Source organism: Carcharhinus amblyrhynchos, chromosome 8, assembly GCF_965287045.1.
Source record: "Carcharhinus amblyrhynchos chromosome 8, sCarAmb.v2.hapA, whole genome shotgun sequence".
NCBI lineage: Eukaryota > Metazoa > Chordata > Chondrichthyes > Carcharhiniformes > Carcharhinidae > Carcharhinus > Carcharhinus amblyrhynchos.
In genome coordinates, this window is record NC_137331.1 from 38,969,075 (window position 1) to 39,030,022 (window position 60,948).

The following is a 60,948-nucleotide window of genomic DNA, read 5'->3' on the forward strand; positions in this document are numbered from 1 at the left end:
CTTCGGCCCATGAGTTGCGCCGTTCACATCAATACCTACCAATCCATAGACCTATCTATAACCCCCAATCCCATTAAATCCCATATACTCATCCAGAAGTCTTTGAAAAGACCCCAGCGAGTTCGCCTCCGCCACCACTGACGGCAGCCGATTCCATTCACTCACCACCCTCTGAGTGAAAAACTTACCCCTAACATCACTTCCGTACTTGCCTCCCTGCACCTTAAATCTGTGTCCTAGGGTGTAAAGAAAGATCAAATTGAAATGAGGTAGTTCATTTCAAAAGTCTGATGGCAGCAGGGAAGAAACTGTTCTTGAGCCGGTTGATATGTGACGTCAGACTTTTGTGTCTTTTCCCGATGGAGGAAGGTGGAAGAGAGAATGTCCGGGGTGCGGGAGTCCCTAATTATGCTGGCTGCTTTGCCGAGGCAATGGGAAGTGTAGACAGAGTCAATGGATGGGAGGCTGGTTTGTATGACTGTCCTGTACAACTGTAGCAAAACACCTTGACTTTTGTATTCCATTTCCCCTCAGGTTCAATATTACAAAATAAAAATTAAATACTGTGAATGCTGAAAACCCACAATTAAAACAGAAATCACTGCAAAAACTCAATATTCTGGCAGCATCTGTGGCGTGTGAAACAGAGTTAAAGTTTCAAGTCCATATGACTCTCCTTCAGATGCATTTGCCTATTACCTTCAAGCTGTACCCTCCTATTAGTGGGAACAATCTTTCCTCATTTACTCTCCTAATTTTGAACACTTCTATCAAATCTCCCCCCTAACCTTCTCTGCTCTAACAGGGAAAAATCTCAGCCTCCCCAGTCTCTGTGCACAACTGAAATCCCTCACTTCTGGTATCATTCCGCTCAATCTCCTCCACACCGTCTCCATGGCCTTGACATCCTTCCTAGAATGTGATGCCTAAAATGGACACACTACTCCAGCTGAGGTCTAACCGGTGATTTATAAAAGGACTTCCTTCTACTGGTCATTTGAAAGTATGGGTGGCACAGTGGTTACCAGTTCTGTCTCACTGCGCCAGGGACCTGGGTTCAATTCCAGCCTCAGGTCACTGTCTGTGTCAAGTTTGCATATTCCCTCCATGTATGCTTGGGTTTCCTCCAGATGCTCCAGTTTCCTCCCACAGCCCAAAGATGTGCAGATTAGGCCAAATGACTCCTCAGGGTGGGACTTTACAGTTTTCGGATGAGCAAGGCCATAAAATCCTTCCCGAGGTCAATGGACCTTTCCATGGTCTGCCTCCCGCCAGCTCTGATTCCCGTGGGGGGGGTTGGACAGTAAAATTTCAGCTTTAGTGTCCCAAGATATGTAGGTTAGATGGGTTAGCCAAGGTAAATGATTGGGGTTACGACGATAGGGCAGGGGAGAGCACCTGGATAAGATACCCTGTCAGAGAGTTGGTACAGATTTGATGGGCCGAATGGCCTCCTTCTGCACTGTAGAGATTCTACGATCTATACGACCTATAATTTGAACACTGTTTTCCCCATGGAATTGGGGAGCAAGCTTGTTATAATTACCCTCAGTGAAATGTATTAAATTAAAAGCATTTATTTTAATGAAAAACAAATGAATTAATGTTGGAATCTGAAACTCAAAGGTTGGTAACAAAGGCAAACTGTACGTACCTTGGAACCTTCTTTTGCTTTTTCTTGTTTGAACACACTTGATATGTTTGTAATGAAACACATTGAAGCAATAAATAACAAGCATGCAATCACAACTTCAATCACAGTGCATTATACTTGTCAAATCAGTACAATTACTGAGTCAATTCTGATCAAATAAACTCACACTTTTCCTCAATAAACCTGTTAAGTTTTTCAGCCGCAGTTGTGAAGTTACAAGTTTCAGCTTGAAGCAAATCTTAGAGACATGACTGCAGTATACGTTTTTGATTAGCTAGTTATTTTAGAAAAGGAAAACTTTGCAATGTTCAAGACTCCTCAAACCACGTAGCTCTGCAACCTCCTCCAACCCTAGTAACCTCTGAATTTCTCCACTCCTCCAATTCTGGCCTTTTGTGCATGCACAATTTTCATTGCTTTGTCATCTTCGGCTGTGACTCTAGCTGCCATGGTCAGGGCAGCATGGTGACACAGCGGTTGGCACTGCTGCCTCACAACACCAGAGACCTGGTTTCGATTCCTGGCTTGGGTCACTCTCTGCGTGGAGTTTGCACATTCACCTTGTATCTGCGTGTGTTTCCTTTGGCTGCTCCAGTTTTGTCCCGCTTGCGAGTTAGGTGGATTGGCCTTTAGTGTCAGGGGGACTATCTAGAGTAAATGCATAGGGTATTGGGGATAGGGCCTGGTTGGGGTTGTGATCGGTGCAGACTCCATGGGCTGAGTGGCCTCCTTTTGCAATGTAGGATTCTTCTGTGAGCTCTGAAATTCCCTCTTTCAAATGCCTGTCTCTTTGCCTCTTTTCTTTTCCTATGACAACCACCATAAAATTACCCCTTTCATCAAACCTGTGATCATTTGTCTGAATCATAGAATCCCTACAGTGCAGAAGGAAGCCATTCAAACCACCAAGTCTGCACAGTGCATTCTACCCAGGGCATCCCTCCTACATGACTAATACACCTAACCTGCACATCTTTGGACTGAGGGAGGAAACTGGAGCACCTGGAGGAAACCCATGCAGACATGGGGAGAATGTGCAAACTGCGCACAGAGACAGTGACCCAAGGCCAGAATTGAATCGGATCCCAGGCAGCTGCACTAACTATTGTGTCACTGTGTCTTCTTATGCAGCTCGGTGTCAAATTCTACTTTAAGGGTGCTATATAAAATGTGTTGGATGTCTTGTGGCACAGGGGTTAGCAGCCCTGCCTCTGAGCCAAACTCCAGGTTTGAGTCCTACCCTGGGACTTGTTGGCCAAGGAAGGTGCATTCATAATGGGGCCAAACAGGTTGAGTTTGTCAACCTACAAACCTTCCAATTGCTGGGGATAGGAGATGGAGAGACTTCTGGTCAGCCACACTTGATGTGGAGTGGCGCCCATCAAGCCGTAAGCCCCTAGTGACACCCTAGTGACCTGTTCTGGCAATTACTAGCTATGGAAACAGATGAAAGTCTGCCTTAAAATACTGATAGGTGCAGGAAGAGATTTGGAATGTATTGTTGTTGATAATTCAACTTAACAAAGCCAAGGCAACATAAGCAGAGTATGCCAGAAGTAACGTCTAGCATTCCCCAGCTCTGGAGAGACGATAGCCTAGTCGTATAATCATTAGACTATTAATACAGAAACTCAGCTAATGTTCTGGGGACCCGGGTTCGAATCCCATCCACCACGCCAGATTGAATTTGAATTCAATAAAAAATATCTGAAATAAAGAATCTATTGGTGACCATGAAACCAATGTTAATTGTCAGAAAAACCCATCTGGTTCACTGATATCCCTTTGGGAAGGAAATCTGCCGTCCTTACCTGGTCTGGTCTATATGTGACTCCAAAGACACAGCAATGTCGTTTACTCTCCAAAATGGCCTATCAAGCCATTCAGTTTCAACGGCAACAAGGGATGGGCGATAAATAGCAAGCCAGCGATGTCTTATGTCCCACGAATGAATGAAAAAAATACTGGTGGAATTTATCCAGCTAAACTGCAGTGATAATCATAGCCAGTCACTGATGATTTCCTGTCGCTTGACCAGTCGGACTCACTCAACCTAAATAGTTCCGGCTTACTGTCTTATCTGTAACTACGCAGGAAGAGTGAAGAAAATATAAAAAGCAATGACTGGAAGAAGGCCAGCTGAGTTTTCAAGCCTTTCTGATGTGAAAATACAGGTATGAAATTATATAACACCTTTCACCATCACAGGATATTCCAAAGATCTTTATGCAGAGTGAAGCATCTTTTGTGGGAGTGTTGTCACTGTTGTTGGCACCGCAAATACAATGCCCACTCTATGCACAGCAAGCTCCCACAAACTGCAACAAGACAAATAGCAAGATGATCTCTTTCAGTCAGTCTGACAGCATTGGTGAAGAGAGAATAGAGGCAACATTTAATGTTTCGCTCTGCAGATGCTGCCAGACCTGCTGAGATTGTCCAGCACTTTCTGTTTTTCTTTCAGATTCCAGCATCCATAGTATTTTGCTTTGATCTCTTTCTCTGTTGCTGACCAAGAGGTTAAAAACAGGGCAGTTCACCTCCTCCGCCCTGGAAAACTCCCCTAGATTTACAGTTTATTTGTTCGTGTCACAAGTGAGGCTTACATTAACACTGCAATGAAGTTACTATGAAAATCCTCCAGTCGCCACACTCCAGCGCCTGTTCGGGTGCACTGAGGAAGAATTTATCATGGCCAATGCACCTAATTAGCACATCTTTCAGACTGTGGGAGGAAACCCTTGCAGACATGGGAAGAATGTGCAGACTTAGCACAGACATGGCACAGTGGCACAGTAGTTAGCGCTGCTGCCTCACAGCACCAGGAATCCGGGTTCAATTCCAACTTTAGGTGACTGTCTTTGTGGATTATGCACATTCTCCCTGTGTCTGCATAGGTTTCCTCCAGTTTCCTTCCACAGTCTGAAAGATGTGCTGGTTAGGTGTATTGCCCATGCTAAATCTTCCCTCAGTGTACCTGGACAGGCTCTGAAGCATGGTGACTAGGGGATTTTCACAGTAACTTCATTGCAGTGGTAATGTAAGCTTACTTGTGACTAATAAATAAACTTTATTTCGACAGTGACCCAAGTGGGAATCGAACCCGGTTCCTTGGCGCTGTGAGGCAGCAGTGCTAACCATTGCGCCACTGTGCCACCCCTGCCCTTCTTCAAAACAGTGCCTTAGGATCTTTGACGCCCACCCAAGAGGATATCTCATGACCGGCATCCCCAACAGTCCACCTCTCAGTACCATGTAGGGAGCATCCGCCTAGGTTTAGTGCCCAAACTCTCCAGAGAAGGACATTGAACCCACAGCCTTCTGACTCAGAGGCCAGCGTGCTGCCAACTGAGCCCCAGCTGAAAGTGAATCACGCCGTGAATCATCCTCACCATCATCTGCAAATGCTCCCAGCCCACGGGCTGTCTCAGGAGAGGCAGAGAAAATACAGGGAGGCTGAGTTCAACAATGAATGGGGGCTTCTGAGCGGGACTTTCTGTGAATACACATGCCTGAATTTCCCCTCATCGGATCACCCATGTTCATTTGCCCCTCGCAATAACAATACAGCCAGGGTACTCATGTTTCTTTTGATCCTGTTTGTAATTCCACAGCAGGAAGAAGAAGTCATCAATGTGGCAACTGAAAGACATATAAGTGCAGTCTGCACTGCTAACCACTTACTTGCTGCAGGCCCACCTCCCAGAGTAAATGCTTGAATTGTTGTCATGGTACTTGCTGGACTAAAGTCATTTGAAAAACTGGTGAGGAACAGAGTTGATAAAAAAGCCTACCCATGTGTTAGTTAACATGCCGCATACACTGCTGACCTGAACACATTTTCAAACTTTGCTCGACACTGTCCCTGAGTTAATCTGTTGAAAATATGTCAGTTCTTTTTCAAAGCCACGATGATCTATTTAATAACACAGACACTAAGCGCAGAGTTAATTAGCATTCTCACATTTCATTTGCATTTTTATATATACGTGTATTTTTCTCGTCAAAATCTTAATATAGACAGACAAGGGGCTAATGACGTGGGGCCAACTAAGTCTCTAAATGGGGGTGGGGGATGGTTGTGGATGGAAATTATTTGATTTGATTTTGCATTCAACCATTTTTAGAATTGGAGATACTTAGCTTCACTTCTCTGAAGTGATTTCACAGAATTGTAGAAATTCACAGTGCAGAAGGAGCCTGGAAGCCATTCAGCCTATTGTCACTGGACTAGTCAAAAGCTGTCCTGATCGCTGTTCCCGCTCTGTGTCTCTCAATGCTACGAATGCATCTCCAAGAATTTTTTTTTCAAACGTGAATAGTATTTTTGCCTCCATCACCCTTTTGGTTCATGAGTTCCAGATCTCCAACACAACCCAACCGGACACAACCCTACAGGGTCCGCTATCCCCAACCTGACCCAACCACCCATGTCTGACACCCCATATCCCTGGTGTCTAAAACCCCCAATGCCCCCCCAAACCCCTGATGTCCAACCACACCCCCAGCCCCCAATGTCTGACACCCCATCCCCCCCAACGTCTGACATCCCCCACACCCCTGATGTCCAACAACCCTCCACACCCCACTCCCCCCCTCTCACATTCGACCACCAATGTCTGACTCCCTCTCACCCCTCCCAATGTGAACCAGGTGGGTTTTTCTGACAAACTGTAGATTCTTAATTACAAGATTTTTTTTACTGAATTCAAATTCCACCATCTGCCATGTTGGGATTCAAACCCGGGTCCCCAGAACATTAGCTGAGTTTCTGGATTAATAGTCCAGCAATAATACTACTGGGCTATCATCATTGTGAAATTGTTGGGAATGGATGGAATTAGTACCTCAGCTGATTGAATTCTGAACTGAAACAAACAGAGCATAATATTGAGCCTGATGTTAAATGAATATTTCACCTAATCTCATGCATTTCTGATTGGCCAGTTGGATTAAAATGAAGCACGCTGATTGTAATAGTTAACATGCTACTTACACGTGTCAGAGTAATCATCAATTGGCACTGTAAATAGCACCCTTGCAATTGTTCTTCAATTTAATGAGCACGTTCTTCCTTGATGAATTCACAACTTGCATTTTTGAAATGTACTCAATACTCTATATCCTGATGACCGTAAATTTCTGCTGATTTTATTTACATTTTTCAGTTCCAATGAATCAAAGTAATCATCTACTCTAATCAGCCCATTAATCAAATGATGTTGACTCATTGTCACAGAAACAAAATGCTCAGAAAGTGTTTGCCTCGTCATAAAGGTTGACCCACCATATTACTTACTTTGTTAGCCCATATGGTTGCGGTTACTGAATTTCCTTAATGTGGTCATTGTCAGATAACACGATAAAGTGCGTCGAGTTTCATTGGAAAACGTAGGGAGTTTAACACAAAAGTTGGAAGGTTTTTGTGTGAGGTGGCAGGGTGAGGGGGGGTTTAAAATCAGATGTGTTATATGGCCCCCAACTATGTACTTCTCAAGAACAGCTTCTTCTCTGGTGCTGCAAGAAACGATGTGGGTATGCCGGTGTTGGACTGGCGTAAACACAGTAAAAAGTCTGACAACACCAGGTTTTAGTCCAACCTATTTATTTGATAATATACTCACAAGCTTTCGGGTTAGCCCCTTTGTCAGGTGAATGGAGAGTTCTGGCCTCAGACAGAGCATATAAAGCACAGACAGTTTAGAGATTACTGATTAGAATGCGAATCCTTACACCTAACCTGCTGTTCAAGACCTGAAGTGGCTGATAATGTGAGTGGAAGGAGCACTGATCACAGTTTAAAGAGATGTGTATTGTCTCCAGACAGTACAGTAAGTGAGGTTTTGCAAACCCAGGCAAGTCACGGGGGTTACAGATAGTGCGACATGAACCCAAGATCCCTGTTGAGACCGTCCTCATGTGTGCGGAACTTGGCTATCAGTCTCTGTTCAGCGACTCTGCGCTGTCGTGTGTCGTGAAGGCCGCCTTGGAGAATGCTTACCCGAAGGTCAGAGGCTGAATGCCCGTGACCACTGAAGTGTTCGCCAACAGGAAGGGAACAGTCTTGCCTGGTGACTGTCGAGCGTTGTTCATTCATCCGTTGTCGTAGCGTCTGCATGGTCTCCCCAATGTCGCTGAACAGAGACTGATAGCCAAGTTCCGCACACATGAGGACGGTCTCAACAGGGATCTTGGGTTCATGTCACACTATCTGTAACCCCCGTGACTTGCCTGGGTTTGCAAAACCTCACTTACTGTACTGTCTGGAGACAATACACATCTCTTTAAACTGTGATCAGTGCTCCTTCCACTCACATTATCAGCCACTTCAGGTCTTGAACAGCAGGTTAGGTGTAAGGATTCGCATTCTAATCAGTAATCTCTAAACTGTCTGTGCTTTATATGCTCTGTCTGAGGCCAGAACTCTCCATTCACCTGACGAAGGGGCTAACCTGAAAGCTTGTGAGTATATTATCAAATAAATAGGTTGGACTAAAACCTGGTGTTGTCAGACTTTTTGCTGCAAGAAACTACAAAGGGTTGTGAATGTAGCACGGTCCATCACGCAAACTTACCTCCCATCCAATCTACACTTCCCACTGCCTCGGAAAAGCAGCCAGCATAATCAAGGACCCCACATATCCCAGACATACTCTCTTCCACCTTCTTGATTCGGGAAAAAGTCTGAGGGCTCAAAAACAGCTTCTTCCCTACTGCATCAGACTTACCTGATGATGTAAATACCCATTTACCCATCATCCTCTACAATGGGCAGTACGATAGCAAAGTGATTAGCACTGCTGCCTCACAACACCAGGGACCCGGGTTCAATTCCAGCCTCAGTCACTGTCTGTGTGGAATTGTATGTTCTCCCTGTCTCTGTGTGAGTTTCCTCCAGGTGCTCTGGTTTTCATAACTTCGTCATTGGCACTGCACCTTCAAATCAATAAGCTCTGCAATTCCCTCACCGAACCCTCTTCACCTTTCACCTTCTCTTGTCATCCTTTAATACTGTCTGCTAAACTGACCTTATTGACCCAAACCTTTGCTTTACCTGTTCTAACATCTCCTTACGTGATTCAGTATGAAACTTTTATTGATGCAGTTCTTGTGAAGTATCTTTGAACTTTCTGGGTGGCATGGTGGCACAATGGTTAGCACTGCGACTTCAGTTCCAGGAACCCAGGTTCGATTCCTGGCTTGGGTCACTGTCTGAATGGAGTTTGCACATTCTCCTCATCTCTGTGTGGATTTCCTCTGGATGTTCCAGTTTCCTCCCATACTCCAACTATGTGCAGGTTAGGTGGATTAGCCATGCTAAATTGCCCCTTAGATAGATTAGCCATAGTAAGTAAATATGGGGACAGGGCCTGGGTAAGATATTTTGTCAGAGAGTCAGTAAAGACTCGATGGGCAGAATGGCCTCTTCTGCACTGTAGGGAATCTATGATTTTACTACATTAACAGCACAATATAAGAGTGAATTACGGATAGATGAATTGATTGGTGATTTATAGTCCAAACCTCATCTATTTAGATTGGAAACTTATCTACTGTTTGTAGGATGGTGCTTTTGTTGATATCATAGAATTCCTACAGTACAGAAGGAAGCCATCCAGCCCATCAAACCTGCACTACAACAATCCCACCCTATCCTCATAATCCTATATATATCTACTGTGAAACTAGGATCAATTTAGCATAGCGAATCAACCCGACCCACACATCTTTGGACTGCTAAGCTGAAGTTCCAGTGAAAGTTTCCACTTTGTTTCCTTGGGACTCGCACTTCTGTTGAGCTGGATAGTCAGGAGATGAAGACAAACTGCTGTGGGGGGCAAGACCTCTGAAGATGGTGGATGATGTTGATTTGAAAAAGATTGGAATAGAACCTATAAAGGGAACAGCTGGACCATGTTAATCAAACTCACGCCAAATAATTCTGTTTATTTGTTCTTTTTACCCAAATGTAATAACGTATGGTATAGTGGTATAATGGGGAACTCCCCTGCCTCTGAGCCAGAAGCTCCGGGTTCGAGTCTCACTCCAGGACTTGACGGCCAAGAAAGGTGGGTTCATAATGTAGCCAAACAGATCAAGGAGCGGACTGCAAATCGCACCAATTGCAGGCAATGAGGGTGGGACAGATTCCTGGTCGAACAAGCAATGGAAATGAAATTGGATCCTCTACCATCACTGTCCATAGCTCCAGACCAAGACGTACATTTATGAGTCCATGTTGCCACTGCAATCCTGATTCCCTGAATCAACCATCACAGTTGAACATACTGATGTGTTAACTTGTTGCCATGAAAGAGTGTTCAGTAACCAAACTGCCATTTACCGCGCTAAGTAGGAACAATGTCTCATTAAAAAAAATCCCGAACAAAGAGCAGTTTTACGAGAAATTTAATGAATTACCTGATATTCCATTTATTAATTATGCTCCATTTAGAAGAACATTAAATCCACACGTTGGAACACATATAATAATAAACTACATTTTTAAAGTGCTTTTGAAACCTAAATAAATCTCCAAGCACTTTGCTGCCAGTGAAGTACTTGTGGTAATATTATAATGTGAGAAATAGCGGCAGTAGATTCGTTGGCCCGAGCATGTGAGAATAATTAGATAATCTGTTATATATTACAACTGATTGAGCGATTCATCTGGCCAGAGTGGCATGATGGCACAGTGGTTAGCACTACTGCCTCACAGCATCAGGAACCCAGATTCAATTCCAGCTTCAGGTCACTGTCTGTGTAGAATTTGCACATTCACCCCGTGTCTGTGCTCCGGTTTCATCCCACACTCCGAAGATGTGATTAGCCATGCTAAATTTCCCCTTTGTGTCAAGGGGATAGGGCCTGGGAGGTGGGATTGTGGTTAGTGCAGGCTCGATGGACCTAATGACCTCTTTCTGCACTGTAGAGATTCTATGGTTGTTGTTGAGGAGAACTGCTCCTCTTTGATAAAGTGCAATGAAATATTTTACAACAGCCTGAAAGAGCAGAAGTGACCTTGGTTTTTGTGGTGTTCAGTAATTCAATTGTCCTGTGTTCTATTATGTGAGTCTGCTAACTGATCTATGCTCACAGCTCTTGATTGGTTAAGCCTGGGTGTGGACTCAGAGCAGAGAAAACAGGCACCGCAGAAGCTACTAGAAGCTGAGCTTAATCATGGTGCGTACATTGTCTGATTGCAGAACTATTTTCAAGTGGCAAAGTTGTTAGCTCTACTGCCTCACAGCGCCAGGGATCTGTGTTTGAGTCCCGGGCTGGGTCACTGTCTGTGCAGAGTCTGCACATTCTCCACGTGTCTGCATGGGGTTTCCTCCGGGTGCTCCAGTTTCCTCCCACAGTCTGAAAGACATGCTGGTTAGATTAATTGGCCATGCTAAATTCTCCCTCAGTATACCCGAACAGGTGCCCGAGTGTGGCGACAACAGGATTTTCACAGTAATTTCAAAGATAAGCGTACTTGTGACACTAATGAACTTACGAGAAAGCTCTTGCAAATTAACTTGTTGCAGTCTTAGAAATTAGAGTCATGACTATATTGTTCTGAGAAAAATAAAATATACAACAAAGACACTGAAGCATATTTAATATCCAAAATGCTTCTTGTTATTGGAGGTATGGGTGCACTGATTTAGATCAGTAGTGTTGCTTTTTAAATAAAAAGTAATCCAACCTGTGGGATACATCACAATAAATCAGATTGTAAGAACCAATGTCATAATTTCTAACGTTACATGGCACTGTGCAGCTACCTGAGGTTAACATTTGAATACCTTTTTAATAAATTGATGAAAAATGAAACAGATGGAGCAACTGGTTTACCAGGATGACATGGTTGTATGGGTGGTTAGCACTACTGCCTCACAGACCCAAGGATCTTGGTTCAATTCTAGTCTTGGGTGACTGAGGAATCTGCACATTCTCCCAGTGTCTGCATGGGTTTCCTCTGGATGCTCCAATTTCCTCCCACAATCCAAAGATGTGTAGGTTAGGTGGATTGGCCATGGGGTTATGGAGATATGGTGAGACAGTGTGAGCCTAAGCAAAGTGCTCTTTCTGAGGGCCGGTCCTCACTCAGTGGGCTGAGTGGCCTCCTTCTGCACCACTGGGTTTGTCTGAAATCTATATTCTAGCAAGGAGATTCATTTTGTGTCATTACTATGAAAGCTGGGTTAATGCACTGCAAGGTGTGGTAGAATTTGAGATTTGAAGAGCATAACTGGGGAGGTGAGCTACAAAACCTCTCGGACAATTGGGGACAAACCTCATAGGCAAACTTTCAGAGAGCACAATGATAAATGTTAAAGCAGCAAGTTTGTACAGCCCAGCAATCTCACACCAGTCATGACCGACAACAAGATAAACAGATACATCTGCGTTAGTTCTATTTGCTCTTTGCTATTGTCAATTATTTCATTTCATATCCATGGATGGCTTACCTCCAAGCATCTGTCACTGCTATCCCTTTGAGACAAAGCAATGAGAGACATGGGGCACCTTGGGATGACCGTTAGAAATCCTGTTTAAATACAAGTTGTCACAAAGCCACTTTGAAGTTGCTGCAGCAATAAAGTACTTTTTTATCAGCATAAAGTGGTGTAATTAAATGTGGTCTGTTCCTGGAGCTCCAATGCTTCAGACAAATGGCCCTGTCAACATCCATCTGTCAATGGTTACTTAGTGCAACCTATCAGTATACAGTGAGATCCCTCACTTTTATGTGAAATTATGGATACCCAGGCCAAAATTGAAAAAAAAACTTGGTGTATGTGTTAGGCATGGACAGAAAAGATCCCATGACACATTTTCAAAGAAGAGCAAGGGAGATCTCCACCTCAGTGCTCTGACCAGTTTTCATTCCTTGACCAATCAAGGGATGAATGCATCAAGATATCAATGGAGTGGTTGGATGGACAGTGCAGTGGTAGATGATATTTAACCCTGATAACTGCGAGGTGATGCACTTCAGAAGAAGAAGCAAGACGAGGGAGTATTTAATGAACGACAGGACACTGGGAAGCTCAGACGAATAGATGAATCTTGGGATATTATTTCAGGATCCCTGAAGTCAGCAGAGCACATGAATAGGATGGTGAAGAAGGCATATGGGACACCTTCTTTCATCAGTCATGGTGTAGCATATAAGATCAAGGAGGTAATCTTGGGGATGTACAGAGTGTTGGTTAGGCCACAGCTGGAGTACTGTGTGGAGTTCTGGTCACCGCCCTATAGGAAGGATGTGAAAACACTAGAAGAGATACAAAGGAGGTTCACCAGGATGTTGCCTGGGATGGAGCATTTGAGATATAAGATTCGGTAGGCTAGGATAGTTTTCTTTAGGGCAGAGAAGGCTGAGGGGGTACATGATTGAGGTGCATAAGATTAGGAGGTGTATGGACAGGGTGAAGGAGAAGATGTTCTCTTTGGTTGAGGGGTCAATCACAAGGGAGCTTAGCTTTAGCGTAAGGAACAGGAGATTCAGAAGAGAAAAGATCACTCAGGGGATGGTGGGAATCTGGAATGCACTACTGGGAAGGTAATGGAGGCCAGAAACCTTATAACCTTTAAAAAATATTTGGATCAGCATTTGAAGTGTCATAACACTCAAGGGTAAAGGCAAAACACTGCAGATACTGGAATCTGAAACCAAAATAGAAACTGCTAGAAAATCTCAGCAGATCAGACAGCATCTGTGGGGAGAGAATAGAGCCAACGTTTCTTGTTTGGATGACCTTTCATTGGCTCTGACAAAGAGTCATCCAGACTTGAAACATTGGATCTATTCTCTCTCCGCAGATGCTGAGATTTTCCAGCATTTTCTGTTTTTATAACATTCAAGAATATGGGACAAGTGCAGAAAAATGGGATTAGGGTGCCGTTAATGGCAATTATTGTCAGTGCAGACTCAATGGGCCGAAGGGCGTTTTCTGCATTGTTTGACTTTATGACATTTCCTACGTGACAATATTGACTGCACTTCAAAAAGTATTTCATTGACTGTGATGGGATGTCCTGAGTTGTGAAAGGTACTATACAAATCTTTCATTCTTTAGATTAAGGTCACCAGCCATGCTAGATAGACAGACAGTAGGTGGATTGGAGAGAAGACTGTGGATAAAGAAAAAAAGAAGCAAACATTTTTCTGTCATGGTCTGTCATATCCTCAATGTTTCATGCAGAGGTGACTCTCTTTCACAGTGTGTACTGGGGGGAAGCGTGAACCTACAACCTTTTAGACTGAGAAAGGAGTGATAATTGGCGGATGCATTCATCTCACATCTTATTAGGTCACTGAACACATCAAAGCATTCACACGATGAATAATTACTGTTTCTGTTTGCAGAAGACAGTTCTTACGTAGACAAACATGTCAGTCAACAGTCATCAAACACAAACAGCAAGGAATGAGGATGGTTCATGAAGTCCCTTGAGGCTGTGCCACCATTTAGTTGCCTTAGCTCCACCCACCCGCCTTGCTTCCACAGGTCCTTGTCGACAAAAATCCACCAAACCCAGTTTGGACATTTTAATTGACCCTCACCCCAACCTCAATGGCTTTTTATTTGGGAGTGAAAGTTCTGGATTTTCACCCCTTTGTTCTGGATGCCCCACCAGAAAAAGGCAATTTCTCTCCATTGACCCTAACCAATAGCTGGCATAAGGCTTAGGTTTTGCATTTTTATTAACGGTCTTTATAGTATTTTATAACGATAACATAACTCAAGGCATTGCTTAAGATGATACATTCTGTTATAAAGTCAGGCATGCTATGCAGTATATCGTACATTATTTGAGTAACTGACCCTTTGTAGTTCTATTTGATGTTAATTAAACACAAGGGTTTAATTACTATTCAAGTTGTGGAGCTGAATTCTTGCTAATTATGTTTGGAGAGGCCAATTAAGAGGCTATGTATTTGATTCCAGTATTTTCTGTTGCTGGATTCCCCAAACCCTGTTCTGTCAGCATCGGACAGGGTAAGGCCAGAGGTTTTAATTCCACCTTCCCCCTCCAGGTCAACCACTCACCCTCTAACCCACTGCTCAACACCTTTCTAACCCGTGCCCCCACAATGTTCACTCTGTGTTAACATCTTCTCTACACCTACCGTATCAAATCCCTTCATAAGTCTGTTCAGCCCACTAATGTGATTCCAGCTCAGTGACAGGGACTGAAACTCCTTGAGCCAGGCAAGAATGGGCACATAACCCCCAAAAAAGTAGACATTAGGAGAGGTAGCCAGAAGCTTGATGGAAAAAAAGATGAGTTTTGAAGACAAAGCGAGAAGTGGAGAAGTTTCAGGAGGGAATTCCAGAGCTTGGGGCATAGCATTAAATATTATGTTAATTCTATTGTTATAGTTGAAGAGAAACAGGTGAGAATCTTGATTAAGTAAGCGTTTTGAGCACAGCTCCATTCATACCCAGATGTTCCGGTGTGTCTCAGGCATCCCACGCCCGTTGGGCACCACAGAGGATGGGGTGCATCATCAGCCCCAGAAACACTATTTTAATCTAATTAGTTACATTTCTATTTGATGTTTTATTTTAGTTTGAGTGCCACACCCATGGGATGTCACCCCTGTCATTTTTGTTTAATTATTGATTATTGTTTTTCTTAAAAGAGTTAAGGAGATGTGCGGCACAGTGGTTAGCACTCTTGCCTCACAGGCCAGGGGCCCAGGTTCAATTCCCATCTTGGGTCACTGTCTGTGTGGAGTTTGCACATTCCCACTGTGTCTGCGTTTCTTCCAGGCGCTCTGATTTCTTCACACAGTCCAAAAATGTGCAGGTTAGGTGGATTGGCCATGCTAAAATTGTTGCTTAGTGTACCAGAAATGTGCTGTTCATTTATTAGTGTCACAAGTAGGCTTACATTAACACTGCAATGAAGTTATTGTGACAATCCCCTAGTTGCCACACTCCAGTGCCTGTTCAGGTACACAGAGGAGGAATTTAGAGTGGCCAATGCACCTAACCAGCACACCCTTCAGACTGTGGGAGGGAACCGGAGCACTCAGAGGAAAGACAAAGGGAGAACAGACAGTGACCTGGGCTGGGAATTGAACCTGGGTCTCTAGCACTGTGAGGCAGCAGTGCTAACCAATGTGTCACTGGGAGCCTGGTAGGAGACAAAATATGTAATGATGCATTCTGTAAATAAATCAACTATCAAGAAAAGGATTGGTATCCTTCAGTCATTTGTCCTGTCTCCAATTAAAATCTTGATTTGAGAAATAGGCTGATTTCCCCTGCATTCAAGCATTTCCATGAACATGATAAGGGAAGCCTGGCCATTGAGTATCAAATTACTGATGTTCCCCAATCTGGATACATGGGCCGTTCTCATTGCCTACAACAGATGCCAAGTGAGGAGGATTCCAGGGAGATAACAGAAACCAGAGCCTTGTACTCACTGGAATTTAGAAGAATAAGAGGACACTTCGTAGAAGCATTTACCATCCTGATGGGACTGGACAGCCTAGGTTTGGAAAGAGTGTTCCTGATGTTGGAAAAGTGCAGAACTAGGGATTACAGCCTAAGAATAAGAGGTTAGCTATTCAGGACTGAGATGAGAAAGAACTTCTTCGATCAGAGAATTCGAACCTGTGGAATTCTCTACCATAGAAAGCTGTTGCGGCCAGTTCATTAGACGTCTTCAAGAAGGAGCTGGACTTGGCCCTTGTAGATAAAGGGATCAAGGGATATGGAGAGAAAACTGGAATGGGGTACTGAAAGTGCATGATCAGCCACAATCATATTGAATGATGGTGCAGGCTCGAAGGCCTGCACCTATTTTCGATGTGTACTTGCCATGTAGCTGGGCAGAATCTGAGCAGTAATAGGCACCTAGACGAGTAAGTAGCTATCCACCTAAGGCGAATAGTAAATCATATTCAAAATACAGATTAATCCTTATGCTCACTGCTCAAAAAAGTTTTATTGGACACATTGTAAAGTTTTGATTTGGTTCAGACTGAGTGAGTTTCATTCCAATTAATTAGGCGCAGGGGGCACAACACGACCAGATTGCTGTGCTCTGATGCATGAACATGATCGACTGTACTAGGCCAAAGGGAGAGGAAATCTACACGCTGATGGTTTCATGATTGACGTAAAATATTCATCTGCTGTGTGCCACCGATTCCTGCACACTTTTTAAAGAAATGACATTGTCATGGAACCACCCTTCGATGCGTGGACATGACACTTGAACAGTATTAAGATTTCTGGGAAAACTCCAATACATTAACATGATGTATCAAAATCCACACAGCTACAACAAGTGGAGGATATATATGGACACAATATGTGCCCAATTTTTAGCGCCAGATTTTAATTCAATCGTTCATACTCTTAAATACTTGTTGACCTGTGCATGCTCAATCATTGGTAGCAACGCATCTCAAAGAATGATTGAGTTTGAAATCTGGAGCACAGTCAAAAGCCAACGTCTTTCTTCCATCTGAATGGCCTCAGTCATGGGTTACAATTACCCAGGATGCGTAGCACTCTGCAATGAGGCAGCACGGTAGCACAGTGGTTAGCGTTGCTGCCTCTCAGCGCCAGGGGCCCAGGTCCAATTCTAGACTTGGGTCGCCATCTGTGCAGAGTTTGCACATTCTCCCTGTGTGTGTGGGTTTCCTCCGGGCGCTCTGGTTCCCTCCCTTAGTCCAAAGATGTGTAGGTTAGACAGATTGGCCATGCTAAATTGCCCCTTAATGTCCTAAGATGTGAAGGTTAGGTGGATTGGCCATGATTAATTGCCCCTTAGTGTCCAAAGATGTGCGGGTTAGGCAGATTGGTCTTGCTAAATTGTCCCTTAGCATCCAAAGATATGCAGGTTAGGTGGATTGGCCATGGTAAGTTGCCACTTAGTGTCCAAAGATAAGCAGGTCAGGTGGATTGGCCGTGCTAAATTGCCCCTTAGTGTCCAAAGATGAGCAGGTTAGGCGGTTGGCCACGCTAAATTGCCATTTACTGCCAGAAGGATTAGCAGGGTAAACATGTGGTGTTGTGTGATTGGGGCCTAGGGGGATTGTTGTTGGTCCAGGCTCAATGGGCCAAATGGCCTCCATCTGCACTGTAGGGATTCTATGATTCTATGAATGGTTCATTATCAAGCTGAATTATTTCAATATAGGTTGAGTTTCTGTGCCCTGTTCCTTTCCGGCTGGGAAGCCATTTTGCTGTGGAGGTGCCAGCATTGGAATGGGGTAAACACAGTAGGAAGTCTCACAACACCAGGTTAAAGTCCAACAGGTTTATTTGGTAGCAAACGCCACTAGCTTTTGAGATTTTTGAGATTTTGCAAGTCCAGGCGAGTCGTGGAGATTACAGATAGTGTGACATGAACCTAAGATCCCAGTTAAGGCCTTCCTCATGTGTGTGGAACTTGGTTATCAGTCTCTGCTCAGCGACTCTATGATGTTGTGTGTCATGAAGGCAGCCTTGGAAAACACTTACCCGAAGATCAGAGGCCGAATGCCCATGACCGCTGAAATGTTCCCCCGCAGGAAGAGAACAGTCTTGCCTGGCGATTGTTGAGCAATTCTCCAAGGCAGCCTTCATGACACACAACAGCGCAGAGTCGCTGAGCAGAGACTCATAGCCAAGTTCCGCACACATAACTAAACATGCTGAAATACCTGAAAATCCCAGTTTTCAAAAAGAAAACAAAATTTTCATATTTCTTTCAACGCAATTAACAGTCGCGACTAGAAGCTAAGTAGCTTTTTGCTAGCCCACAGCATGTTTTCCAGCAGTAGAAATGGCTCCAACATTGGCCGCCAATGGGATCTTCTGGTCCAGCTGACGTCTGCGAAGTTTTATGTGGTTCACCTGTCACGATGCGAGGGAACACGCAGTGGGCGGTTGGTCGCCTTCAGCGGAATCTGAAAATCCCACACAGCGGACCCAAAACCGGGAAAATCCTGCCCGAGGTCAACGGATCCTTCCATGGTCCGCTCCTCATCCGCTATGATTCCCGTGGTGAGCGGAATGGGAAAATTCTCCCCAACATCTTTGGTCTTCTCAATATTTAATTGGGGGAAGTTCTTGCTCACCCACTGGATGTGGAATAAGCAGCCTGATCACTTTGCAGCTTTGGAGGAGAGGAGAGAGGTGGTGGGAAGGTACAGTCGTAAGTGTGGGAAATGATTCTGTGCTTTTGGGTGTTGTCGCTGAGAGGCAGCACGTAATAGGGGAGGGAAAAGGATAGATCTTAGACATTAGAGATAATGTTGGAGGAGCAGAGAGAGAAGCCATTGCAAGCGATTCTTTGGCTACAATAAAATATCTAAGAATGGAACTAAGTTTAAGTTTATTAGTGTCACAAGTAGCCTTACATTAACACTGGAATGAAATTACTTTGAAAATCCCCCAGTCGCCACACTCCGACACCTGTTCGGGTACACCGAGGGAGAATTTAGCATAGCAAATGCACCTAACCAGCACATCTTTCGGACTATAGGAGCACCCGGGGGAAACCCACGCATGGGAGAATGGACAGAAAGTGACCTAAGCCAGGAATCGAACTTCGGTTCCTGACGCTGTGAGGCAGCAGTGCTAACCACTGTGCCACCATGCTGCCCACTAGACAGGACCAGTCATATCCAGTCAGAATATAGAGTTGGAGATGATTGGTGTGGTCAACCAGCCAAGAGCGACAGACATGTAGCACAGTGGTTAGCACAGCTGCCTCACAGTGCCAGGAACCCAGGTTCAATTCCGGCTTCAGTTTACTGTCTGTGTGGAGTTTGTACATTCTCCCTGTGTCTGCCTGGGATTCCTCCAGGTGCTTTGGTTTCCTCCCACACTCCAAAGATGTGCAGGTTAGGTGGATTGGCCATGCTAAATTGCGCCTTAGTGTCAGGGGGGCTAGTCAGGTGAATTTGTGAGGTTACAGGGATTGGGCATGGGTGGGATTGTGGTCGGTGTAAACTTGATGGGCCGAATGGCCGCTTTCTACACTGTAGGGATTCAATGATTCTATGTCATGAATGACCAGCAGAGATCACTTACCTTTGTCATTGTTCCAGTCACACTGGATTATGACATTGACAAGGCCATTTTGGCACCTTGGCAGGGGAAGGGATGCAATTGGAAGTTTCAAGCACAGAGTTCCTGGGAAGAGAGGCCTGGCTTTGGGAAGCAAGAATACATTCAAAGATTCTGGAGTGGACAGGGGAACTGAAGATGGAGCGATAATTCACAAGGACTGAAGTTAAGGGCTGAGGACAGGGTTGATGTCCTGGAATTATCCCTGAAGAGGTCAAACACCCTCACCACTCGTGGGATTCCCTAGCCTGTGACCAACCAAAATGGAGAAGGTTCATTTGGGAAGGTACCAAACACTTTGAGACAGCAACAAAGTCAAGGCAAAGTCAAGGCATCGGAGAGAACACAGAACCCTCCAAACAACCCATCCACCTGATCCTTCAAACAGCACCTGCCCACAGGTGGCAGAGTCTGTGGATTGTGCATTGGACTTTAACCAGCCATCAGGGTGCCATCCAACTGAATTGGACTGCCCAAGATAAGGGTTGGTTTTAAAATCCATTTTTTCAAATCCCTTGCTCCTACGTCATTCCTAATCTCACCCCGTTTAAAACAAAAAGAATTTTTGTTGGATAGAGAGTGGACAACCTCCTGAATCCATCACAGACTCCCACATCTATCTACATTCCTTCAGAATTTTCTGTTTGCATTGACACAGCTTACAGTTCCTGCAAATTTAGTTTGATTTTCAAATTTAGAAACAAACATCTCTCCATTCCTTCTCCGAAGTTGTTAACGGAGATAATAAAAGCTAGTCCAGCCATTGGGGATCACATGCTGCAAATCAGAAAGTCTTCCCTTTATCCAACTTGCTGCTTTGAATTTAATCCACGTAACAGGGGTCTGTCTCCCCTGCCCACTGGAAAGATGTCTGGAGCCTAACTTCACCTCAACAGGGGACGGCCCACTGTAGTAAATGCCCCCAGGCTCTTAGGTGGCACCATTGGGCCTTCTCTGTGATCAAGGACTGTGGGCTACTGGCCAATCAGAAGGTAGAAGCTCCCCACTACCCAGAGTGCCATTGGGAGCCAAGACAGTGACTGGTAATGCACCTGTCAGAAACCCACAATCAACAAGGAGCCCTCGGCCACAGGTGACTGAGGGTAGCATGGGGAGTGGGCGGAGGGGGGTGCGTGCGGGGTGGCTGTGCATGTGAATAGGAGAAGGGGGTTGGAAGCAAGGGCGACATAGTGGTTGGCACTGCTGCCTCCCAGTGCCAGAGGCCCAGGTTCAATTTCTAGCTTGGATCACTGGTCGGTGCAGGCTTGGAGCTGAAGGGTCTGTTCCTGTGCCGTAATTTTCTTTGTTCTTTGTCTGTATGGAGTCTGCACATTCTCCCCGTGTCTGCATGGGTTTCCTCCAGGTGCTCCGGTTTCCTCTCACAGTCTGAAAGACATGCTGGTTAGGTGCATCGGCCATGCTAAATTCTCCCTCAGCGTACCCAAACAGCTGGAGTGTGGCAACTAGGGGATTTTCACAGTGACTTCATTGCAGTGTTAACGTAAGCCTACCTGTGACACTAGTAAATAAACTTTAAACTTTAAAACTCAGTTGTCCCCCATTTCCAATACCAAGTCCCTCAATCACGTTCTGAGTGCATTTGAACGAAGATGCCCCTCCCCAACCCCAGAGATTTTTGGGCTCCCAGTTTGGCAATCCCTTTGCCTGCTGTTGAACCAATAACAGCAGCAGTAGAAGCATAGAACCCCAACAGTGCAGAAGGAGGCCATTCGGCCCATTCAGTCTGCACCAACCACAATCCAGACCCTATCCCCATAGCCCCACATATTTACCCTGCTAAACCCCCTGACATTAAATGGCAATTTAGCATGGCCAATCCACCTAACCCGCACATCTTTGGACTGTGGGAGGAAACTGAAGCACCCGGAGGAAACCCACGCAGACATGGGGAGAACGTGCAAACTCTGCACAGACAGTGACCCAAGCCGGGAATTGAATCCAGGTCCCTGGCACTGTGGGGCAGCAATGCTAACCACTGTACCATTGCGTCGTCCATGAGGCCCGAAGGACTCAATTAGCATCTGGCTGTGAAGGCTGTCCACGGTCCTGTCTGCCCCGGACTTTCATCAGCCAGAGGGCTGTGTAGACCCCACCTCAATTCCCCCCACCCCACACCCCACCACCTAATTAAATGTCCCTCACCTCCAAACTCACTTTGGCTTGGAGGAAGGAAGAGGGAAAGGACATTAAATTCAACCCTCTGCCTCCTACCTCCCAATCAGTAACCATCCCAAGTTACATCCAATTGTGTGGCTTCCGTTGTCGCTAATATAATTCCTGGTACACAAATATCATCAAATACCTTTTACAAGTTCATTGGACAACCAGTTTGATTACCTTTACATTTAGATAGCCCCTGCCTCCCATGAAGATGAATATTACCTTTTGCTAAAAGCAAAGGAAAAAGGAATTCAGACAACAAAGTCATCAACTTGTACTTTTTATTAACATGCTTAAGCTATTACAATAGTAATCTTTTAAATGTCAAACAGTATGCAAAGTGCTCCAACAGATATTGCTAAACAAAGAAATTAATTTCTAAGGTTACAAAGATAGTTTTGGTATATTGAAGTGATCCAGAGATGTTGGACTCTGCTCCTACCAGGTTGATATATTCCATTTTATAAAGCTATCCAATTAGCCCAACACACCACTCTGTGCCCAGAGCCCATCAATTCTTTCCCTTTCAAGTATTTATCCAACTCTTTTCTAAGAGTTCCTATTTAATCTGCTTCCGCTCTTTCAGGCAGCGCCTTCAGATCACAACTTGCTGCATCAAAAGGCTCTTTTATCTATCCTTTAAATCTGTCTCCTCTGGTTACCAACACTGGCTGTATGAAAAGCTGTCTTTTTAACAATATCAAAACCCATTGAAAAGATGTACATGAGTTAGAAACTGTTCATGGAAGGTTTACTAGGCTAAGCAGAGGAGTGGGCTGGTTGCCATAGAATCCCTACAGCACAGAAGGAGGTCATTTGGCCCATCGAGTCTGTACCAACCACAATCCCAGCCTACTCCTGCAACCCCACACGTTTACCCTGCTCATCCCCGACACAAGGCTCAATTTAGCATGGCCAATTAACCGAACCCACACATCTTTGGACTGTGGAAGGAAACTAGAGCATCCGGAGGAAACCCATGCAGACACGGGGAGAACGTGCAAACTCCATTCACACAGTGACCCAAGACGGTATTGAACCTGGGACCCTAGCACTGTGAGAACTGTATGCCACTGTGCCACAGTGCCATATGAGAAAAGACTGGAGAGGTTAGGTTTATATCAACTGGAGTTTAGAAAAGTAAGGGGAGACTTAATCAAAATCTTTCAGATCCTGAGGGGGCTAGGCAAGGCGGATGTAGAGAGGATGTTTCCTCTTACCAGAGAATCTAGAACTAGGGGTCACTGGTTTAAAAATTAGGGATCGTTCATTAAGACAGAGATGAAGAGAATTATTTTCTCTCAGAGTCTTTGGAACTCTCTTCCTCAAAAGGCAGTGGAAGCAAAGACTTTGAGGCACAGCAAGATAGATTCATGATTAACTAAAGGGTGAAAGGTTACAGGAGTTGGCAGGAATGTGGGGTTGAAGTTACAATCAGATCAGCCATCATCTTATTGAATGGCGGGGCAGGCTCGAGGGGCCGAGTGGCCTATTTCTGCTCCTAATTCATAGGTTCATCTGGTTTTTTGAACACCGATTAAATATCAATACTAAATCCAGAACTTTAATTATAAAGCAAGAGATGCCCAAATACACATCTATATATTTAGCATTGCCCTCAGTTTAAAGTGCATTTTTTAAATTAATATATATGTATATATATATATATAGAAATATTTGAACCTCATATCTGAGCAGAATGTTGATAGTCTCAGAGAATATTGTTCTTTCTACAGGAAAGACACACTGGATAAAATTGGACAAACTCACAGCGTGAAATGATAAAAGATCACATTATCATCTGAAGCACTGAAAACACTGACAGATTTAGATCGACAAGTGTAATAAATACTCACACAAATGCAAGCATGCACAACATAAAGCACTTGCACATTATAAACAACAATATTTATCTGAACACTGATAGGTTCATTCATCTCTGTCAAAACAACATTCTAATATTCGAGAGAGTGAGTTTTTTGGCTAAGCCCTGTTGTCTCCCTGGCCGACTCTCTGGAAAGGTATACAAATTATCAAAAATAAATGTTTGCAGCCTTTGAGACCACATGGCTTGACAGCCATCCAAGGGAGTGAGCTCAACCCATTTGCTGATTTTTTTCCAGGGCTCTGATGCCTTGCATGGTTTAAAACAGTAACTCACTGGAATGACTGGTATTGACATCAATTCAAATTATTACCATCTGCCACACTCTCAAAATGAAATATCTTACAAAGAATTTTGATGTCTTTTCATTTACATGTGTTGAAGTTGCTGCCAATTCTCACTCAAGCTGATCGTCGCCAGGGAGAATGGTTGGGAGGCGCTGCCGAGTTTGATGTGTCCACAGGATCCATTCTTATCTGTCTCATCATAGCCAGGGAGCATCTTGCAATGGCTTCCCTTCCTGCTCCCACACTGTTACCTCTGGTGACACCAAGGATCTATCTTTGGTCCTCCTCTATTTCTCCCCCACATGCCTGCCGCGACATCATTCAAAGGCCTGATCTGAGTTTTCACACGTATTCTGATGAGACCTAACTTGTCCTCGCTACCACCCCTCTCAACCCCGCTGCTGTTAAAAATTGCCAGACTGCCTATCCGGCAGCCAGTGCTGGAGGAATAGAAATTCCCTCCAATTAAATATTGGGAATATCGAGACATTGTTTCGGTCCCTGTTCTAAACTCCATTCCCTAACTGCTCACTCCACCCCTTTCCCTGGCAAGTGCCTGAGATGAAGTCAGTCTGTTTGCAACCTTGAGATCACATGTAAATTTGGGATGAAGTTCTAACCTCATACCTGTGCTATCTCCGGGAGCAGCTTTTTCCATCTCCCTAACATTGCCTCACTCCAGCCCATCTGAGCTCATCTTCTGCTGAAACTCTCACCCGTCTCACCAGGCCTTTAGTTATACTCTTACATTATTCTAACAAGATTCAGTAACTGTGGGTGGAGTTCTCCTCCAGAACCAGAAATTCCCACTGCAGTCAACGGACCTTTGGCTTGTCCGCCATATTTACCATCCTGCCGGGACAATTCCCACAACAGGGCAGAACTGGAAGGTTTATATGTTCTTGCATTGCATATACATATGTATAAACTATATGTTCATGCATTGCATATACATGTGTATAAACTATATGTTCTTGCACCGTGTATACATATGTATATAGGTTCATGTGTCACTATGAGCAGGATTTTCCAGCCTTGCTTGTCTTGAAACCGAAAAATTCTACCCGAAGTCAATGACCTTTCCATGGTCCGCTCCCTCCACCCACTCCAATTTCCGTGGGGGGGTGGGGGGATGGTAAAATTCCACCTCTAAATGTATACATATGCACACATATGTATAAACTATGTATACATGTGTAAACTATTCGTTCATATGCCATGTACACATACGTATAAACTTTATGGCCTCATTATCTCGTGCAGAAACATGGGCTGTGTCAAGAAGGAGAGGAATGGCGACTGAATACTGATGAGATACAGAAGTTGAGATGGATGATTGGAGCATCAGGAAAGGATGAAATCAGGAACCAGAACATCAGGAGATCAGTGAAGATTGTGGGGACATTGATGAGATTAGCTAAGAGAAAATTAATCTGGTCTGGTTATCTGCTGAGGAGAGATAGATTTGATTTCATTTGATTCCTATTAACATACAGTGAAGAGTATAGTTTCTTGCGCGCTATACAGACAAAACATACCGTTCCTAGAGAAGGAAATGAGAAAGTACACCTAGGATGTAGAGAAAGATCAACTTAATGCGTGGTAAGTCCATTCAAGAGCCTGACAGCAGCAGGGAAGGAGCTGTTCTTGAGTCAGTTGGTATGTGACCTCAGACTTTTGTATCTTTTACCCAACGGAAGAGGGTGGAAGAGAGAATGTCTGGGGTGCATGGAGTTCTTAATTATGCTGGCTGCTTTGCTGAGCCAGCAGGAAGTGTGGACAGAGTCAATGGATGGGAGGCTGGTTTGTGTGATGGATTGGGTTACATTCATGACCTTTTGTTCTTTGCAATCTTGGGCAGAGCAGGAGCCATACCAAGCTGTGATACAACCAGAAGGATTGCTTTTTATGGTGCATCTGTAAAAGTTAGTGAGAGTCATAGCTGACATGCCAAATTTCCTTAGTCTTCTGAGAAAGTGGAGACATTGGTGGACTTTCTTAACTATAGCGTTGGCATGTGGGGACCAGGACAAGTTGTTGGTGACCTGGACACCTAAAAACTTGAAGTTCTCGACCCTTTCTACTTTGTCCCCGTTGATGTAGAGAAAGAGAGATGGAGATAGAAAGAGGACGTGATGAGATGCGTGATGGAGTTGGGACTGTCAGGAAGAAGGAGAAGGTGTGATGGTGAAGGGTTTCAATGCAGCGGGATTGGAGAAGAATTGTTGACTGATTGGAGGGAAATGGAGTGCTGTGGTGATCCCAAGCAAAATGGCTAAAGCTGAGGTAAAGAGGAGTGGACCTTAAGAATTCTAACTTCCGTGTGATTAAGGCTGAACAAAAAGTGGTTAAAAAAACCCAACATATTACATGGAAATAAAAAAAAATGGCATTCATTCTGATTTGGCTTTCAGAATATATATACAATGGAGGGCTCATTAGAGCAGCTGAGAATGAATATTGTGGCTGTAGATCTATTAGGTTACCATAGAAACTGGTTGATCCAACAGATGAGACAAAGCCACCATTGACAGACTCCACTGTGACTGTAAAAAAAAACTTTAGACAGTCAATGTCAAAGAATTATAGGAGGTCGATGCTTGGGCATTACGGAAAGTTAAAAGCTTTAATTTAATCAGCATCTTGCGTCTAAAGTCTGCTTGACAACAGGTGAAGAGAGTCTGAGAAAGAATCCAAATTTCAACCACTATGGATACAGGACTCTTGGCCTGTTTCAGTTCAGTCTAGCTACCCCGATGGGGCGACCAAAGTTCAGAGCTGGCGGCCATTGAATTGTTGTCAGCAACAGTGAGAGCTTGGAGGCTGACAATTAAGAGGGAAAATTGCTGTGGGTCTGGATCTGTGCAAGTGTGGATTCAGTACTTCCATTTGGCCCCAGTATTGCAGTTTTTTATTGCCCAGCCCAAGTTGTCCTTTAGCAGGTAGACCTATTTATTGCCCAGCCCAAGTTGCCCTTTAGCAGGTAATGGTGAGTTGCCTTCTTGAATGGCTGCAGTTCCTGAGGTGTAGCTACACCCAGAGTGCTGTTAAGGGATGAAATTCCAAGATTTTGACCCAGCAATGTGAAGGAACGGTGATATATCTCCAAATCAGGATGATAAGCAACTTGGAGGGGAACTTCCAGGTGATGCTGTTCCCAAGTATCTGCTTTCTTTGTCGTCTGGATGGTAGTGGTCATAGGTTTGGAAAGTGTTATCTAAGGAGCCTTGGTATGCTCCTGCAATGCATTTCTAAATGCTATACACAGCTGCCACTGTTCATTGGTGGTGGAGGGGTTGAACATTAGTGGAAGAGGTGGCAATAAAGAGAAAACCCAAAACAGGCTGCTTTGTCCTAGATGGTGTTGAGTTTCTTGAGTGTTGTTGTAGCTGCACTCATCCAGGCAAGTGGAGAGTATTATATCACACTCCTGAATTGTGCCTTGTAGATGGTGGACAGGCTTTGGGGAGTCAGAGATGAGTTCACCACAGGATTCTTAATCTTTGACAGTATTTATACAACTAGTCCAGTTCAGTTTCTGATCAATGGTAAGATCCTCTCTTGTTGGAGATGACTATTGCTTAGCACTTGCGTGGCGAGAAATGGTACTTGCTATTTATCAGCCCAAACCTGGCTACTGTCCGGGTCTTGCTGCAGTTGGGCATAGACTATCCCAAAGCCAATACGAAAATCCTGTCCCGTTTCTCATTGGCAGAGGACGTGGGATAGATGTTTCCATTAGTGGGAAAGACTAGGACCCAAGAGCAGAGCTTCAGAGTAAAGGGACAACCCTTTAGAATTGAGAGGAGGAGGAATTCCTTCAGCCAGAGAGTGGTGAATGTGTGGAATTCATTGTCACAAGAAGCTGTGGAGGACAGGTCATTGAATGTATTCAAGACGGAGATAGATAGGTTCCTGATTGGCAAGAGGATCAAAGGTTACGGGGAAAAGGCAGGAGAATGGGGTTGAGAAACTTATCAGCCATCATTGAATGACGGAGCAGACTTGATGGGCAGGAATTCCTGGCCGCACTCACCCTGAGGTCAGAAAATTCTGTCCGAGGTCAACGCATCTTTGCATGATCTGCATCCCACCTGCTAAGATTCCCAAGGCGGGCGAGAGAGGAAAATTCAGCCTGATGGGCCGAATGGACTAATTCTGATCCCATACCTAATGGTCTTCTGATGGAGTGGTAATTGCAGAAATAAAGAAGCAAAAAGGTGGAGCCAAAGGTAGTTTAACTGGGAAAAGCAGAATCGTTCTCAACAATTGCTATCCAAAAACAAAGAGTTCTTGAGCTGAAATTCAATATTTAATGCGGAAAACTGTAAAATGTCTATTTGAAGAATGAGGTGCTCCTTTTTAGGTTCATATCAAGCTACATTGGAACATAGTCACAGACTGAGGACAGAGAGGTCTGTGTTGGAGTGAAGGGGTGAATTAAATGCATGATTAAAGTTTCTGCCCAGTATGCTTCTTATGCTGTTCTTATCCAGCTCTTATGCTGCTGTCAGTGCCAGATAAACAAGGGTTGCACCCTATGCACACAATTAACACTGGCAAAATTCCTCAGCTCGTCCTGAATATGCTGTGATCAAGCTGAGTTTCTTCCTGTGCTGGGAAAGGTCGCCAGTGAGGAGTGCGCAGCAGAGGAAAGGCTCCCAGCTGCTTCTGTATAAAGAAAAGTGTCGATGGAAAAGGCTCCTTGCTGTGTGATGAAATGAATCTCCACAAGGTGCAACCTGTGACTTCTGTGTAGAAATCACTTGCTCGGTGTTCCATCAGAGTAGTCATCAATGCATCACTTCAATAACAGTGTCTGCAAGTCTAATTCTGATGCCGCTATGTAACGTTCCATGGTTGTATGTTTTAATTTACAAATCCAAAGAATGCATTGCATTATTAATAACACAGAAATGCACAGTGAGATTATGGAAGATCTGGAAGGCTATGGTAGGCTGTGCTTTTATGTCCATAGCAGTTTGATTCCTCATTCAGTGTGTGATCAGAGCGAAAGCAAGCACTTTGTGGCATGTTTAATTATCCTACCTTCTCTGTTTACCATTGAATCCCTACAGTGCAGGAAAGGCCATTCGGCCCATCAAATCGGCACTGATTCACTGACAAAGCACCCCACCCTGGCCCTCCCCACCCGCCCAATCCCCATAACTCACGAAAGAACAAAAGGAGTTAGTCAGAAATAGCTCATTTGTTGTAAGACTCCTGAGACTATTAAAGTGTTTCAGGAATAAAGAGAGAAAACGTTGGAGTCTAAAACTAGAGGGCATAGATTTAAGGTGAGAGGGGAGAAATACAAAAGGGTCCAGAGGGGAAATTTTTTTCACACAGAGGGTGGTGAGTGTTTGGAACAAGCTGCCAGAGGTAGTAGTAGAAGTGGGTACAATTTTATCTTTTAAAAAGCATTTAGACAGTTATATGAGTACAATGGGCATAGAGGGATATGCATCAAACATGGGCAATTGGGACTAGTTTCGTGATAAAAAAAAGGGGCGGCATGAACAAGTTGAGCCAAAGGGCTTGTTTCCATGCTGTAAATCTCTGATTCTTTGATTCTTCATCTCCCAATTCAATGGAATCAAAGCTGAGGAGGAAATGGAGCAAATTGGAAAGAAAGGCTCGAAAAAGGCTGGCACTTTCCACAACCATGGGGCGTTCCAGTGTAATTTATAGCGAATGAAATATTCTTTGAAGTATAGTCACTGTTGCAATGTAGGACTTGTCACAGCCAATTTGTCACCAGACGTGGCAACAGATAATGAAAAGATAACTTGTATTTTTGTGATGTGCATTTCCTGGAGGAAAAAATTCTATCAAAAGGAAAATCACTTCATCAACTGGAGTAGTAATGCTTTACATTCCAGCCTGAACTACTATTACACATACTTGGAAAGGAAAACATTGCAGGATCATGGGGTTAGATTATCGGGAGTGAGATTAATTGAATAGGTCTCTTAAAAGAGCCAGCGTTGCAGCTTGGTGGTTAGCACTGCTGCCCCACAGCGCCAGGAACCTGAATTCTATTCCAGCCTCAGATCACTGTCTGTGCAGAGTTTGCACGTTCTCCCCATGTTTGCATGGGTTTCCTCCAGGCGCTCCAGATTCCTCCCACAGTCCAAAGATGTGCAGGTTAGGTGGATTGGCTGTATTAAATTGACCCTTAGTGTTAGAAGAACTAGCAGGGTAAATACAAGGGGTTACGGGAATAGGGCCTGGGTGGGATTGCTATTGGTGCAGGATTGATGGGCTGAATAACCTCCTTCTGCACTGTAGGGATTCTGGATTCTGTATAACTACAATGGGTTCCCTCTTTGCTATATCATTCTACATCTACAATTCTTCCTTTGTCTCATTAAGCTGCACACCAGACGATTTTCCAGGCTTCGCATTCATGTTCAACATTTGTACCCAATCCTAATGTCATTTGCTCTGTCACACAATGGAACTCAGGACGTGCAGCCTGGGACCTGCCCCCGAGCCATTCTCCTGCAACCTTCATCATCAAGGATCATGAATGATACCCACATGGGATCGGCTAAAAGGTGGCAGAGCTGGGATGGTTCTGATCCAAATGCCTCGAATTTACCCATGGTGTAGAGATGCCAGTGTTGGACTGGGTTGGACAAGATGACAGGTCACACGACACCAGGTTATAGTCCAACAGATTTATCTGAAATCAGGTGAAGTAACGTAATGAAGGAGCAGCACTCCGAAAGCTTGAGATTTCAAAGAAATCTGTTCAAATTTACCCATAGAACCCATGCGTCAGAAAGAAGGGAATGAAAAAATGGGTGGGAGGATGGATTAGAAAAGATGACAAATAAAGAAGGTGAAGGGAAACAACTGGGACACATTACATTGAATTGTGGCTGTGAACAACCTCCATTCAAAGCTCTCAATGGGCTTGATCCTTGGTTCGCTGGCATCATTTGCAAAGATGCAGGGCCCTTGAAGGCAGCCAATGCTGAAAGCCTCAATAGGCACAGATAGTCTAGGGTTGCGATGGTGGTGCCGTGGTAATGTCACCGCATTAGTAATCCAGAGGCCCATGCTAACGGTCTAGGTACACGGGTTCAGATCCCACGACGACAACTTAATAAATCTGGAACTGAAAGCTAGTCTTAGTAATGGTAACCATGAAACTATCATTGATTGTCATAAAAACCCACCTGGTTCACTACTGCCTGTTCAGGGGAAGGAAATCTGCCGTCCTTACTCGTCCTGGCTTACATGTGACTCCAGGCCCACAACAATGGGTCTCCAGACTCTCAATTGCCCTCTGAAATGGCCGAGCCAGCCACTCAGCTCAAGGCCAATTAGGGATGGGTAACAAATGATGATGCAGCCAGTGATGCCCACATGCCATAAAAGAATAAACCAATGTTTCAATCTTTGGACATATGCAAGGATAAATAGAGGGAAGGGTGTGGCTACTGTGCTTAATACCAGGATGTGCCCTTTCCTGGGAATTGTAATGAATGCAAAATGTTCGATCAAGATGCTCACAGCAAATTAATGAGTGAATTTATTGAGACTGCTGGAATAAACTCCTCCCTTCCTGTGGATAAATTGCTGATGCCCCCAAGGCAAAAATTAGGTCTGAGTCATACTGCCATATTGTGCCTAATGTCCTCCTGCACACTGTTACAGCTTATTCCTCAACACCTAATGCCACACCCCGGAATGAATCTGCTGCCTCTGGCCCTTGTCAAGTCAACAGCCTTTACGTGCTAACATAAAATGCATGTGTGGTGATCGTTACAATATTACCTGCCGCTCACTGTGCTGCGCCCTGGTTCACCGCTCACACGTTGGTGCAGCTGGTGGATGGCACGACGTCGGACCGCGTGCGGTACTTCTTGGTGCTGTTTAATGGTAAGGTGGTACGGACCTTGCATTTGAACACCTGCTGGTAGGACTTGCGGAAGTTTTCCGACAGGAAGGCGTAGATGATGGGGTTGACGGAGGAGTTGCTGTAGGCCAGACAGTGCGCCGCTATTCTGAAGGCGAAGGAGGCGTCGGTCAGCGGGAAGCTCCCAAACTCAGACCACAGGTTGATGATGTGATTTGGCAGCCAGGAAATGCAGAAGACGACAATCACCACCAGCACCGTCTGGGCAGTCTGCAGGGGACAGGATACAAAATCAAAACAAACACCATTCCTTTGTTACCGCACATCAACCAGTGGTTCCTTTCATTCCTGATCCTTGGCCATCCTGGTTCGTTCATTGATTTTCATAGAATCATAGAGTCCACAGTGCAGAAGGAGGCCATTCCTTCTGCCCTCACCAACAACAATCCCACCCTATCCCCATAACCCCACATATTTACCCCCCTAATTCCCCCTGACACCAAGGGGCAATTTAGCATAGCCAATCCACTCAACCCGCACATCTTTGGACACAGGGAAAACATGGAAACAGGCAGTGACCCAAGCCAGGAGTCGAACCTGGATCCCTGGCGCTGTGAGGGAATAGTGCTAATCACTGTGCCACCATGCCACTCAATATATTTGAATGTAACAAAAACATTGAAGAAGGGATAATATCTAACATGTGTAAATAATTTGGGAAGTGCTTAACATTCATGGCAGGGATTATGCTTGGCCCCTGGTCCTTGCTGTGAATGAAGATTTTGCTAAATATATAAGCTCACTTCTTTCTTCCTTTCTGCCATTTTGTGAGTAGTTCACGCTGAAACCTTCATCCATGCTCTTGTTATGTCTAGACTTTACTATTCCAATATTCTCCTGGCTGCTTTCCCAAATTCTACTCTCCATAAACATCAGTGAGCGGGGGGTGGGAGGGGTGTGCGGTCTTACGGAAACAATTCAAAGTCCAGGATTAGTGTGAAAACTGGAGAGTTTCTGATTTATTTATTGGGCGAGTACAAATTTGCTTCCTTATCCACGTAGACGCCTTGGGGACATTATACTAGAGGGTGGCACGGTGGTTAGCACTGCTGCTTCACAGTGCCAGGGGCCCAGGTTCAATTCCAACCATGGGTCACTGTCTGTGTCGAGTCTGCACATTCTCCCTGTGGGTTTCCTCCGGGCGCTCCGATTTCCTCCCACACTCCATAGATGTGCGGGTTAGATGGATGCTAAATTCTCCCTTAGTTTCCCAGGATTCACTAGTTAGAAGGATTAGTGGGGTAAATATAGGGGATTACGGAGATAGGGCCTGGGTGGGAACATTGTCTGTGCAGATTAGGTGGGCCAAATGGCCTCCTTCTGCAGTGTAGGGATTCTATGATTTTAAAGTGGATAGTGAAATTGATACTCCAATTATAGCTACATCATATTCACCAAGAGGGCTTCCTTTCATTTTAACATAACAAAGCCTTCAGATTCAATGATATGAACCATTTCATTAGTGCCTCGTGAACATGATGTGTAACCAAGGAAACATCATTATTCTTCTGATCCCGAACACATTGATTGCCATGGGAAAACAGGTCTGTCCATTAGTAACTTTTTGCATCAACACGAGTATTATTACTCCCAGGCTGCATTTAAGGTTAAGCATTAATTAACTCAACTTTTTGAGGGCAAGTTTTTTTTTTAAGTTCTATTTACTCTTCAAAAATATTGGAATTCTAAAACAGAATTCCCAAAATTTCCCATCACATGCTGTGGCAAAGGCTAGCTGGTGATGGAGGGGGAGTCAATGGAGAACCCAAGTGCCTAGTGAATGACTGGACAAATAGGTCTATTACAGTGGAAGGGTTGAAAGCGCGCAGAAGGGAATAGGATAGGTTAGAGTCAAATTGGGTACAGGGTGGCACACTGGCACTCTGACACTGTGGCACAGTGGTTAGTACTGCTGCCTCAGAATGCCAGAGACCTTGATTTGATTCCTGACTTGATTCCTCACTGTCAGTGTGGAGTCTGCACATTTTCCCCGTGTCTGTGTGGGTTTCCTCCGGATGCTCCAATTTCCTCCCACGGTCCAAAAGATATGTTGGTTAGATGCATTGATGCTAAATTCTCCCTCAGTGTACCCTGAACAGGAGCCAGAGTGTGGCAACAAGGGGATTTTCACAATAACTTCACTGCAGCATTAATGTAAGCCTACGATGGCACTAATACATAAAATTTTAAATTTTAAAAATGAGAAACTAAGGGAGTATTGGAATAGAAAGAGAAAACCAATAAAGGAAAAATCAAGAAAAAAAAATTAATAATCTTGAATTTGAAAACCGCTGAAAAATCCCCCTGCAGGAATGGGACTTCATTGTTTGAAATGTACCCTTTCCAGTGTGGAGAGGTTGAGAGGCTTTGCAGGAGCACAAATCTCTTTATTGAAAGGGTGCCTACCACATGAGGGTGGGCCCCATGGTCTTGTGGCACAGTGGGTTAGCTTCCCTGCCTCTAAGCCAGAAGCTCTAGGCTCAAGTCCCACCCCAGGACTTGATGGCCAAGGAAGGTGCGCTCATACTGTGGCCAAACAGGTTGAGTGTGTCAACGTGTCAATCTGCAAAATCCCTCCAAACATGCTAATGGCTAGCGGTGAGAGACTCCTGGTCAGCCATGCTTGATGTGAAGTGGCGCCTCTCAAGGCAACAGCCTAATGACTTGTTCCAGGAATTACTAGCTGTGGAATCAGAGGAATGTCTGCCTTAGGGCATCACTAGATTTGGGAAGGGAAACAACAACATAAAATGCTACAAATTTTAATTCTTATAAACCAACACAAATCCAACTATTTCCTGAAGCTCTCAGGCAGATTGATGATAGAGGGATGGAAAGCAGCTGGCAATTTGTAACAAATGGTGATCTTGGTTTACCCGCGGTAATAAACGACTGGATGATTTAAAGCTCCACACTCTCTTACTCTCCTCCAGCATCACATTATCAATGTTGATAAATGGCACAATGTAACTCCCTCGAACATGAGATTTGTCTTCTTGATTTTCTTTTATTCATTCAGGGGACATGGGTGCCACTGGCTGGCATTTAGTGCCCATCCCTAGTTACCATTGTAGGGCACTTGGAATCAATGGGTGCTTTTCTGGTTGGCAGTTGGTGACTAGCAGAGTGCCACAGGGATCGGTGCTGGGGCCTCAACTGTTTACCATATACATAGACAATCTGGAGGAGGGGGCTGAGTGTAGGGTAACAAAATTTGCTGATGACACAAAGATGAGTGGAAAAGCGAATTGCATGGAGAACGCGGAAAGTCTGCAGAGAGATCTGGATAGGCTGAGTGAGTGGGCGAGGACCTGGCAGATGGAGTATAACGTTAGCAAATGTCAGGTTATCCACTTTGGTAGAAATAATAATAGGAAGGAATATTATTTAAAGGGTGAAAAGTTGCAGCATGCTACAGTGCAGAGGGACCTGGGGGTCCTTGTGCATGAATTGCAAAAACCCAGTCTGCAGGTGCAGCAGGTGATCAAGAAGGCGAATGGAATGTTGGCCTTTATAGCGAGGGGGATAGAATATAAAAACAGGGAGGTCTTGCTGCAACTGTACAGGGCACTGGTGAGGCCGCAGCTGGAGTACTGTGTGCAGTTTTGGTCCCCTTATTTGCATAAGGATATATTGGCCTTGGAAGGAGTACAGAGAAGGTTCATCAGGCTGATACCAGAGATGAGGGGGTTAGTTAATGAGGAGAGATTAACGAGACTGGGCCTGTACCCGTTGGAGTTTAGAAGGCTGAGGGGGGGATCTTATAGAGATTTACAAGATAATGAAGGGGCTAGATAGGGTAGAGGTAGAGAAATTCTTTCTGCTTAGAAAGGATAGCAGAACTAGAGGGCACAGCCTCAAAATAAGAGGGGGGGAGCAGTTTAGAACACAATTGAGGAGGAACTTCTTCACTCAAAGGGTGGTGAATCTCTGGAATTCTCTGCCCATTGAAGTGGTGGAGGCTACCTCGTTGAATACACTTAAGTCACTGGTAGATAGATTTCTGATAGACAAGGGAATTAAAGGTTATGGGAAGAAGGCGGGGAAGTGGAACTGATCCACTTCAGATCAGCTATGATCTTATTGAATGGCAGGGCAGGCTCGAAGGGCTAGATGGCCTACTCCTGTTCCTATTTCTTATGTTCCTATGTTCTTATGAAAGTCAAATACATTGCTGTGGGTCTGGAGTCACATGCAGGCCAGACCAAGTAAGAATGGCAGATTTCCTTCCCTAAAGGACATTAGTGAACCAGATGGGTTTTTCCAACAATGGTCATCAGTAGATTCTTTTTTTATATGAAATTCAAATTCCACCATCTACCATGACGGAATTCGAATCTGGGTTCCCCAGAACATTAGCTGAGTTTCTGGATTAATAGTCTAACTATAAAATGACTAGGCCATCTCCTGCCAATGATGGCTTAGCCAAACTCTTTCCAGGTGTGAGAGAGTGTGTTTATTTGTGGCTGAAGGCATTCCTCAGTGTGGAATAATAGTGTGGCCTCAGCAACGTGGATCAATTCTCTGCTGATTTCCCTTATCCTGGATTTCAGAGGAGCCCTCTGTCAGTCCGGTTCTGTCGCCAGACACTCTATGGATAACCTGGAGACAGATGGCAGCAGCAAAGGGAAGGATAGGCCAGAGTGTTGATACCAGAATATAACCCAGTTTGACCTGACTGCAGATATCAAATGGCTCTGTGATTGTCTTGGAAAGAGGAGATTACAGTGAGCAGATTTAGTGGGCAGCCAACCTTCTCCAGCAGTTTAAATAGACGGCCTCTGCTCACATAGTCAAATGCCTTGGTGAGAAAAGCAGCATTTAGTGGGCACCTAGTTCACAGCATTTCACTTAAAGCTGCCAGGCTGAGACCATCGTGTCAATTGTAATTCTTCTCGTTCTGAAACCACTCTGGGATTTGGGGTAGATGATTCAGCCAGAATCTGCAATCTGACAAGGAAAACATGGACAAATCCAACTCCCGACTGCCCTCGATAGTTGTTGCAATCTCTGTGCCTGTCCTTGTCCTTGCATAGGACGGTGACATGGGATAGCACAGTGGCACAGTGGTCAACACTGCTGCATCACAGCACCAGAGATCTGAATTCAATTCCAGCCTCGGGTCACTGTCTGTATAGAGTTTGAACACTCTCCTCGTGTCTGTGTGGGTTTCTTCCCACAGTCCGAAAGATGTGCACTGGCCATGCTAAATTCTCCCTCAGTGTACCCAAACAAGTGCCAGAATGTGGCGACTAGACAATTTTCACTGTAATTTCACTGCAGTGAAAATGTAAGCTTACTTGTGACACTACACATACACTTTAAAAATGATCACAATCTTTGCTTCACGCTGATCCTGATGCAGTGCCCCCCTCCCTCCAGCAGAGACAGAGCAGTTTGTACAGATATTGCAGAAGTCCCAGTTTCCTGTGCTTGACGTCAGCGAGTGGTACAGCCTCAGCACCTGGAGCTTTGCCCATGATAAGCAAATCAGTAGCTTTGCTGACATCCTTCACTGTGGGTTCCATATCCAGCTCTGCCATTGCAGGTGGGATTTCTACAATGTCCAGAATGTCCTCAGTGACAGAACACAACTCAAGGTTGTGTTCCATCCATCTCTCCAACTGTTCATGGCAGATTGTGATGATCTCCCCCGCTTCTGTTTCCAAATGGAGCTATTGTCTTCGCTGATGGACCTGTTGCCTCCTTAATTCTTTCTTACACATCCCTTGCACTGCCTGTGGTGAAGGGCCTGGGTATTCTGGTAGAGTTGTAACCAGTGGTCATTGGCACGATGGCTAGCAGTCTGTTGGACATTTTTTTCAAATGGTTCTAACTGCACTCAAAGTTTTCTCACTCAGATCTCTCTCTTCTAATTAATGAGAGCAGGCCACTTGGTTTCAGTCACCGGTTACCTCACAGTGATATTTAGCCTTGTGCCGTCACGGTATAGTTTCCCTATGGCTTTCTCTATTGCAAAGTCTCAGCCAATCAGTATCAACTTCCCAAACTATCATCTTCTTCCCTCCTATGGTATAAATTGTTGTGAACATTTGAAATTTGGTATTCTTGCATTTGTCCCAATGAGCGCAAGATGAACAACTTCAGCAACCTATTTCTTTTTTCAAGCAATATTCAAGTTCTTTATCACCAAGGATTATGGAGAAAAAGATATTGTACTGTTGGAGGTGCTGACATTCAGGTGGACATTAAATCTGTTCATGTAGGTGTTAAAACATTTCATAATGTTATTTGAAAACCAACATTGTGTTCTCCTGATTTATTAGTTAGCATTCCTCACCCAGCTAATGCCATCAAAATGGAAATTAATTTTACTCATTTACTCACTTGCCATTTTCATCGAAACTCCATAGTACAGAAGGAGGCTGTTCAGCCCACCAAGTCTGCACCGGCCACAATTCCACCCAGGCCCTAACGCCATAACCTCATGCATTTATCCTAGCTAGTCCCCCTGACACCAAGGAGCAATTAGGATAGCCAATCCACCTAACCTGCATATCTTTGGACTGTGGGAGGAAGCCGGACCACCTGGAGGAAACACACACAGACACGGGAGAACGTGCAAACTCCACACAGACAGTGACCCAAGGTCGGAATCAAACTCAGGTCCCTGGCACTGCGAGGTAGCAGTGCCAACCACTGTGCCACCATGCTGCCAATGAATTTTACTCACTTGCCATTTGTAGGACCTTGTATGTAAATCGAGAGTAACACTTGACTACACAACTGAGACAAGTTTTAAAAGTAATCCATTCGTCATGAACCGCATACACGAGGATAGGATAGGAGCATCAGGTAGATGAAAGATGATGTAATTCCCTCTTAGACATTACGAATGCTTCCATTTTATAAATTGCCTAATTATCATTTGCGTAAAAAAATTCCATCTAACTTTCTCATTTATGATAATATTCATTCTGAGCACGGAGCTCCTTCTTTTAATTCATTTAAGGGATACAGGTGTCACCGGCTGGGCCAGTATTTATTGCCCACCCCTAACTACTCACCATTTTAGAGGGCATTTTAAAGTGAACCTCATTGCTATGGGTCTGGAGTCACATGCAGGCCAGACCAGGTAAGGATGGCAGATTTCCTTCCCTAAAGGACATCAAGGAACTAGATGGGTTTTTATAACAATATAGTCAACAACAGACTTTTAATTCCAGATTTCTTTGTATTGGATTAGATTTCACCATCTGCTGTAGTGGGATTTGAACCCAAGTTCCCCGATCATACAGAACGAGACTATTTGGCCCATTGAGTCTCCACCAACCACAATACCACCCAGGCCCTATCCCTGGAACACCACATATTTACCCTGCTAATCCCCTGACACTAAGGGGAAATTTAGCATGGCCAATCAACTAACCTGTACATTTGAGGTGTGGGAGGAAACTGGAGCACTTGAAGAAAACCCACACAGACATGGGAAGAAATTCAAACGCTACAAATAGACAAAGACCAAAACCGGGAATCGAACGTAGGTCCCTGGCACTGTGAGGCAGCAGTGCTAACCACTGTGCCACCCATCATGCCCCGTGTCTCTGGATTACTAAGACAATGACAATACCATTACATCACCATCTCCCCATTACTTATTCACCAGCCATTCAAAATCATTAATTATTAATTCTCTCAAATTTATTCAGTATTTTTTGAAGATTTCCATTAAGAAGGTAACATTTCCTATTCCAGTGAATGCAGTCCTGGGTTTTAAATACATGTTTGATTCTATTCCTGTAAAGCCATGCTGTATCATTCTCATGATTCCAATAATCTTTCCATAAGAGTGTTAATACAAGCATATGTCAACAGTGGTCCAAAGAATATCTTCTACAGATTTCCTGTTATACTTTTGCTCACCCGAAAGACCCCCCCGTTATACTTTTGCTCTTGTATAAGACCCAAGATCTCCTGATTGGTGTCCTTCCATCTATATATAAGATACTGAACGTACACAAATCCAATCCATTGGAGATGTGATAGCTTCACTTCACTGGTGTCTATAGTGACCAATGTAAGAGGCAGGTTCTGTCACAAGTGCTGTGTGCGAAGTGGTTGTCAGATGCCTTTGTTTGCTGTTGGCACCTGATGCCAAGACGCTGTGGCCATTGAGCATCCTGGTGGGTACACACTGTACCACAATTGCCATTTTCCAGGTGCGAGAGTCATTGTTTAGCTGCTTCAGATCACAATCACAAGCACGTGGCTCCAACTATCCCACCATACAGAAAATGCAAATATCCTCCGCCCAGCAAACGTGAGATTTGTGCCCCAATGAACACTTTCTTTCAGGGATAACATTGGTAGTAGGTCTCAGTGTCATCCGAGATCTAGCCATTGGCATCAGTTTGACCTGCTTATTTCAAGCAGACGCAAGCTTCCCAGCACTCTCCATACCCTCACCTACCACAGTGCACACTGCAATACTGACCACCTGGGAGCAGAGTGAAGGTGCAACCTCAAAGGTTTCACAGTTCCAAAAAAATGCGGCTCATTCCGCATCAACCTCACCATAGAATCATACAGTGTAGAAGGAGACCAGTCAACCCATCAACCCTGCACCAGCCACAATCCCACCCAGGCCCTATTCCCATAACCCCACATGTTTACCCAAGCTAGTCCCCCGACACGAGAGTCAATCTAGCATGGCCAATCAACCTCACCAGTGCAAGAAATGGTGCCGACTACCAACACTTCAAGACTTAGCAGGAATTGCCGATGTTGACCTCAATGAAACGTGGGAGTCACTGAGTTCAATCAAATATGAGGCAGCAGTTGATAAAGGCAGAACCTGCAACAGAGATTGGCTTGCCACCTGCTCAGCTGGGTGAACATCTGTCCTTGGAAGCAAGAGCAAAGCCCTCGCACAAGGTAATGCGCAAGGTAAGCCCAGCAGCTGGAACATTTGAAGATAGCCAAGACAGTCGTACAAAAGACAGGGAATAATAAACACTGGATCAAACTATGTCAAGAAATCCAAACTTGCCCATGACAATGGAAACCTGGGTGCCATGTATGATGGGGTGAAGAAGGCATTTGATCCCAACATCACCAACCAAGGTTGCTGCCCTGAAATTAGCAGATGCTGACATCTTACTGACAGAAGGCCCCGCAATTCATGTCCCCTTTTATTCGGCTTTAATTCCTCCAATCAAATTCCAATTTTAAAGACTTGTGTCCCTAAAGCTTTTTGTCTCTACATCATATCCTGTCCATTTTCTTTTTCTCCTAAAAGTTTCTTTGCAAGGAATTGCTTTGGATGCCAAGCGGTTGTTTTTCCGAGCAAGGGAAGCTAGAATCTGGAGCCATGATCTCAGAATAAGGGGTCAGCCACTATTTAGGACTGAGATGAGGAGAAATGTCTTCACTCACAGGGTTTTGGGATTCTCCTCACCAATTGCTGTAGGTGTTCAGTATTTAGGTATATTCAAGACAGAGAACAAAGAGCAAAGAACAATACAGCATAGGAATAGGCCCTTCGGCCCTCTAAGCCTGCACTGACCATGCTGCCTGTTTGAACTAGGACTGCCTACCCCTCCGGGGACCATAACCCTGTATCCACATCCCATTCATATATTTGTAAATATGCCCCTTAAAACTCATTATCAAATCTGCTTCCACTATCTCCCCTGGCAGCGAGTTCTAGGCACCCACCATCCTCTGTATAAAAAACTCGCCTCATACATTTCCTTTAAACCTTGCCCCTCTCACTTTCAACCTATGCCCTCCAGTAACTGACTCTTCCACCCTTAACATCAGCCAATCACGGATTTTTGCATCCTTTCCCTCTGCAGTTTATTTATTTTACAGCAATGGAAAGACACCACCACTGACACAGCCACTAGGGAATGTTGCTAGACTCATCTCAGTTTGAGAAACATGCTCCTCTTTGCTTCTAGTTCATTATCTATCCCTTATCCACGCTCCCACTTTAGCTAAAAGACCATGACTTTTAGTTTTCTCAATAGTGCATCTTTTGAAAGTGCTCATGCCTCAGTTTGCCACTCAAACTGAACCTGCAGCCTCCCTGGTCAGTAACCCAGTTGAACACCCTTCAAAGTAGTTGAGCATGATCTGTCCTTCTTGAACCCAGGTAGACAAGGCTTGCATTCCCTTGATTTTCAAAGGCAAAGGAAAACTCTAACTAAGGTGTTTCAGGAGATTAAAATGGGTTGATAGAATAAATGAGCAGGAACCATTTCCTCTGGAAGAGGGAGTTTGGAACAATGTGGCATAACTTTATAATTAGGGCACCCATTCAGAGGTGATGTCAAGAATAGCTTCTTCAGACAGTGGTTTTACGGTCATTAGTAGATTCTTCAATAAAAAATATCTGGAATTAAGAATCTATTGATGACCATGAACCCATTGTCGATTGTTGGAACAACCCATCTGGTTCACTAATGACTGTGCAAGAAGGAATTCTGCCATCCTTATCTGGTTTGGCCTACATGTGGCTCCAGAACCACAGCAACACAGTTGACTCTCAACTGCTCTCTGAAATGGCCCAGCAAGCCACTCAGTTTAAGGGCAACTAGGGATGGGCAATAAATGCTGACCAGTCAGTGACGCCCATGTTCCATGAATTAATAAAAAAAAACAAAGGATGATGGAAACCTGGAAGCCTCTCCCCCAAGATGTTGCTAGCTCTGGGGAACTACTGAAAATATAAAAACCAAGACTGATAAATTCTGTTGGGCAAGGATATTAGAGAATTACAAAACTGAGGCAGATTGATACAATAGAGCCTGCTTCAGAGGTCAAATGGCCTCTTCCTGTTCCTATACTGCTCCACATTACCGCATAACTTTCTCATTCTTCACTTCAGTTGCTCCTTACTATGGGCTCTCCCTGTTAGCCAACTAGTAATATGCAGCTAACTTGGTTTTTGGCTTCCCTTTAGTGAAATGGGGACTGACATTCCTCACCCTCTAGCCCTTTGGCATAAGTATTGCTTACAAAGAATTTGTGATTTGAAAATTCTGATTAATACCATTAATCTCCCTCATGTTTCTTTTTTGAGATAGAGAATTTGGTAAACTGGTGTGGCAACAATAATCTCTCTTTCAATGTCAACAAAATGAAGGAGATTGTCATTGACCTCAGGGAGCATAAAGGAGAACATGCCCCTGTCTACATCAACCGGGGATAAAATAGAAAGAGTCGAGAGCTTGAAGTTTTTAGGTGTCCAGATCACCAACAACCCCCCATGCCGACACTACAGTTAAGAAAGCCCACCAACGCCTCTACTTTCTCAGAAGAATAAGGAAATTTGGCATGTCAGCTATGAATCTCACCAATTTTTTACAGATGCACCATAGAAAGCATTCTTTCTGGTTGTATCACAGCTTGGTATGGCTGCTGCTCTGCCCAAGACCATAAGGAACTACATCAGGTCGTGAATGTAGCCCGATCCATCACGCAAGCTAGCCACTGACTCTGTCTACACTTCCCACTGCCTCAACAAAGCAGCCAGCATAATTAAGGACCCCACGTACCCCAGACACTCTCTCTTCCACCTTCTTCCATCGGGAAAATGATACAAAAGTCTCAGGTCACATACCAACCAACTCAAGAACAACTTCTTCCCTGCTGTTTTCAGACTTTTGAATGGACTTCCCTTCCATTAAGTTGATCATTCTGTACTCTCTCTTTTCCTTCTCTATGAACAGTATGTTTTGCCTGTATAATGCACAAGAAACAATACTTTTCTCTGTATATTAATATATGTGACAATAATAAATCAAATCAAAATCTAGAACAGCCTCAAGTCCCATTCATTTTAATATTTTCTCAGAATTGACGAATGCAGTTATCTTACCCAGTCTTTTTCCCCTAATTAAATTGATCCAAAATACATCCAACAGAAAGTAGAATAAAGAACAGTACAACACAGGAACAGGCCCTTCAGCCCTCCAAACCCATGCTAATCATGATGCCCCAACTAAGCTGAACAAAACTTTCTGCCCTTAATCGGACTGTATCCCTTCATTCCCTCCCTTTTCATTTATCCGTCCAGATGCCTGTTAAACATTCTGCTTCCACCAGCTCTGAAGCATGTTCCAGGCACCCACAACTCTGTGTGAAAAGCTTTCCCCTCACATCTCCCTTAAACTTTCCCCCTCTCACCTCAAACCTGGTGTCCCCCCCACCTCGTAATTGACATTTTGGGAAAAAGCCTATTATCTGAAGATATTGTTGAATTCAGGCAATGGTTGACTTTACAATGTTTGAGTTGTAGCGTTTACAAGGTTTATCAGTTGACATGTTGTTTCAACTTTCCCAAGTAGGTTTCGACTCTGCATTCATACTCACAGTGATGTTCAAATCCTGCTCCAATGCATTGTTATAGCACTTGGTAACCCTTTGTTCCTCCAAATTAGCGTACAATGGACTGTTCATTGCCTGCATTCCAGTGATTTTTTTCAGTCAATAAATAGGTTAATGTTGAGATATTACTCATCTATAATTGATTAGTACAAAACTTGGTGAAAACAAGGCTTACGGCCTTGGTTCAGGAACCAATTCTTCATTTATAACATTATTCTCATAGGAAAATCAGTTCCGAGTTAAGATGTTTCAACTTAAGACATGGGGGGGTGATGAGGGGGGGCAATTCTCCCATCCTGTTGCTTTTGTAGTGCACTGGGCTGGAAGATATCAGCGGCGGCCGATTCACAGGATTCGCGCTGGGCATCCAGGCCTTTGCACATCTCCCAGCCTAAGTTTTTCCATGCTGGCATATTCGCGCTGAAAATCAGTATAATGGCGATTTACATTCATTAACATACCTTAGCATACCACTAGCACAACTAGAATCTCCATCCCAGCCAGTGCCTCCCCCCTCCAGCATGGCGTCATGCTGGCAGGGTTTACAACTGCTCTATAGAAGTCAGGACCTGGTGTGGCAGCATCGAACAGGAGTAAGGAGGCAAGTTTTATGGGACTGCAGCTCCCCTGGATTGCAGGGGAGGCTGGAGGCAGGGCCAGGAAAATTTCTGCTTGGGATGGGGAAGTTCCAGGGCAGCTGCAAGTGCTGCCCAAGCCCAGGGATGTAGCATGTAGTGTCTGTGGGGGTAGGGTCTATTACTGAGTGCTGGTCAGACTGCTGTCTGCATTGCGGGGAGGTGGGCTGCAGTAGTTGCAAGCAGTTACATGTATCTATCAATCTAACGTCCACCATGCAGAATGGATCTCAGTCTTATTGATCTAGAGCTGGCCATCATGGAGATGGCTGAGGAGGAAGAGGCAGCTCAGAGGGTGGAGGGCGTGGAGAAGCCATTCCAGGAGTAACCAGTGGCAGGCCCTCAGGAAGAAGGGCGGGGGGCTGCCACTGATGGCCATGAGGTGGGAGAGCAGTCTCCCGTAAAGGTGGCCTAGAGAAAGGGGATGCAGAGGGCTAGGCGATACCAGGAGGTCAACTGGGGATCTCAATCCACATGATCCTCCATCACCATCTCTCACCTCACTCCCACCCCTTCCCAGCCTCTCTCACCCCATTCCCCACCCTCCTTCACCCCTCCCCTTCTCACCCTCTCTCACCCCACCCTTCCCACCCTCTCTCAGCCCACCCCCCCTACCTTCCCACCCTCTCTCACCCCATCTCCCACCCTCTTCAATCCTTTCTCAGTCCATACCCCCCAACTTCGAGAAATATCACAACAAATAACCTGGGCCTGGGCTGGCGGTGGTAGCAAATCTCTGGTGAAGGCTAGAGAATGATGACGACTCACTGTAAGGCACACTGGGATCCTGCCCTTGGTGCCAGTCACCAAGTCTGACACCTATTTGTTCTCCGAGTGCACACTGGCACCTGGGCCCATGTAGCAGTAAGGGTTAGGAACACAAGCGTGCGGGGCAATGGGTTCAGGGGGGTGGGACGATACCAAGGGATGTTGTTTGACTAAGAGTCCAGGGGATGTGGGGGAAAGTAGGACAGGTGGTCTGTAATGTTTGGCCAAGGTGCTAGTGTCATACAGCACAGCAGCCTGTGTTTCAACGTGGGGGATTGGGATACACTCAGTTATGTGGGGGGAGAATCAGAGACAGGTTAGTCACAGCTGTGAAGTGCAACAAACATTTAATATTGCTGTTAACATTAACAAAAACTTAACCCTGACTACTGGTCAGATCCTCTTATTGACCCTACAACTTTCTACTCTTGTGCAGCCGACTGTTTTATCTAGGTACTCCCCCAGGATGCACAAGGAGGTAGAGGCACCCAGCTGTGATCTGTGCCCTATTGCCTGTGATGCTGTTGGTGGGTGTCCCCTGTGGGGCCGAGACCTGGAGGGCCTTGGCCAATTTGCAGATGACACTGATGTTTCTGTGCCACCCTGTTTATCCAGCTGGCCCTGAAATGCCCCACTGTGAGGAAGGGGGGAATTGGAAGGCCTCGGGACATCCAGAGTGTCCTCGGTGGAAGGCCCAGCATGGGCTTGTGCCCAGAGACCCCGGGACACTCCATGGGACACCAGGGCAGCTGGACTGAGCTCCAAAAGCCCTAGTGTCACCTGGCTCTGCCAGTCCTGGAGGTCCAGATGCGTGTGCTCCATAATGTGTGATCCGCTACAGCTTCCTGCAGGCGAGCCAAGCTCTGGAGCCCCTCAGCAGCAGCCCTCGAGCCTTGTCGAGGCTCACAGCTGCGGCCTGCTCTAGAATCCCAGCGAGAGTGTCAGGCATGGCCAGCAGTGTCTCCAATATGCCCCTGACATCCATGGCCATGGACTAATGTACCTCCAGAATGGCCTGGACCCTGTCACCCATGAGGCCAAATCCCTGTTCTAGATTTTCCAGTGCTGTCACCACACTTGCAGTGTTGGCCTGTGTGCTGGCACCACCTCCTGCAACAGCACTCTGTTTGACTCTTCTAAACAGCCTTGCAGTCGCAGCATGATTGCTAACAGCCCATCCACAACTCCTGGGTTTCCTGATGCATTTCTACCAGCTTCAGGATGAGCGAGCCCTGAGATCCAGCATCTGTCTTGGGGATAGCTCAATCCTAGCCTCCAGCAGGCCTACATGTGCCCGAGCCCTCGGATGTGTCCGTCTCCAACCAATGTGCATCAGTGGCTGTGATGTGCTCACCAGTAGTTGGCCCAGAAGCCTCAGTAATGACGTGACTCACCGTGTCGATAGTCTCTATGTTGGTGGGTTGTGTTGTTGGTGGCTGTGCTGATTCATGGTGCTGTCCTTAGGGGATTCTTCAGGGCATCCCTCCAAGGTGTTGTCCGAGATGTCCATGGGGGTTGGTTCAGGAGCAGCAGGGTGGGGGGTGGGGGTGCTTTTCCCATGGGGACATAAGGGGGATTGAAAGCATGCTGCATGGAAGGGCATGGGGTGCAATGTGTGTCAGGGTTAGAGAGCTCATGTTGGCCATTTTGGTGATATGGAACCACACTGGTGGGGGGGGTGCCACAGGGGTTGCAGGCAGTTCTTGGGGTGGGGGGGGGGGGAGCACAGTTGGTGGCTGCCCTTGAGGTGTCGAGGGATAGTTTGACATTGTAAGCACAGCACAGGTTTCAGAATGAGATGCACACTCACCTTGCTGCCCAAAGAAGGTCATTCATTTTCTTGCGGTACTGCTCTCCTTACTGAGGTATCAGGGGCCTGGCATTCACAACAGCTGCCACTGCCTCCCACAACGCGCTTGCTGTATAACCCCTTGGGTGATGGCCCCAATGGGGTACAGCAGCTGGTGCCTCTTCTCTAGTGTGCCCAGCAGGCAGACCTGCTCACTTTCAGAAAATCTGGGGCCACCTTCCTGGTGTGGCTGCATGTGTATCCATCATTGCAGCTTATATACAGCTCTGGCTTGTTGAGGAAGTCCAGGTGCAGTCGGTTTGGGTCAATCATGGGCCATTAGTTAAATTTCATTGTAAATAATGTACAGGCAACCTGGTTTCAATAGAGCGAGAGCCATCTCCAAAGCTGCTGATTGGGTGAACTCAATAAGGTAGTGTGACCGGGGGTGGTGGGGGGAGGTAGTAAGTGGTGCAATGCTCAAGGCTTTCACTTAACAAGGGGCAATGCTCGCAGGCAAGGGGTGTGAATGGCGGCACAGCACTGTGTGTGAGAAGGGGGAGGGAGGATGGGGAACCAGCAATGTCCAGGTCAGTGGGGGATGGAGAGGCCGGCAATGTCCGGGTCAGTGGGGGTCGGAGAGGACAGCGATGTCCGGGTCAGTGGGGGACGGAGAGGACAGCCATGTCCGGGCCAGTGGGGGATGGGAATGCCAACGATGTCCAGGTCAGTGGGGGACAGAGAGGCCGGCAATGTCCAGGTCAGTGGGGGATGGAGAGGCCGGCAAAGTCCGGGTCAGTGGGGGACGGAGAGGACAGCCATGTCCGGGTCAGTGGGGGACGGAGAGGACAGCCATGTCCGGGTCAGTGGGGGACGGAGAGGACAGCCATGTCCGGGTCAGTGGGGGACGGAGAGGACAGCGATGTCCGGGTCAGTGGGGGTCGGAGAGGACAGCCATGTCCGGGTCAGTGGGGGACGGAGAGGACAGCCATGTCCGGGTCAGTGGGGGACGGAGAGGACAGCCATGTCCGGGTCAGTGGGGGTCGGAGAGGACAGCCATGTCCGGGTCAGTGGGGGACGGAGAGGACAGCCATGTCCGGGTCAGTGGGGGACGGAGAGGACAGCCATGTCCGGGTCAGTGGGGGACAGAGAGGACAGCCATGTCCGGGTCAGTGGGGGACAGAGAGGACAGCCATGTCCGGGTCAGTGGGGGACAGAGACGACAGCCATGTCCGGGTCAGTGGGGGACAGAGAGGACAGCCCTGTCCGGGTCAGTGGGGGACGGAGAGGACAGCCATGTCCGGGTCAGTGGGGGACGGAGAGGACAGCCATGTCCGGGTCAGTGGGGGTCGGAGAGGACAGCCATGTCCGGGAAAGTGGGGGTGGGGAAGCCAGTGATGTCTCTGTCAGTGGGGGACGAGGAGGCTGACGATGTCCGGATCAGTGGGGGTTGGAGAGGATAGTAATGTTCGGGTCAGTGGGGGTAGGGTGACCGGGAGGCCAGCGATTTTCTTCTGGGGATGTAGGGGGATGAGAGGCCAGCAATGTGCACAGGGGATTGAAAGGCCAGTGACATCAATACTGGGAGGACTTGTTTAGCGATCCCCCAGAGCTGTGCGGGCACCCGCTCAGCGTGCCAATTTCAGCCTCTTCAGCGGATTAGGCCCCACGTGTGGATTTTTTGCTTGATTCACGCTAGTGCCTTCTCCAGTGCACAGAGTCTGGGAGATTCATTTTGAAAACCCGGCTGATAAGAAACTATGTGATTTACTCCAGTTTTTGGGCAAATTCGACACTTGGAATTCTTTGGGGAAAATCACCCCTTTGGCTTTCAGAAACCCATTGTGCCATAAGTCTGAGGATTACCTCAGTAATGGTAACCAACCATTAGTCGCATGTATAGATCTTCGCCCAAATAATTGGTTTGTTATCTTGCACTAGGTCTATGTATACTAGTAAAATCGTTTAAACTCCAACAACTATGCATTGCATGTTAACCTCTTTCAAAGATAATTTGCATTTATATAACACTTTTAATGTAATGAAAAGCATTCCAAGGTAATTCACGGGGGCATTATCAGATAAAATTTGAGTCACATGAGGAGAATTTTGCATTGTCAAAGGGTCTGAAAGAAAGAGAGAGAGAGGGAGGATAAAGAGATTAAATGGTTAGAGAGGGTATCCCAGGACTTGAAAGCCCAGGCAGCTGAAGGTAGGGCCGCCAATGGTAGAGTGATTCAAATCGGGAATGTGTAGGGAGACCAGATTTGGTGGTGGATCACAAAATCAGCTTACCTTCTTCTTCGATGTTTCGGATTTCTTTGACATATTACGCAATTTTTTGTGCAAGTGATTCAGCACCTGAAAATAATATAAGCGTTGTCAGAAAAATTGCCGATAAGTCTTGTTTTCCAAAAGAAAAGCGCAAAATTATGTCTAATTTTGCAATAAAGACAGACAAGGCTCAAAGCAGTTCAGCAGGTCAAGCAACAGAGAGGGACATGGAGCCAGTGTTTCAGCTTGGTAACTGTCGTGGTTCCCCAAGACGACAACTTATTTAACCCGATTGAAACAGAGAGTCTGAGTTGTAATCCTCCAAGCAATGGACTTTATTTCCAGTACAACAGAAATAAAGCCGGGATGTCCGGAACACTCCATCGAGCCATCGGCTTACAGTCTTTTTAAGCACATTTCAGCTCCATACCTCAAGATCCTTATCTCGCTTTTACGACCCACTGACCCTTTATCTGTCTTGCTTGAGATTGATCACCCCCTGTTTCCTCTCTTTTCTTCTTGAAACCATGGTGGTTATATCCCTTGCTTTTATCTTTACGACTCTGCTTGTACACTAATAGTGGTTTAGCTGACTTAGGCCGAATGTGAAGAAAACATGCTCACTTTATTACTTTCTTTTTATTACGGTCAATCTCAAGCTGGACAGATGGGTTGTGTCCATTGTCCCCTAAGGGACTATTGGTTGCATTTGCTAGTAAGTAACTGCTATACTGCTGCTCTGGGCCTCCTGCTTTGATCACATTTGCTACACTTGATTATATTAGGTTACAAATCAGCTATACTGGATTACCCATCCTACCCATCCTAATTCTACTTCAAGGAAGACATTCTAATACTATCCTTGCTTCCGTATTTCATATCCAGTTTAGGCACAATTATTCAGTACAAATTCTCTAAGTACTAACATGCTTACATATTGAGTACAAATTTCCTTACATAACCTTATCGGAACTGGACAATGTTAAAAATGTGACAGCTTTTAAGTAGGGATAGGATGTAGGAGAAGGCCATTTGGCCCTTCGAACCTGCTCTATCATTCAAACAAATCATGGCTGATCATCGACCGTTATATCATTTCCCCCCAATCACCATATCCCTTGATGCCATTAGTGTTCAGAAATCTATTGCTTTAATGATTGAGCTTCCACAGCCCTTTGGGGGGAAGGACGGGGGGGGGGGGGGGGGGGGCGGGTTAGTGTGGCAGAGACATAAAATTAAGGAAAGCTCTTGTCCCATTCTCATCAATCTTTTGCCATTCCATCACTCCTTCCCTTCACCCCATCAGAGACCTCCCATAGAAACTGGAAGCACAAGGAAGTTATTCGGTCCTTTGAGCCTGCTCCAACATCCATCTTGATCATCAAATTCAATATTCTAATTCCACCCCCCACCCCCACTTCCTCTCATACCCCTTGATCCCTGGAGCTCCAAGAGCTATATCTAATTTTTTTTTGAAATCACACAATGTTTTGGCCTCAACAACATTTGGTGGTAGTGAATTCCACACATTCACCATCGCATCGCTCTCACTGCCCCTTCCTTTTCCCTGACTCTATGCCTGCCTGGAAACGGCTTTTGGCTGGAATTCTCCGACCTCACCCATGTCTGGGATTCTCCAGTCCCTCACCGTGAATGGAGATTTGCTGGTTATGGCAGCAGTGGGTACGAGACCAGAGAAATCCAGCCTCTGTTTCAGCATCATAGAGTGAATGCAAGCAGGCTTTTTCCACTGAGGCTAGGGGAAAAATAAACTAGAGGACAGGGGTAAGGGTGAAGGGGGAAAAGTTTAAAGGGAATTTTGGGGGGGGGGGCTTCTTCACACAGAGAGTGGTGGGAGTGTGGAATGAGCTGCCAGATGAAGGGGTAAATGCGGGCTCACTTTTAATATTTAATTGACACTTGGACAGGTACATGGATGAGAGGGGTGTGGAGGGATAGGGTCCAGGTGCAGGTCAGTGGGACTAGGCAGAAAAATGGTTCGGCACAACCAAGAAGGGCCAAAAGGCCTGTTTCTGTGCCATAGTGTTCTATGGTTCTATCTGTCATTTGTGGCAGTTGCTGAATTTGCATTGAAAATCCTGATGATCATTTTTAATTGTTTAAACTGCAGGAGGAGTGGATCAACAATTTAAAGTTTATTTATTAGACACAGGTAGGCTTACATTGACACTGCAATAAAGTTACTGTGAAAATCCCCTAGAGAGCTTTAAAAACAAATACGCTTGGTAGATTTCCAAATGCAAACATGGCCAACATTCTGAATGCTGCACATATAAAAGTTACTAAAATATCAGATCCCCATGTTTGCATATCCATCTTATACAGTATTGATCAGAAATACTAATCCAGATAGATATCAACAGTAGCGCAGCAGTGATCACAATTTCTGCTGACAGAACCACAGGGACTGGGGACTTGTGAAGATTGCTGTGTAATGTAGAGCAGGAATAATGCTAATAAATATTTTGCGTTCTTTTAAAGAAGAACTTTGCATTCGGGTGTTTTTCCATGACATCGTGACAGAGAAAACAACAGATTAAAAGGAAAAAAAATGAATATCTTTCATGTAATTCCTCCTGTGTACCAAGATTAATATAATGGATGTTGTTTTCAGTCACATAGGCTGTTGCCAGTTAGCTTACATAGATGTTTATGGCTCGGGATAGAAATAGTGAATCCAAATAAAGAAAATGTGGAAGGGCAGGAGTGTGTTTTTCACTGCAAATCAATGAAATGGCATTAGCTAGATACCTTGGGAAGTATTTTATTGCATAGGGGCACACTCACAACCATTGATCCAAGGAGTTTAACTCAAGTACAAAAGATTGATGCAAGTACAAAGCTCTATAATTTGGGGGTGGGGGGGGGGAGTGGGGGGCTGGGTGTACACTGAAGCAGTGAAGCAGCAATTTACATTGAAATGAAAAATCTCTCGCCCCTTTATCTGGACATTTTGTAAACCCAATGGTGCCCAAACAGTGCTCAAGACCTCAAACAGTGACAGTGCTGGCGATCGGAGGTAAGCAAGAGGACACAGTGCAGCAACAAAACATAAATACAATTCCTCCAAAGGCTTTTTGACAGAATGGGAAAAGGAGGAAACTGTTGGCAGGAGGGTCAGTAACCTCAAGACATGGATTTTTGGCCAAAACAAAGAATAAAGGAGAAACATTTTTTACTGAGTGACTTTTTTATGATCTGGATCACATTGCCTGAAAGTGTGGTGGGGGAGCAGCTTCCAAAAATAATTTAGATCTCCATTTTTAAAGGAAAAAATGTAGCAGGGCAGTGGAGAAAGAGGAAGAGAGAGAGAGACTGGTTCTCTCAGTGAGCTGGCACACGTGCAGTTGGCCCAAACAACCTCCTTCTTCCATGATGCCAATTTAAATTCTGAATTTTCTACATCTCAGCAAAGAAAATTGCCTCAGATGTAACCCAGCTTCAAATTGAGAGTATTCATCTGTCACTACTCAGATCCAATCCTAGTTTCAGGCACATAAGACACCAGATCCAATGGGATATTCCTGGAGATTTAACCTTTTCTACCCGAGGCTGACTAAAGACTGATTGCAATAACAGCAGATCCCTCCACAAGCCAGATAAATAAATTGTTTCACGTTCCTTTCACTGGCAAAACGCTCTTGAAATGCTTTCCAACAATACAGGGGGACTAGCTAAGGTAAATGCGCTAGGTTGTGAGTATGGGGCCTGGGTGTAATTGTGGTCAGTGCAGATTTGATGGGCTGAATAGCCTCGTTCTGCGCAGTAGGATTCTCAAGTGGAGAACTGAGTTCAATTCTGACCACCACAATTTAAGAAAGATGTGAAGGCACTGTGAAGAGGGCAGAAAGGATCCTAAAAAGGAAAGACCTGCCAGTCTGACATTAGTAAGAGGGAAACTGCAAGAATCTAGAATAAAGGATGTGATTACAGGACAGACTGGGCAATAATCAACATGGATCTATGAAAGGAAAATTACGTTTACGTGGAGTTCTTTGAGGACGGAATTAGTAGAATAGATAATGAGAATTGATATATGTGGCAACATTTTCAGAAAGCTTTAGGCAAGAGGCGAATAAACAAAGTGAGGGCACATGAGGTTGGAGAATATATATTGGCATGGATTGAGAACTAGTTAATGGGCAGAAAACAAAGAGGAGTAATAAATGGGTCATTTTCAGGCTGGCAGGCTGTGACTAGTGGGATATCACAAGGATCAGTGCTTGGGCCCCAGCTAGTCACAATGTATGCTAACAAGCTGGATGTGGGGATTAACTTTAATATTGCTGTGTTTGCAGATGACACAAAATTAGTTGGAAGTGAGAGTTGTGAGAGGATGTAAAGACACCTAAGTGATTTGAAAAAGCCAAGCAATTGCACAAAAGTTTGGCAGATGTACAGAGAAAGATGAGGCTAATCCACTTTGGTAGGAGAAACAGAATACAGAGTATTTCTTAAATGGCAAAAGACTTGGATGTGTTGAAATTCAAAGCACCGTGGGTGTCCTTGTAATGAAAGCTAGCGTGAAAGTACAGCAAGCCATTAAGAATGCAAGTGGTATGTTGACCTTTATTTCAAAAGGATGAGAGTTTGGGGTCTCATTACAACTATACAGGGCCATGGCAAGACCACACGGGATATTGTGCGCACTTTTGCTTTCCTTACTAAAAGGAAAGATGTACTTGCCATGAGGGAGTGTAACACATGCTCACTTACTTCATTCTTGGAAGGGATAGATTGGAGAAGCTGGGGTTGTTCTCTCAAGAGAACGTTGAGAGATTTGACAGAGATTCTCAAAATCATGAGGGAGCCCAGACAGAGTAGATAGAGAAGATTTGTTTCCATGGAGAGTTGAGAGTCAGAGGATAATGATTTTAAAAAGTTGAATGGCAAAAGAAAGAGGGCTGACATGCAGAGAATCATTTTCAAGCAGTGAGCGTTTTGGATCTGGAATGCACTGCCTGATAGTGTGGTGGAAGCAGACTCAATCGTGGCTTTTATAGGAACATAGAATAGGCCATTCAGCCCATCAAACCTACCCTGCCACTCAAACAGATCATGCCTACAGTAAGCCACCAACCCCATATCTCTTTATATCATTAGTATCCAGAAAACTATCAATCCCTGTCTTGAAGATGCTCATTGATTGAGCTTTCACAGACCTCTCGGGTAAAGAGTTCCGAAGATTCACCACCCTCTGAATGAAGAAATTCTTCCTCCTCTCTGTCTTAAGTGGCCTGCCACTTATTCTGAGAACATGCCCTCTGGATTCAGACTCAAGAGCCAGAGGAAATATTCAAACCACAGCAACCCTGTCCACACCTTTTGGCAAGCTTCAATGAGATCACCTCTCATTCTTTAAAATTCCAACGAACGCAGACCCAGTCTCCCCAATCTCTTCTGGTAAAACAAAACCGTCGTCCCAGGGATTATTCTGGTGAATCTTCCCTGCACTTTCTCTAAAAGGAGCTAGTAGCCAAACTAAGAATTATACTCTGTGAAAGGGTTAAAAGATGCGGTTTAGCAGAATAATCATGCCCACTGCTAGCTGTGAGACAATACACAGTGGCACAAAATTATGGGCTGTCAGTTCTCAGGCAGAAACAATGCAGGCCATTTCTCATAAATTGTAAGACAATGTGGAGCTGTTTAGAGAACAAACTGATCTGAAGGTAACATGGGAAAGCGACATAGTGTCTCAAACCTCCTTATTCATTAACACTGAAAAATTGAACAAGGCGGAGATAATTGATACCTACAAACTAGGTACCAGTACCAGCCGTGTGTTAAAGACAATTTGGACCTGATAAATTAGATCAGTTAGCATATTCAAATATTTACACTGATTGGATATTATAATTAAGTAGACGTGCGAATGTTGTGATTGGTTAATAACACCCATATCCTATGCATAATGTAACCCTAATCAATAGTTGTGAGTGGGCATTTGATAACTTCTATTTTTCTATACATCCCTGATTGGTAATTTCTTGTAACCGGACTTAATTGTTTGAAGAATTCTTGAATCAGAGCCTTTCCCGTGGTGAATCTTTAGAACTGGCCCTTATCACAGTTCATATTAAAAGCCTTGTGCAAGGGTGAGAGCGAAGTTCACTGTAGCTAAATAGCTGTATTTTCTCCCTAACACCCTTCATGTAACCATACCCTTTCTTTGATAAGGAGGCCAAAACTGTACACAATACTTCAAGTACCATCTGACCAAGGCTCCTTAGAGTTTGCAAAAGTAACTTTATTCCTGCAGTCAAATTTCATTGCTATGAAGGTCAACATACCACTTGCTTTTCTAATTGTTTGCTGCACCTTCACTGTAGTGACTCATGAACAAGGACACCAAGATCCCTTTGGACATCAACACTTTTCAACTTCTCACCCTTCAAGGAACACTTTCTCCCTTCGTACCTCCCTTACCGAAGTGGGTAGCACCATACCTAATCATGCTTCATTATGTCACGTTCCCACCGCCTCCCCCCCACCCCCTAACCACCCCGACCCAAGCCTCTCTCCAGCCCTCCCAAACAACACTGGTTCCAATCCAGTGTGCTAATTCATTGCACCTAACCATTCTGCAATTTTTCTGGGGGAAAAAAAACATAATTTGTGACTTATTCCCCACCTTCCCACCCACCGTCCCCCCCACCCCCTCCCCAGGAACTGTCAATGAACAATTACAACACGTTTAGATAATATCTGGTTGGACTTGCTCTTAAATGAAGGGTTTAAGCTTAAGGTCTGACTGAAAAGCAGCAGCAGTGATTTTTAAATGTTCTTTTGTGACATGAGCGTGTAGCTGGGAAGGACAACATTTATTGTCCTTCCCTAATTGCTCAGGAGTAGGCGAGCTGCCTCCTTGAACTGCTGCAATCTATCTGGTCTAGGGTACACCCACAGTTGCTGTTTGGCAGGGAGTCCCGGGGTTAATCGTGCCTGTGCGTGGTTTACAACTATCATACCAGCCGTGTTGTATTTTTGAAAGGTGAGCAACAATCCGGCCCTCACAAACTGTGACAACTTTATAATACCGTCCAACATGTCACCGGCAATAAATACAACGGGGACATGCCTGAAACTGTTGTTGAAGCCACGAGATTGATGTTCACTCAACTCAGCTTTTCCCCGATTGCTGTAATTGGTGTGTGTGCGTTTTAAATTAAATTTACAAAACGCAACCACAAAAAGATAATGGATTTGTCAATGAGTCAGAATCATTCTCCAGCTTAGCGTTGGACTAACTCGGCACAATCTGTGGTGGCGGGGTGGGGAACTTTGCAACTTTAACGGGATGGCTATTAAATCAGGAATAATTTTAATGGAATGACCCAAAAAAAACAGGGTTAACTCTTGGGATGACCTTTCAGATAGGGATAACTTTTGGAATGACCATTCAGACAGAGTAGCTTCAAAGGGACTGTGATTAAAACAAGGATAGTTGATCGAATGACGATTAAAACAGGGATAATTTTAATGGAATGACCACTGAAACAGGGACAATAATGGAAGCGCCATTAAAACAGAGATAATTTTAACGGAATGACAATTCAGACAGGTATAACGTAAATAACTGGAATGGAATGGTTATTTGAATAGGGACTGCCATTGAAACATGGATAACTGGCGGAACCGCCACTAAAACAATGATTAAGGATGGTTTATATTTTATCCTGGGACTGGGGTCGAGATGCAGATCCTCACTGATGATCAGGCTGATTCCCAGGGAATAAATCAGTTTCTGTTTGCCGTTTCACCCATTAAGCTACCACTCCGACACTGTCACTACACTGCCAAATTGGATTGGCAAAACTTTGCCCTTACCTTGGCATAGCAGTAACAGATGAGAAGCAGGGGCAGCAGGTAACCAACCACGAAAGTGGCCACCTTGTAGACCTGCCGGTGGGACAGGACTCCCCAATTCTCCCAGCAGAAGGGACCCTTGTCGTTCTTGCGGACCAGCATGTGGTAATAAGCGGTCGGAGAGGCCATGGCCAGGGACAACAGCCAGATGAAGAGCATGCTGAGGAGGGCATTCCTGGACACCCGAATGCAGGAGGACTTCCTGGAGTGGACGATGGCGATGTAACGGTCCACGGCCATGGCGGACAAGGTGAAGATACTGACCAGCACAGACACGGTGAAGAAGTAGTGGACGAACTTGCACAGGAAGGCGCCGAAGATCCAGTCGGGCAGGACGTAGTAGGTGGCCTGGAAAGGGATACAGAAGAGCAGGTAGGAGAGGTCAGCGATGCTCAGGTTGAGGATGAAGATATTGGTGGTGCTCAGGGCTTTGCCAGGCTTGCTTCGAGCCAGCACCGTGATGACCAGCGAGTTGCCCAAGACCCCGAGGCAGAAGATGAGGCTGAAGATGAAGAGGACAATGAAAGTATCGGTGTTGGTCTGGTGCTGCTCCTCTGCTGCCGAGCACCCTGCAGCCGTCTCATTGCCCTGGCTACTGCTTTGGTTTGCATCCATACTGACCAACCGGGTTTAAACTGTGAACACAAAGCACGTCCTCATCGTTACAAACACATCCCCATCATTACAAACACATCCCCATCGTTACAAAACACATCCCCATCATTACAAGCGCATCCCCGTCGTTACAAACACACCCTTATCATTACAAACTGCAAAGAGCAAACACATTCTCACTATTACAAACTATAAAGTCAAACACATTCTTATTACAAGCCTTTTGCAAAGAGCAAACATCATTACAAACTGCAGACAAGAAGGAAACAATTATTACAAGCCTTTCGTAAAGTTTCCTATTTTAAGATTCCTCTAAAGTTAGTGCAATCCTCAAATGAATTCTTCAAATCTAGATCCCTGCAACGACCAAACCCATTTCCAAATGTGCATCCCGGCTCACAGTTGAGTTCCTCACTTCAAACTCACTTGCTAACTGCAGAATGATGCCTGGATAATCTTTCTCACACAAAAAAGACGCACTCTAATTTCTTGCCCGCTTCTTGGCAGTTTCCTATGTCTCTGCCTTGTTTAAAACTCTGCCTGCCGTACATGGGGCTGATTTGCCTTCAACACTTTCCCATGTACTAGACGAGCTGCTTATCTGACTGGAGGCTTTAGCTTCTGCCACCTCTTCGCTGTCAGTCATCTCTCAGCCTCCACGCCAGTCTCTCTCTCTCACACACACACACTGCTCCAGCGACCAATTGAGAACCCAATCTCCTCTTGTAGTGAAATATAATTGACAGATAGGACCATAGTGAGTAGGGGATTAATCCCATAATTGGAATATCATCGGAAGCTTTTCAGTTACCGAGCTGTTCCTGATTTAATGAGGTCCGATATATTATTTTATTGCTTGACATATTTTTTCAAATCCAAGGCATCACCAGAGAAACTCTATTAGCACAGCTCCACTGTAAATATTACTCAGGGAGCTGACAATGGTCTGTGCACACATGAGCCAGTGAGGAGTTCTGTGGGAGAATTGGAATGCACTACAAGGGAAGTTTGGCAGGTCTCCAGCTATGTTCAAACAACATGCATTTATATAGCGCCCTTAATGACCATGGGGCACCCCAAAATGTGTTGTAGCCAATGAACCCTTTGAATTGTAGTCACTACCTACAAAAAAGAAACACGTGCATTTATGTATCTTCCATAACCAGCAGACATCTCAAAGCACTTTACAGCCAATGCAGGGTTGTAATTGCAGGAAACACGGCAGCTAATTTGTGCACAGCAGGATCCCACCAACAGCAATTTTGTCGTCACCACTTAACATCATGGTGGCACAGTGCTGCGTCACAGCGCCAGGGTTCTGGGTTCGATTCCAGCCTCGGGTGATTGTGTGGAGTTTGCACATTCTCCCCATCTCTGTGTGGGTTTCCTCTGGGTGCTCCACAACCCCATGCATTTACCATTGCTAATCCACCTAACTTGCACATCTTTGGGACACAAAGGAGCAATTTAGCGTAGCCAATCCACCTAATCTACATATCTTTGAACTCTAAGGTGCAATTTACCATGGCTAATCCCCCAACCTATACATCTTTGGGCACTAAGAGGCAATTTGGCATGGCCAATCCACCTAACCTACACATCTTTGGACACAGGGACAATTTAGTATGGCCAATCCACCTAATCTACACATCTTTTCACACTGAGGGGCAATTTAGCATGGCCAATCCATCTAACCTACACATCTTTGGAAACAGGAACAATTTAGCATGGCCAATCCACCTAACCTATACATTTTTGGAGCGTGGGAGGAAACCGGAGCACCCAGAGGAAATCCACGCTGACATGAGGAGAATGTGCAAACTCTGCACAGACACTCAAGGCCAGAATTGGACCCATATCCTTAGCACTGTGAGGCAGCAGTGCCAACCACTATGCTAAGACTGACCGATAGATGACAGATAACTACCTATGGGACTCCAGTCTGGATTTTCTGCCAGGGTTAACTCCCTTAGCCATCTTTTCTCCCCCCACCCCATAAGGAGATGGGGCTATTTACTCATAGCTGGGACTCAGGTTTGTGGGCATCAAGGTATAATCACACACCAGTGGGCGTACACACCAAATGACTGGGGGCCAGGTCTCCTCCATGCTCCCTGTAGTTCAGCCTAGATCCATGAGGTACCAGTTTATATAAGATCAATAAAGTCAGATCTATTCACCCACCCAGCGCCATAGTTATTTTTCAACCAGCATCGCTAAATTAAACTAATTGTCTGGACATTTGAATGTGATCTTTCTGTGCACAAGTTGGCTGATATGATTCAGATAACATTTGTTGTGAAGGTCAGTTGCTGTTGGGAAAGGTCGATGGTAAAAGTTGATCTTTCTCTGCACCCTAGCTATGTCTGTAACACTGCATTCTGCACTTTCTCCTTTCCTTTCTTCCCGGTACTGAGCCCTGCGGCACACCACTAGTGACAGATCACCAGCTAGGAAAAGACTCTTCCACTACTACTCTCTGCCTCCTATTACCAAGCCAGTTATCAATCCATCTAGATACCTGTCCTTGTATTCCAAGAGCCTTAACCTTTTCAACCAGCCTACCATGAGGGACTTTGTCAAACGCCTTACTGAAATCCATATAG

General features: G+C 45.1%; 1 protein-coding gene across 1 annotated transcript; it reads right to left on the minus strand.

The window, feature by feature from the left end:
- Positions 1-31,909: 31,909 nt before the first annotated feature.
- Positions 31,910-58,833, minus strand: galr1a (galanin receptor 1a). The gene is made up of 4 exons (XM_080194845.1): positions 58,769-58,833; positions 57,689-58,362; positions 49,859-49,924; positions 31,910-32,227 (listed from the first exon to the last, which is right to left on the minus strand). Exons 2-4 carry the CDS (start codon positions 58,340-58,342, stop codon positions 31,910-31,912), a joined length of 1,038 nt encoding a protein of 345 aa, XP_080050971.1. The 5' UTR covers positions 58,343-58,362; positions 58,769-58,833.
- Between the last annotated feature and the right edge of the window lie 2,115 nt (positions 58,834-60,948).

What these genes read in the sequence shown, in the direction of transcription:
- galr1a (XM_080194845.1), bottom strand. Translation starts at nt 58,342, where the DNA reads ATGGATGCAAACCAAAGCAGTAGCCAGGGCAATGAGACGGCTGCAGGG. An exon ending in TCTGTTACTGCTATGCCAAG is followed by an intron (nt 49,925 to 57,688) that starts GTAAGGGCAAAG and finishes TATTATTTTCAG; the next exon opens with GTGCTGAATCACTTGCACAA. An exon ending in CCGAAACATCGAAGAAGAAG is followed by an intron (nt 32,228 to 49,858) that starts GTAAGCTGATTT and finishes TGTCCCCTGCAG; the next exon opens with ACTGCCCAGACGGTGCTGGT.